Genomic DNA, 72,089 nt, shown 5'->3' with positions numbered 1-72,089 from the left:
ATCCAGTGATCCTCCAATGTCTGCTGGACATGGGATGGGGAGAGTTTCTAGATCTGTTAAAACATAGATACCAGACTTCTTGCTGTTAACCAGTTAATGCTTTCTTGTCCACCACACTGCAGTGTCCAAAGAGGAAGACGGTGAGACAGGCAGCGACATCGCATCAGAGAGCTCGTGACCTCAGAAGATCCCCAGATCCTGGTATTGTGACATAATATTAAGAACAATATTCATTCATTGATATTACTCTATAGAAGGGAACCTGTTGCCTCGTGTTGCCGCTGTAAGATGCGGCCGCCGCCTTTAGGGGCTTATCTACAGCATTCTATAACGCTGCAGATAAACCCCCGATCTAACCTGAAAGGTGAGAAAAAGAAGTTTTCTTACACTCACCCGGGGGCGGTCCGGTCCGATGGATGCCGCAGCGATTTTTGCCGGCAGTTTTTCCGCCTCTGCCCCGTAACGGATCACTTATGGCCACACTGCGTTCGGCCTCATTCATTCCCTGTGGGAATTGTGAACATGTGCTGCACTTGCGGTTTTGAACTTGCAGTGAAACAAAAAAATCACTGCTCGCAGCGTTGTTTTCCGTTGCTGCAAGTACAGCATTTGCCGGATCTGCCGCGAATGGCAAAAATGGCTGATGTGACAGTAGCCTAAGTCCCTGACGACAGTGTCTGCATTAGTCATACTCATCAATGGGGGGGCAGCACTAAAAGTGCCCAGGGCAGCACCAACTCTAAATACGGCCCTGAGCGGAGGCTCCTGTTTAGGATAATAAGCCAACATGATCACATCTGCTCCAAATGAAAAGAAAATTAGTTTATTACAATGAGAGTTCGCTCACATAACTATATGATATGGTCGAGAACTATCCGATGTCTTATCAGATGGCGCTAGACCCAATATTATACCATGGGGCAGAGCAGAGCTGTACTCTGTATCTCATACTAATTCAGCATGAGGAAAAAAATCACAGCCACTGGCCACCTCCTGATGGGCACCATGAAGAATGTGACGTGACCAGATAAAGTCCATCAGCACCCTGCACCTTGGTTCAGCCGGACGTGGCTCTTCTTTACCACATGATGCTCACGAAGGAGTCACAAAAGCATTTTTTTACCAGGTAGATATTCTATATCCTGTTCAAATTGTTTTTATTGAAAATGTCCTAATTATTATACAATCCAGGTAATGACGGTCACAGAGGAGCGCCAGCCGTGCCTTCTCTGGGGAGATCAATGCCGCTCCAGCCGGGTGCCTCCAAAGAGGAAGGAGGTTGCGATGCTGGATGAACCCGGTCAGACGGAGCGCAAAGAGAGGGGAATGTAGATTTAAAATCTTCTTATATTAATCACATTGGACTACATTAATAAAAGAAGATTTTAAATCTACATTCCCCTCTCTTTGCGCTCCGTCCGACCGGGTTCATCCAGCATCGCTAATTATTATACAAGATAGAGTTAAACAAAATAAAGGAAAAAAAAGGGGAAACAAGGGAAAATAAAGGAAAATGGGAGAAGGAACTATCGCAAAGCAAGAACAGTTATTCTATCTCTGATACATGTACCAAGACATACTAAGATCAAGGGTAAGACAATGGAGTTATCATTTCTTTCACATTATCTCACCATTGTGATAATGAAACTATCACATATTATGGAAGCTATGTTCCTGATCAGGGCTGCCAAAAGGAATTTCAGGGCCCCATACTGGCAAAATTTTTGGGCTCCCATGAGACTCCGTCCAGGCTCCACCCCAGTTCTGCCTCCACTCAAGCCCCGCCTACACCCCTCAAACTTTCCACAGTCCCACCACCCACTATTGGAAAAACTCTTCTGCCCCATCCTCACCAATCACACACTAACTGTTCCCATGGAACCGTATCACATACATAACCATCAGCTTTTGTTTTGACCAACGGATTTTTTAAGCCTGCCACCACGACAAGGTAGACTCTTTTGGCAGGGCCCTACTCTACTCTAACCTATTAAACGTTTCTTAAAATATCCAATAATCTTATTAGCAATATTTTCTATTTATTTTTCTTTAAGGGAATGTGTCACATACATTTTTTAAAGTAATTGAGATCCTATTGTTATAATCTTTTGTATAATCTGTATTTCTGATTGCAGATTATTGTATGCTGTTTCCTGAACATTTATGGAAGCTGCTCTCTTGCCTGTTTGGAGATATGGATATTGGACATATACATGTGTATGTATATCATAAGACATTATAGGGGACTCTATTTCCTTGGGAGAGTTTTCTATTCATGTTCTCATGTTTAGTTTCATGCAGATGTCATTGTGCAGGAAGGGGGAAGAGGAGAGCTGTGACATTACCTACTGGGAATGGTGGATTCTGTTATCTCTCATTGTAATCCTGCTTGTTATGATAATGAGGTGACTGCTAATAAGGGATCTCTTCTGGAAGTCCCAGTCTATTAGAAAAGTCGTTTCTGTTTATTTATTATTTTATGATATAAGGGGTTACATACTTTAAACTCAATTCTTGCAAAACTTTTTTAACTATGATTAAAAGGATTGGCCATGTTCTGGTTATTGGTCATGAATGTGTTTGAGATGATAGGGCTCTTACTAATATGGCCTTTCTTGAATTACAGCAACAAATATGAAATATGGGAAATAGAAATATAGGCTATGCTGAATTTCTGCACTAAATGCCTTTTAATCATCTCATATAATTGTAGATCGTGAGCCCTCGCGGGCAGGGTCCTCGCTCCTCCTGTACCAGTCGTGACTTGTATTGTTTAAGATTATTCTACTTGTTTTTATTATGTATACCCCTCCTCACATGTAAAGTGCCATGGAATAAATGGTGCTATAATAATAGTAATAATAATATACTCATTGGTTAATAATAATAACTACCGTAGAGAGTGGACAATGCCCAAAACATAAAAGCTTCATAACACATTCCCACTAAATATTTTGCTAACTAAATCTATTTTCATAAGAGTCATTTAGTTAAATCCTTTGGTCAATTACATAAAGTGCAAAATTACAGTGCCAATAACAAAAGAGAAAACAAAGAAAACAGACAAAACAAAAACAACACATATAACAATAACATATAACACAATAAAAATAAGGTCATTTTGTGAGATCAGAGAAACATAATATAAAAACAACAAAGAGTATTGCACACAATCTAAGGAACTGAAGCAGGTCCGACCCCCCTCTTTGCTTCTGCTCACCGGGCACCATACACTAGTACGGGCAGTAATGCCCTGATGGCGGCCCTGTCCCTGCCTACATGAAGTATGTAGCTAGTCTACATAGATCATGGGATGTCAGACATCCATTCCTGGCTACCTACAGTTGCCATTTCATCTAAGTACTCAGTCAATCTATATTAAAAGGAAACCGTCACCCCGCCAAGGTCATATATGACCTACTAATATGGGCACACAGGTATTAGGTACTAGTCCTACCTGTATACCTCTTATTAACGGTCTTGTTGTGGAGAAATGTTATATTCTGTCTTTACGTTAATGATTTCTTCCAGGCTCCGGGGCATTCTCTGCCTGGAAGAAATCCCTGCCCTCTCTCCTCATTACAATACTGCCCTCCTCCCATCAGCGCCAGTAATAGCCCCAGAATCCTGCGCCTGAGCCATGCACCTTGTCGGCGCGCACACCAGAGATTACTGGAGCGGAAGGCGCCGGCACCTCTGCAGAAGATCCCTGAGTGCAGTACCCATAGAAGGGAGGATGAGATATGTATTTCTGGGGGAGTGCAGGGCGCAGGCATGGGATTCCAGGGCCAAAACTGCCGTGCATGAGAGGGGGTTAGTATTACAATGAAGAGAGAAGGCAGGGATTTCTTCCAGGCAATGCAAGCCCCTGGAAGAACTCATAAACTTGAAAAAAGAATATAACATTTCTCAATAACAAGACCATTATTATGAGGCATACAGGTAGGTCTAGCGTAACATTTCTATTACCTGTATGCCCAAATTAATAGGTCATATACATCTCGGGGGGTGACAGATTACCGTTAAAGCATAAACACACATAGATAAGAATTAATATATATAATATGATGACGACAGCCGTCCAGACCTGCATCCCACCACAAGAAACAGTCCAGAGTAATCCCTGGAGAATGCTATCATCCTCAGTGACACAGTGAGGGGCTATGCGCCCCCTTCTGATCTCAGGCTATTTACTCATCTAGGAGTGTCTGCTCAAACTGTTGGGGTGCAGCTGTGGGACCCTATTTTCAGAGATGATGTCCTCCACTCAAGTCTCAAAAAGCTGAAAGGGTCTTCAGGAGAGGTGGGTAGTCGAGCTAGGCTATCAGACGGTCACCTCTGTAGCTGTAGTCATCCTTCCTATGGTACTATTCAGGGGTGGACATGTTATTGGTGCAAATTGTGAAATTGCACACGGGCCAAGAGGTAAGGGGACCCATTTCCACCTCCAAAGCAGATACAATTGTGCATTATGATGAGTTATTGGGCTGATCTTTCGCATAAAGATATAATATATCCACAAGACCATTAATATGAGTCATACAGGTAGGTCTAACGTAACATTTCTATTACCTGTATGCCCATATTAATAGGTCATATACGTCTCAGGGGGTGACAGATTACTTTTAAAGCATAAACACACATATATTAATTCTTATCTATCTAATAGGATGACGACAGCTATCCAGACCTGCATCCCACCACAAGAAACAGTCCAGAGTAATCCCTGGAGAATGCTATCATCCTCAGTGACACAGTGAGGGGCTATGCGCCCCCTTCTGATCTCAGGCTATTTACTCATTTAGGAGTGTCTGCTCAAACTGTTGGGGTGCAGCTGTGGGACCCTATTTTCAGAGATGATGTCCTCCACCCAAGTCTCAAAAAGCTGAAAGGGTCTTCAGGAGAGGTGGGTAGTCGAGCTAGGCTATCAGACGGTCACCTCTGTAGCTGTAGTCATCCTTCCTATGGTACTATTCAGGGGTGGACATGTTATTGGTGCAAATTGTGAAATTGCACACGGGCCAAGAGGTAAGGGGACCCATTTCCACCTCCAAAGCAGATACAATTGTGCATTATGATGAGTTATTGGGCTGATCTTTAGCACAAAGACATAATATATCCACAAGACCATTAATATGAGGCATACAGGTAGGTCTAGCATAACATTTCTATTAACTGTATGGCCATATTAATAGGTCATATACGTCTCAGGGGGTGACAGATTACCTTTAAAGCATAAACACACATATATTAATTCTTATCTATAATAGGATGACGACAGCTGTCCAGACCTGCATCCCACCACAAGAAACAGTCCAGAGTAATCCCTGGAGAATGCTATCATCCTCAGTGACACAGTGAGGGGCTATGCGCCCCCTTCTGATCTCAGGCTATTTACTCATTTAGGAGTGTCTGCTCAAACTGTTGGGGTGCAGCTGTGGGACCCTATTTTCAGAGATGATGTCCTCCACCCAAGTCTCAAAAAGCTGAAAGGGTCTTCAGGAGAGGTGGGTAGTTGAGCTAGGCTATCAGACGGTCACCTCTGTAGCTGTCGTTCCATTCAGGGGTGGACAGTGTTGGACATGTTATTGGTGCAAATTGTGCAACTGCCCACGAGCCAAGAGGTAAGGGGACCCATTTCCACCTCCAAAGCAGATGAAATTGGGCATTATGATGAGTTATTGGGCTGCAAAGGATCCATATATTGTTCATGCACAGTGTCCCTCTTCCGCCTGTGTCTTCCAGTGGCTCCAATATATAATTAATTTCCTGCAGTGAGAATCACATCACATTAATAATTTCCCGGCAATCAAGCTCAACACCATCAATCCTATCACTACCAATACTGTGTGGGCTTTTGAAAAGTTGAGAGTAAATTGTTTAACCCAACTCTGATAGACCCCATCCAGAAAAAGGGATTCCATCCCTCCTTGGATATATCTCCAGCTTTTTGCTGCAGCTCCTTTACTTTATCCATTATTGAATCATGTGCATCTTCTAGGAGCAGCATTGCTCACCTATAACAGCGCAAGTGCCCCCTTCACCTGCTAACAGGCAGTCAAGCGCCATTGTCTTCTGAAGGGCTACTATCCTCAGTGACATCACAAGTAGAAGCTAATGGAGGAGACACCAACAACCAAAACATTTGGTGACATCACAAGTAGTAGCTTATGGGGGCAAAACTAAGCACCAAAACATTCCGTGAAATGACAAATAAGAGCTAATGTGGGCGGAGCCAAGAACCTCACTTCCATTGAAGTGCATTGCCCAATATACTAGAGATCAAACGATATGAATCCTCCAATGTGGGGGAAGATTTGACTAGCTTCACTGCATATGGAGCTAATATGTATATACATCGGTGTTGTACAAGGATTTCCCAATATTGGTTGGATTTATATTTTTGATCTGGACTGTATATTACTATATGTCTCAATAACATCCGACAATTACATAGTTATCTTCATGTTACACGTGTTCCCTTTACAGGATATAACTTTAATCTCCCAGATTTGGATGATTCTCTAACAATACATGGCCTAAAAATCGAGAAGTCGTCATGTTCCAGTTCTGGCTGAGGGGATCCTCTCAATTATAACTAATCTATGGAGCTGATGAGCAAGAAAGTCAGAAGCCAGAATCATGTGATGGATAATCGGTAAATCGCTGTCATTTCTGGGCTTGTAGATAAATCCCGTCACATCCTATATATCTCCCTTTACTATTGGTGGAAGAGCTGTAATGCTTGGACAGCTCCTAATCTGAGGGGTTCACTAATTATTTTGGACCTGCTTGTATTATATAGAATAAAGACTCCAAAATGAATAAAAAATAAATGAGAAATAGATGATAGAAGAGAATGAAGGACACAACAAGAGATGACATAGAGCCGACTTACCGCTCTCTCCACCGTCTGCAACTGTCAGACGGAATGTTGGCTCTGCAGCTCCATACACAATGTGTGTGATGTCATAAGGCAAGGGGGCGGAGCCAGAAACCTCAACATTCCGTGACATCAGCAGCAGGAGCAGCAGTTATTTACAGAGACCAGAGCAGGCCATACAACCCATTCATTACCATATAAATGAAATTGACTCTAATTATCCATCTTGACCTCTTAAAACTTTCAAAAAATGCCACAATGTCATTATTACCATACATTGTAATTCCGGAGTAGTTTCCACTGATGTGAACAGTGATAAATCAACAATAATAACCCATATATCCCAATATTACAGAAGATTAGATGATATGGATGGTTGGATGTGGAGGTGGACATGCTACTGTAGGATAAATGGCCAGTAAATAGGGGAGGACACTATAGACAGTGTTACTATATACCAGGATTGGGCTATTAATTTTCCCAAGTGGCTATATGAGAGACCATAACATATTAATTACAATTATTATTTTATATTAATAATAATTGTATAACTTAATATTGAGTAGAATTAAATATGCTGACACCCCCTACATACCATATGAACCCATATACAGCCCCCCTTTATACCTCTATATACTGTAAGAGCTCACACCTAGCTTCCTACATACAGTATGAGCCCTTACATAGCCCCTCCACATACATTGTAAGAACCCACCTAGCCTCTCTATATATAGTCTGAGCCCCCACATATCCTCTCTATATTCAATATCAGCCCTCACATAGCGCTTTGTATATAGTATGAGACCAACGCTAACCAAAAAAAGGTACACTAATGTCAATAATAATCCCAAATAGAGTGCAACACCTAGCCTATAAACTAATGAAGCCAAAAGACACGGAGAAAAAGAAAAGGCAAATAACACGGTATACACCTCCGTATATACAAAAGTGAAAAAACCTTTATTTCATCATGGTAACTTTAAAAACATTTAAAATACACAACAAACCAATAGCCCAAAACTCCCCAAAAGGCCCATAAGCCTTAAATACAACCCATGTAATGGGTGAATGGCAGCCCCCCAGCATATGCAGAAAGAAAATACATGTGTCATACGGTGATAATGATAAATGAACCTATAACTACAAATATAAACAGAATGGGTGATGGTACATGCAGGATGCGACTAATCATCATTTCCCATTGCACAGGTATAAACAGTCAGAAAATAGAGACTCCCACATATACCAAAGCATGTATGCAAAGAAGTCACCCTAAAATAGTTGTAACAATACAGATGACGTCAAAAAATGGGCATAACTGACTGAGAATGCTATAATGAAATAAAAGTATGATCACCCAAAATGAGAAAGCCAGACACTGACATGGGGGCGGCAAGAAGTCCCGAGGGGGACAAGAAGGGAGAGTGGGAAGAGGCCCCACGCGTATCGCCGCTTCGTCAGTCAGTTATGACTAAATCCAGTAACTGTTGACTACTAGTGATAGATATGGGTCGCCCTCCCAGGGCTGTGGGGTACTCGGTACCGGGCCGGTGTCGGCGGGATGTGTCACAGCAGCGGGGACCCGGTCCGTGGCCCTGGGAACCCAATTAATAGGGTGAGTTTGCATGGTAGAATGTAGTGAATGGAATAGTTCGTGACGCCACCTGTGGTGTTCGGCAAGTGAGATGTTAAACCGACGCTGCTTGCAGATCCTCTGGGGCTGGTGGTGTGTTGCAGCCAAGATGGTGAAGCTCCCCACAGGTGAAGCTATAGCCCCAGGGCAGTGTAGATGTGGAGTTAGAGGAGAGGCACAGGCAGTGTCGAAGCTGGTACCCAGATGTAGCAGTGCTGGGTGTGTTGACGCAAGAATCAATGGAGGACACCAGGGCTTGTAGTTCCAAAGCTTTACTCACAGTGTGTAGTACACACAGGTGCCTGCCTCCGTACTGTGTCCTCTGGGTCAGAGGCTCAATCAACCTCCAGGTCAGATGGAATGCTCCCTTCCAATGCTCTGCCAACATGTACCTTTCTGAACGTCTCCTCTTATAGCGCCTTTAAGTGTGAAGATCTCCTACTACTGAGTTACACTGGAGTTCCTCCTGACAGATGTTCCCAAGAACTCTACTTGTACGGCAGACAGCTGTAGCCTGCTTTGGGGACTCCTCACTCCTGAGTCCCGGCTCACTATCCAAGTTGCTGTTGTGCCCCCAAGTCTTAGATGGGAGTAGTGCATTTACAGCCCACTACTCCACTGGTGTCTGCTGCAGAACCATTAGTGTCCATACAACCTCGGGGACCGGGCCCCGGCCTTGCGCTTAGAACTTCTAGGCAGGGTTCTTCCTCTAACCCACGTCCTCTCTGTTCCCTTTACTCCTTCGTTCCATTCTAATCTCTCTCTCCTTCTTATGGAAGCTCAGGTTTCAGTTCAATGTCTTTCTCCTTCTTTCCTTTCCCGTGCCAGCAGACCCAGGTCACTGAGGTCTGCTGCAGCACCTCCTTCCTCCATTCCTCTCTCGGGGATCTTCTTTCCTCACTCCTCTCTGACTGGCTTCCTCTCCCAGACTGACCTGTAATCCAAAACCTTCCCACTCTTTTATGTATTCTCAACTCCACCCGCCTCCCAGCACGTTTCGTGTTCCAAGCAGGGAACCACCAAAGGTGCTCTGCTACTCTCTAAGCAAGGAGCCGCAATGTGGCTTTGCTGAACTACTCTGTTGTGTGGAGTGCGAGTGCTGGAGCGTGGTCAGGAGCCTCCAACTTACCTGGGTGGTGGGGCACCACACACCTCAGGAGGAGGTGCAGTACCTCTGTGGCGGCTGAGCGTATCACAGAAGAATATAAAATAATATTCAAGTCACCTTTATTCCATCCAGGTTAAAAATTAGAACATTCATGGTACAAGATTATTTTACGACTAAGGTCTTTAGCCAGAAACGCGTCAGAATGAACATGTTTTTAATCTTGTACCATGGATGATCTAATATTTAATCTGGAAGGAATAAATACTTGAATTCACATTCTGCTCTGCCCTCCAGTTCTTTAGAAGGAACATGAAGCAATTTGAGAGCCTTTTAGGCAGATAGGTCCAAGTTGCCATCTCCTAGTCTGTGGTTAGGCTAGCTCTGCCCCGTAGGCACCACTAGGGACTGCGGTGCCAAGAGATCTATTCTGTACAAGAACCATCAGGGTCAGTTGCAGCTATTTAGTGTATAACCTATTTTCCCAAGTGAGTTACCACACAGGCATAACACCCCGATTTGCCTGAGCTACTTGTGAAGGAACGCCTCGTGTGCGCCCTTTTCCACAAGACAGCTACAGCTGCCGCTGATCTAGCAGTGCTTCAGCAGCTCTTGCAAGTGCCAGTTCACACACTGGTGTGCGACGTGACCATACTCTGGAACCCCACATTACATATGTTGGCAAGTGTTTGTGAGCAGCAGAGGGCAGTAGTTAAATACGAGCTACAACATGCCGGTCAGTATTCCGATCAGTCTCCGCACATAACAACTGACAAGTTGGCATTACCAATTACCATTCATTACCAATATACAACACTACAGAGAGAGGTTGAGCTTTGTCCTGGGTAACTGTATCCCTGTAGAGACTTGTTATTAACACTATTATTTAGTCCTCTATCTCTTAAATCTGTGTAGTTATATCCTGTAAGTGAATGGTCACTGATACATCTAATATATAAAGCTCAAAGTGTGTATGTGTGTATGTATGTGTGTATGTCCGGGATAGGCATCCGCACCATCGCAGCTACAGCCACAAAATTTGGCACAGTCGCACGTCTGGACCCCGAGAGCGTCCTAAGCTATGTTGTGAGGTGAAATTTTATCCCCGCGCGTTCCAATTCACCAAACAATTTTGCCCCTATCTACATACTGGGGGGAAAAACTGTGTGCGTGTCAAGCCCCACCCCTCATTATGATGTCATAATGCCCCTATCTGCATACTGGGGAAGCAGTGTGTGCGCATCAAGCCCCGCCCCTCATTATGATGTCACAATGGTTGCCATGGCGACGCTGATGTCATCATAGGTTGCAAGCCCTGTCGCCGCTCATTATGATGTCATAATGGTTGACTATGGGATGGAGGATGTGTGATGGGTATATGGGCACTGGACTATGGGATGGCGGATATGTATGACGGGTATATGGGCATGGACCTATGGGTTGGTGGATATGTATGACGGGTATATGGGCACGGGACTATGGGATGGAGGATATGTATGATGGGCATATGGGCACGGGACTATGGGATGGAGGATGTGTGATGGGTATATGGGCACTGGACTATTGGATGGAGGATATGTATGACGGGTATATGGGCACGGGACTATGCGATGGACGATATGTAAGACCGGTATATGGGCACGGCACTATGGGATGGAGGATGTGTGATGGGTATATGGGCACTGGACTATGGGATGGTGGATATGTATGACGGGTATATGGGCACGGGCCTATGGGATGGAGGATATGTATGACGGGTATATGGGCACGGGCCTATGGGTTGGTGGATATGTATGACGGGTATATGGGCACAGGACTATGGGATGGAGGATATGTATGATGGGTATATGGGCATTGGACTATGAGATGAAGGATGTATGATGGGTATATAGGCACGGGACTATGGGATGGAGGATATGTATGATGGGTATATGGGCACGGGCCTATGGGATGGTGGATATGTATGATGGGTATATGGGCACGGGACTATGGGATGGAGGATAATTATAATTTGCTATAACTATCCACAGTTAGTTACTATGCCTGGGCAGCACTGGGCTCTTCAGCTAGTTGTCTCTAAATCTGGATAATTGTATCCCATTGGCCAGATAAATACCTTATATTCCAGTACCTGGGAAATTGTATCCCAGTAGTGATAGCTCTACTGATTTATACAGTATACCTATCCTGTTGGCTAATGGTCTGGCTAAATCTATCCCTCTACTATCAGCAACTATTGTATTTCTAATTGCACTTTAATCTTATTATATAATTTTTCAATAAAGGTTATATTTTAGTAGACTTTAGTTAGGGTTTATTTGCTGTCTCAGATTTTCCCTCTCCCCATATTGTATACACATACATCTCTTCCTTGCCCCCCAAGCTGTGTATTCAAATCTTCCCCAACCCCATTACAATAAATCGTTAGTTTCTTCAGTTCCATTGGAGCACTTAGCACCGATGCTGTTTGCGCCTCTGAGGCGCCGTCGAATGACGTCAACAGGGTGATCACATGACTTGATCACGTTGCTGACATCGCCATATCCCGGTGGTCAGGGCTTCAATTGTGCTCAGTCCATCTGAAAAATGCAAGTACAATTGATCACTGGGATCCGGCGCACTTCATCTTCTCTGAGCTTGACATCCGTCTCAGAGAACAGCCGACTCATAGTCTGCCTGGCCCATAATGCAACCTCAAGGAAATCACCTCGGACCGCCGGATGAGGCGGCTCAACGGTGTTCCCATGCCGGCTGAACCGGGGGCAGATACCCCTCCTGCCCTCCCCTAGACCTGCCTCTGGGTTAAGGCTAAATAACAGAAGCAGTTGCTGTTTTCTATAAAATTTATAAAAAGCAGTACATTATAGTAATACCTTGACTAACGAGTGCAACGACTTATGAATTTTGCGAGATGCGAGCCGTCGCTCTGTCAGCTTTATGATGTGAGCCGAGATCTGAGTTACAAGCGAGCGAGCTTACACCACTCACCTCGTGGTTACCCTGCCGTGCAAGCAGCTCTGTCATTGCTTCATTCTTCAACTATGGGTCCTAAAAAAGTGAGTTGTCCTGTCAGTTCTTTTTATCTTTTCTTTTGATTCAGGACCTTACCATCTTTTGCTGCACACAGGTTTTTAGTATTACCAACGTTGCCATTTTCCTCAGGTGGACTCTATTTTAAGCACTGCATGCTGTGTGTATTTGACATGGGGCTGTTCATAGCATAATGGTTATTTTTTGGTTCATTCTTCTGCTAATTTTGCTGTTAATGAATCTTTTTTAAAAACTCCTAATAAAATAATTGGTGTGGTTTTTGGGGGGCTGGAAGAACGGATTAATTGCATTTCATTTCATTTTAATGGGGACATTAAATTTGATATACAAGCAAATTGAGTTAAGAGCTCGGCCACAGAACGAATTAAACTTGTAAGTCAATCACTGTATATGGTTTTTAGTGATGAGCGAACATGCTCGGATAACGTCTGATCCAAGCATGCTCGGGTGTTATCCAATGCCTTCAGTGTCACCAACTCCCTGCCATCCCCTTGTCCGGTTCCAATACGGAAAGGTTCCAGGAAAGACATCTCAGCTACTCCTGCCTCGGTTGTAGACCCCGGATCCTTCTTGAGACAGTCCTTAAGCTGGTGCTCACCTGCACGATCCTCAGCCTGGGACCCCTTCCTGCTGTAGCAGCTCTATCCCCACAGCCGGCAGACTGTCTCTTTCACTGCTCCTTGCACCTTGCCCTAGGCAAGGCTGCCCGGGCTCTGCTGTCTATCCAGGAAGTGTCCTGACTATATCCCTATGCTCTGCCCTGCTCAACTCTGACTCCTCCCTACTGACAAACCTCTATGCTAACTGTACCTAACTAACACTCCTAATCTATTTTAATCTATTCCTTTTCTCTATGATGACCCCTCTATTCTAATCCCCCTACGGTCCTATACTATCTAAGATCCTATCCTGGCCCTAAGCCTATACATCGTACATGACAGATACATCACATTACAGTACATAACAAGTATAATAACGTTAGTGAACAATGAGGTGCCACACGTAACCATGAGAGCAGCGTCCAGGGAAGAGGAGGAATGTGAGGGTCCCCGCCACCTCCTTACACTCCTCCCTCCTAAAATATGGTCATCCCTGAACATGGCGGCACCTGTAAGCTTAAAATTGTTAGAATTTTTTTAAAATATATATACAGTTAGTACAGCCTATGTCCAATGCTGCTTAGGGTCAAACGTGACTCTGTCTCCACTTGGTTAGAGCCCCCCAACAAAAGAACTCAAGTTCCTTTAGTGTGGGTCTGACTGACCTCGGTCTACTGGCTCCTGGGACCCATCTTAAAGGGAACCTGTCACCCCCCTGGGCGTTCTTCAGTTAAAGAGCCACCTTCAGCAGCACTAAGGATGCATTCTGTGAAGGTGGCTCTTCTTTTTCTGACCCCCAGTAATGCCAAAATATTGACTTTTATAATTAGCTCCTCTTACCTGTAATGTGTCCCATAGGTATGATGTGTCCCCCATATCAGCCGCCTACCATCCGTCAATCATGCCTGAGTGGCGCCTCAGTGCCACCCACCATCTGTCCATCATGATGCCCCATGCGTCGCTACCTCCTCTTGATTTGAATCCTGGTGCCTGCGCTGTGACAAGCATTCTCGGGCATGCGTAGTGTGCGCTGCCCTAGAACCGATATCAGGTGCCTACGCGTTGTGGAGGCCCCAGATCCCGCCCTGCAATGTGTTATGACATATTCACACTGCGGGGCTGGGGCCTCCACAACGCGCAGACGCAATAGCCTGATGTCGTTCTCGGGCAGCGCACACTGCGCATGCCCGAGAACACTTGTCATAGCGCAGGCGCCGGGATTCAAATCAAGAGGAGGCAGCGACACACGGGGCATCATGATGGACAGATGGTGGGTGGCGCCGCACAGGCATGGTTGACGGATGGTAGGCGGCTGATAGAGGGGGACACATTATACTTGTGGGACACATTACAGGTATGAGGAGCTAATTATAAAAGTCAATATTTTGGCATTACTGGGGATCAGAAAAAGAAGAGCCACCTTCACAGAATGCAGCCTTAGTGCTGCTGAAGGTGGCTCTTTAAGTGAAAAACGCCCCTGGGGGGTGACAGGTTCCCTTTAACAACAACAGTACATATAGTCCTGACCTGACTTGCTCCTCGGTTCCTCCTGTTCAGATTTTCCCCCCTTCTCCTTTAGCAGAGTACGGACCCTTAACAAAACAAGTGGGCTGCTTTTATCAGAGGACAGTACAGGGTTAAAACAGGAAAAGTTCAGGGTTAAAACAGTCCAGTACATAAAGCAGCCATTACAGGCCATTACTGTTTCCAAGGGTGATTAACCCCTTCATGTTTTAGTCCCATAATCCAGCAGGGGGTGTGCAAACGTACACAAATACAGTTGTGGTCAAAAGTATTGACACCCCTGCAATTCTGTCAGATAATACTCAGTTTCTTCCTGAAAATGATTGCAAACACAAATTATTTGTTATTATTATCTTCATGTAATTTGTCTTAAATGAAAAAACACAAAAAGAATTGTCCTAAAGCCAAATTGGATATAATTCCACACCAAACATAAAAAAAGAGAGTGGACAAAAGTATTGGCACTGTTCGAAAAATCATGTGATGCTTCTCTAATTTGTGTAATTAACAGCACCTGTAACTTACCTGTGGCACCTAACAGGTGTTGGCAATAACTAAATCACACTTGCAGCCAGTTGACATGGATTAAAGTTGACTCAACCTCTGTCCTGTGTCCTTGTGTGTACCACATTGAGCATGGAGAAAAGAAAGAAGACCAAAGAACTGTCTGAGGACTTGAGAAACCAAATTGTGAGGAAGCATGAGCAATCTCAAGGCTACAAGTCCATCTCCAAAGACCTGAATGTTCCTGTGTCTACCGTGCGCAGTGTCATCAAGTAGTTTAAAGTCCATAGCAATTGTGGCTAACCTCCCTAGATGTGGACGGAAAAGAAAATTTGACAAGAGATTTCAACGCAAGATTGTGCGTATGTTGGATAAAGAACCTCGACTAACATCTAAACAAGTTCAAGCTGCCCTGCAGTCCGAGGGTACAACAGCGTCAACCCGTACTATCCGTCGGCGCCTGAATGAAAAGGGACTGTATGGTAGGAGACCCAGGAAGACCCCACTTCTTACCCCGAGACATAAAAAAGCCAGGCTGGAGTTTGCCAAAACTTACCTGAAAAAGCCTAAAACGTTTTGGAAGAATGTTCTCTGGTCAGATGAGACAAAAGTAGAGCTTTTTGGGCAAAGGCATCAACATAGAGTTTACAGGAGAAAAAAAAAGGCATTCAAAGAAAAAAACACGGTCCCTACAGTCAAACATGGCGGAAGTTCCCTGATGTTTTGGGGTTGCTTTGCTGCCTCTGGCACTGGACTGCTTGACCGTGTGCATGGCATTATGAAGTCTGAAGACTACCAACAAATTTTGCAGCATAATGTAGGACCCAGTGTGAGAAAGCTGGGTCTCCCTCAGAGGTCATGGGTCTTCCAGCAGGACAATGACCCAAAACACACTTCAAAAAGCACTAGAAAATGGTTTGAGAGAAAGCACTGGAGACTTCTAAGGTGGCCAGCAATGAGTCCAGACCTGAATCCCATAGAACACCTGTGGAGAGATCTAAAAATCGCAGTTTGGAGAAGGCACCCCTCAAATATCAGGGACCTGGAGCAGTTTGCCAAAGAAGAATGGTCTAAAATTCCAGCAGAGCATTGTAAGAAACTCATTGATGGTTATCGGAAGCGGTTGGTCGCAGTTATTTTGGCTAAAGGGTGTGCAACCAAGTATTAGGCTGAGGGTGCCAATACTTTTGTCTGGCCCATGTTTGGAGTTTTGTGTGTAGTGATCAATGTTTTGCTTTTTGCTTCATTCTCTTTTGTGTTTTTTCATTTAAGACTAATTAAATGAAGATAATAAAAGCAAAGAATTTGTGTTTGCAATCATTTTCAGGAAGAAACTGAGTATTATCTGACAGAATTGCAGGGGTGTCAATACTTTTGGTCACAACTGTAAACTTGGATAAGGGATAGAAGAAAAACAAACAACAGTCCTTCAACTGTGACCATACTGGCCACCACTGACACCAAGTCCTGGTCCCGTCCAGGGCTCACTACCCTTTCACAGATACGGAACAGTCTCTCCTGCACTTCAATCCATGCAACTAGCACATCCAGTTCATTTTAGGGGCTGCCTTCACTCCTTGCTCTACTTGCAACTGGAATAATGGGCCGCATTCTGGTCCTGAATTATTATAAACGTGTTGCCCGAAGACCCGCTGGAGGGGAGGACTCTCCGCTCTTTCTCCTGCTCCTTTCCTCTGTCAGCGGCTGATTCATGGTACCTGGAACTTCCTGCTCCCGTGACCCGATTGTGGCCACCGCTTCCTTTAAGGGCGCCTCTGACTTTCTGTAGGGACTACGATCATTGCAGACGGCTGCACGCAATACTGCGCTTCCTGTGCCTGTCTCTCTTTGATGCTGGAGACCATTTTCACCGCCACAGCATACTGTCCACGGGGCCCTTGTTCTTTAATAAATGTCACTCGGTCCCATTCCTGAAAAGGACCGTCAAAACTAATGGACCCGGCATTCACATAGACCTTGTCCCCAGTCTCGACCTCATGGATGAATCATACAGCTCCTTATATACTATGATGGTCCAACTGTCAGCACCCTGTACATTATAGTGCGATTGTACCCCAGAGCTCCCCAAAAAAAAAAAAGAATCCCTATACTCTAATCGAGATTCCTCATCCTCCGCAGTGTCTGTCTCTTCTTCTATCCATTCTCGCAGTGGATTCTGATGGCATGATGCAGTGACATCTTTGCACTGCCAATGTTCCTTGCTTAGTGCTGGACTCCAGCAGGCCGAAGATAGAAGGGACGCCCACAGTGGGCTGGGGTAAGTGACGAAGCCAGTGACTATGTTCTCCGTCACAACTGTTAAAAGTATGCGCATCTTGAGGAAGCTGATTCTGTTAGCAACATAGCGGATAAGGCAGCCCACAACCAGACAGGCCCTTCTGCCATTTGCCAGAATTGGAAGATGGCCAGTCTGGCCCTGCAAGGTCCTTAATCCTGCAAATCTTCTAGCGCACTTTGGTTCCGCTTGATTTTGGCTGGCCAGCAGATAGCAGTCTTTCCTCATTAATGGCACATCTTGCACTAATTTTCCAGTGGTCTCATCACTTTGTTACTTTCTTCCCCCCCTTTTTGCTCGCCAGTCCTCGGGTGAGTGAATTCTTTTGAGTTTGAGGTTTCCCCACAGGTAGGCTGATGTCAGCCAACAATTGCGTGCATTCCTGGGTCTTCTGGGATCAAACAAATTCATCCTGAGCATACTTGTTAGAGGTAATCCCGGCATTGGCTCGCTCAGTCCTGAGGAGCTCTTCCTGCAGAGGCGCATTTGGGGTACTTGGAGACTCAAGCACTGGGTGTGGTAAGTCGACTCTGAATTTGTTTTGACCCTGTTAACCATTATTCTTCTTCCTCTAAGACTGCCCATTGTGGACCTCAGCCACTTCAGTTGGGGCCCCTGCCTGGTATGGTCTTCTGCTTCAGAAGAGCAGGGTCACAGCATATTCCTGTGCAACACCTGAGGTCTAACCTCATAGCCTGGGTTTTTCAGGTGATTCTTCCTCACCACTCGGTAGAGTACCGCCTCCCAATGATGATGCAGCTTGTTTCCGGGTCATTTGACCGGCATCAACACATGGTCCCCTGGCTGAAGTGGTCCATCTGACATCGATTATCGACTTGAATGTTCCACTTCCTGAAGCTTCTGCTCAACCAGCTTCCTTACCGTCTGAAATCTGTGACTGTGTTCTCGGATCCTGGCACTAGGACTACTGCCCGAACAGGAATCCTCTGCCTCCAGCTCCAGTTCAGTGGTCTCTCCGCCAAACAGTAACATGTAAGAGGTGTTACTAGCAGTCGCATGGAAACAATTATTGCAAACCCACAACAACTTAGAGGCAAATTCGAGCCGCTTCATCTTCTTGTCCTCTTCCAGGGTCCGCAACATTTGCAACAGGGTTCGGTTGAAGTGCTCACAATCCCCATTTCCCTGTGGATGATATGGTGTGGTTTGGGATCTGTTGATTCCATGGATGCAGTACAGTTTGTTTGTCACTTGCCCCTGGAAGCAGGACCCTGGGTCGTAGTGAATTCACTTTGGGCATCCATATATGCGAATGAAGTCCTGACAAATGGCTCTGGCTGTAGGTTCAGCTGTCTGATCCTGGGTGGGAGTCACCACTGCAGGGTTGCCATTAGGAATTTCGGGGCCCCATATTGGCAAAATTTTCGGATCCCCCTTGAAACTCTGCCCAGGCTCCACCATAGCCCCACCTCCACCCCTCGGACCTTCCACGGTCCCACCAACCTCTCTTTTAAAAACTCCACTTCTGCACCATATCCCCCCCCATTATACATCACCAGATCACATACATAGCCAGCAGCTTTTGTTTTGGCCAAAAGATTTTTTAATCCCCCTCCACGACAAAGTAGTCTCTTCTGGCCAGGCTTTACTCGACTGTAACTTATTAAACAATTGTTAAAATATCCAATACAATTTTAGGTATATTTTTATTTCATTTTTTTAAAATGACCATTAACATCACATACAAGGGAAAAATACCACTGCACCATGACCAGATCACATATTACCACCACATAGTGACCAAATATTACCACATACAGGGAATAAATACCACCACAATATAACTAGACAACATATTACCACCACAGTGACCGAATAATAGCACATATAAGGAACAAATACTGCCACACCATGACCTGACCACATATTACCACCACATAGTGACCAAATAATAGCACATACAAGGAACAAATGCCACCACATCATGACCAGATCACATATTACCACCACATAGTGATTGAATATTACAATATTGATCATTAATAAAATAAAAACACAGTACTAATGCCATTATACACAGGGGATATGTACTTAGTATACAGTGTCCGTGTACAGGTAATGCAGTGATCACCTGTGACATTATACACAGGAGCTCTGTATATAGTGTCAGTGTACAGGTAATACTGTGATCACTAGTGACATTATGCACAGGAGCTATGTATATAGTATACAGTATATAGTGTCAGTGTACAGGTAACACACTGACTCACCGGTGACATCTCTAGTTAAAGTCCTTCATCTTCGCTTCTCTTCTTCATCCAGTTCATACCACGATCACTTCTTCCAGTCAGGACTCGTCTCTGCATAAAATAACACAGTAATCTATAGTACATTCCCGGATTTTTGCCCAACTTCTATACTACGCCAGATGAAAAAAGCGACCATGTCGCCTTGCATAGTGACAGGACTTCTCCTCCCCCACACTGAAAACAGTAACCTCAAAAATAATATCCCCTATAGTAATAATATCCCACATTCTGGACCCCACGTGTCCACACATTCTGCCTCATGTCTCTGCATATTGCCCCATAGTCATCCCTAATTGTATAATGCATCCCATAGTCATATATAGCAGTATAATGCACCCCCATAGGGGTATAATATAACCCATAGGGGTATTATGCACCCCCATAATGCTCCCCCATAGGGGTACAATGCTCCCCCATAATATAATGCGATAGGTAGAGTTGAGCGAAACGGGTCTGTCAAGTTCATAAGTCGCTGACTTTTGCTAAAGTCGGGTTTCATGAAACGAAATCCAACCATAGTGTGAGGTCGGCCATGAGGTCGGCGACCAGAGCGCCAAAGTCGCATTTCAAATGATGCTTCCTGCACCCTTTTTCACCCAATGATGGAGGACGCACACTGTGGGCAATGCGATGACATGGGCAGCGGTCACCACCATCTTTGAGAAGGGCATGCAAGTGATTGGCTTGCTTTGTGTGGCGTCACAGGGGCTATAAAAGGGCGTGCACGTCAACCGCCATCTTACTTCTGCCGACCTTAGCATAGGGAGGGAGAGGTGGCTGATTCTGAATAAGGGAGAGCGTTAGGCAGGGAAGAAGAACCCAAAAACTGCTTCTGCTGGTAGCGATTTCCAATTACAACACAACACTTTGTGTGCAGTGACAGGGGAGGCTCTATTTTTGTGCATCAGCTCTGTTGGTTATTAGGCTGCCTTATAAGGCTCCCTGATAGCTGCATTGCTGCTTGCACATTGCTGTGCAAACTGCTTTTTTAAAAGCAAAAATACTTTTCTTCCTCTTTTCTGCACAGTTACCAAGCGTTTATTTTCCACACTTTTGTGTGCAGCAGTCCTGCTTATTAGGCTGCCTGCGTCCATACTTGGACTGAGAGCATCATTGTCAGCCTCCTAACATCTCTAGGGAGATTCTCCCCCATACTATATACACCTTGTACTTTGTCATACACCAGCCAATTTCAGCCTGTTAAATTGAGGTGTAATCTATAGTGGGCCTGAGATAATAGTTCAGCCTCCTAAAATCTCTAGGGAGCTTCCAATTCTCCCCAATACTATATACACCTTGTACTTTGTCATACACCAGCCAATTTCAGCCTGTTAAATTGACGTGTAATCTATAGTGGGCCTGAGATAATAGTTCAGCCTCCTAAAATCTGTAGGGAGATTCAAATTCTCCCCAATACTATATACACCTTGTACCTGGTCATACACCTGCATATTTCAGCCTGTTAAATTGAGGTTTAATCTGTAGTGGACCTGAGATAATTGTTCAGCCTCCTAAAATCTCTAGGGGTATTCAAATTCTCTCCAATACTATATACACATTGTACCTTGTTTTACAGTACCATATAGCTGGTGGTATTTTGGGTACATTTTCCCAAAAATGAGGAAGTATGGTGGAAGAGGCCGTGAACGTGGGCGGGGGTTGCCAGCTGGTACTGATGGTGGTGGTGCTGGTGCTGCATCTGCTGGTAGTGGCAAAAGCACAATAGCACCTAAGGCAGGAGGTGTTGAGCCTGCGTCATCGTCTGGCTCCACAAGGCCTCGAAGGCTCCCTTTTCTGGGAGTAGGTAAACCGCTTTTAAAGCCGGAGCTTCAGGAACAAGTTTTGGCTAACATTGCTGACACAGCCTCCAGCTCTATCGCCTCCTCTTCTGAAGTTTCAAAAAATAAAAGCACTGTGTCATCAGTGGAGGCTCCTGGACAGGAACAAACCTTTCCTTGTGTCCTTCACCCCTACCAAAAGTGAAGGATGCGGCAGGCCACACTACAGATTTCTCCATGGAGCTCTTTTCACATACCATGCCTGGGTTATCAAGTCAAATCGTGAATTCCCCAGTCCAAGATGAATCTGACATGCAGTGCACTGATGCACAGCCACTGCTAGATTTTTCTGCTGGTACATTCACTCAGAGCACTACATTGTCCTCGCAGTGTACTGAGCCAGAATCTGACCCTGATGAGACTCAGGTGCCCCTTTCCGCATACTATACCACCTTACACGGTGACACAGAGGAAGGTGCACATGAAATTGAAGAGAAGGTGATGGATGACCCAGTTGTTGACCCAGATTGGCATCCATTGGGGAAAGAGGGTGCCGCTGCCAATAGCTCAGAAGAGGAGGAGGAGGAGGATCCGCAGCAGGCATCGACATCGCAACAGCTGTTATCTGGCAGGCCCGTAGCAGTCCAAAAACGGGTTACAAAAACCAAAAGTGTTGCAGGACAGCTTGGCCAGACGGTCAAATTAGCACAGCGTGCAAGGCTTCAAAATGTTTTCCACAGTAGGAAGTGTGCAGTGTGGCACGTTTTTGAACGAAATCCTAATGATCAGGCAAAGGTTATCTGTAAGAAGTGCGCAAAGACCTTTAGCCGAGGGAAAAATCTGAGAAATTTGAATACCAGTTGCATGCTTAGACACTTAACCACCATGCACTTGCGAGCGTGGACGGACTACCAAACCTCACATACCACATGTGGACCTGCTCCGAATGAAGGTAGTCAGCAACGCTACATCGCTTCCCCCACTGTAAGCCCACCGGTTAGCACACCACCAGCAGCAAATGTTGAGGTGTCGTCGCAAGGCCAAAGCAGTCAGGGAATCACAATATTATTGCTACGAAAGACTGAATCTAGGCCATCAGCAAGACCACCAACACCATCACCAACCCTCTCTCAGTCCGCCATGTCCACCGCTAGTTCCACCATATGCAGCTCTCAAGTCCAGCTCACCCTACCAGAGACTCTGAGTAGGACAAGAAAGTACTCATCCTCTCATCCGCATACACTGTGTTTGAACGCCCACATTGCCAAACTAATCTCATTAGAGATGATGCCCTACCGGTTGGTTGAAAGTGAAGCTTTCCGTGAGCTCATGGCCTACGCAGTACCACGGTATGACCTACCCAGTCGACATTTCTTTTCTCGAAAAGCCATCCCAGCCCTCCACCTGCATGTGAAAGACCGCATTGTCCATGCACTCAAGCAATCAGTGAGTGGAAAGTTGCACCTCACAACAGATGCATGGTCCAGTAGGCATGGCCAGGGCCATTACGTGTCCATCACTGCGCACTGGGTTAATGTGGTGGATGCAGGGTCCACAGGGGACAGCGGCGGTGGGACAGTGCTGCCTAGCCCACGGTATAGGAAACGTTGGCTGTAGGCGTTCGACCCTCCTCTTCCTGAAGCGAAAGGTCGTCCACAGAGCGCAGTCGCACGAGCACGCCATCCGCAGCTGCCAGTGTTGCACCCAAGGTGTCCCACTATCGAACAGCTAGTGGTAAGCGTCAGCAGACTGTGCTGAAGATGATGTGTTTGGGTGACAACAGACACACCGCGGAGGTACTGGCCGACTACTTGCAGCGGCAAACTTAGTCATGGCTGGGCAGTCTACATTATGAGGCAGGCAAGGTAGTTAGTGATAACGGCCAGAATTTTGTGGCAGCCATAGCCCTTTCAAAACTCAGACACATACCTTGTCTGGCTCACACCTTGAACCTGGTGGTGCAGTGCTTCCTCAATAATTATCCGGAGTTAACAGCCCTGCTCCATAAGGTGCGAAGACTGTGCTCGCACATCCACCGGTCGCCCGTACACTCCAGTCGTATGCAAAAGCTGCAGCAATTGCTCCACCTTCCCAAGCACTGCCTAATTATCGACGTTGCAACAAGGTGGAACTCCACCCTGCACATGGTTGAGAGGCTGTGCGAACAGAGGCAGACTGTAATGCATTTGTCGGAGAATACACGGGCAGGCAGTTTGAGGGCAGACATGGAGTTGTCTTATGTGCAGTGGTCGAAGCTGAAAGACCTCTGTAAAGTCCTTCAGTGTTTTGAGGAATGCACATGGCTGGTAAGCGCAGACGACGCCATCATAAGCATGAGTATCCCACTTATGCGTCTGCTTATGCAATCTTTGACGCACATTAAGGAGCAGGCGTCTGCAGCCAAGGAGGAAGAGGAAGAGGAGGAGGGAAGCCTTGATGACAGTCAGCCATTGTCTGCTCAGGGAACTCTCCTGGACGAGGTGGAGGAAGAAGAGGAGAAGGAGGAGGATGATGGGGATGATTATTTAGGGGAGGAGGATGCTTCTCTGGGGGCAAGAGAAAATGTTGGCGTGGCAAGGTCAGGTACAGGGTTTGTGCATTACTGGAGGGATGTGCATTTGCCAGACAGTGCTCCTCCACCCAGCACTCGCAGTGCATCATTGACACCTGGAACATTGGCCCACATGTGTGATTATGCCTTGCAGATCCTAAAAAGGGACCCCCGCATTGCCAAAATTATTATTATTATTATTATTATTATTATTTATTGTTATAGCGCCATTTATTCCATGGCGCTTTACATGTGAGGGGGGTATACATAAAAACAAGTACAATAATCTTAAACAATACAAGTCATAACTGGTACAGGAGGAGAGAGGACCCTGCCCGCGAGGGCTCACAATCTTCAAGGGATGGGTGATAATACAGTAGGCGAGGGTAGAGCTGGTCGTGCAGCGGTTTGGTCGATCGGTGGTTACTGCAGGTTATAGGCTTGTCGGAAGAGGTGGGTCTTCAGGCTCTTTTTGAAGGTTTCGATGGTAGGTGAGAGTCTGATATGTTGTGGTAGAGAGTTCCAGAGTAGGGGTGATGCGCGAGAGAAATCTTGTATGCGATTGTGGGAAGAGGAGATAAGAGGGGAGTAGAGAAGGAGATCTTGTGAGGATCGGAGGTTGCGTGCAGGAAAGTACCGGGAGACGAGGTCACAGATGTATGGAGGAGACAAGTTGTGGATGGCTTTGTATGTCATGGTTAGGGTTTTGTAATGGAGTCTCTGGGCAATTGGGAGCCAGTGAAGGGATTGACAGAGGGGAGAAGCTGGGGAATAGCGGGGGGACAGGTGGATTAGTCGGGCAGCAGAGTTTAGAATAGATTGGAGGGGTGCGAGAGTGATGAACGATGACGACTACTGGTTGACCAGCATCCTGGATCCACGCTATAAAGACAAATTCCAAAACATCATGCCACAGGAGAACCTTGACCTAATATTGGCTAACAAACAAGCAACTCTGGTAAACCATTTGTTTGAGGCATTCCCAGCACACAGCAGCGGTGATGGTTCTCACACGAGCCGTAGGGGCCGGGGGCAACTTGGAAGCGGTGTTGGTGGTGCACACATCAGAAGTGGCGTTGGAGACAGGGGTTTCATGACCATGTTGTGGACTGATTATTCAAGTACCGCTAACACGACTGATAATACTGCATCGATTGAAAGTGACAGGAGATAGCAGTTGTCATCTATGGTTACAAACTACTTCTCCTCCCATATCGATGTTCTCCCTCACAGGTCATTCCCCTTTGACTATTGGGCCTGTAAACTGGACACCTGGCCTGAATTGGCACAATTTGCCCTACTGGAGCTTGCTTGCCCTGCTGCTAGTGTGCTATCCGAAAGAGTCTTCAGTGCTGCTGGATCAATCCTGACAGAAAAAAGGACCCGTCTGTCGACCTAAAATATTGATGATCTAACCTGCATTAAAATGAACCATGCATGGGTTTCAAAGGATTTTTTTTTTTGTAAATTCTTTATTTTCGAAATTTAAGCATCACCATTAAACACAACACCAGTTCTCAGATACATTTGGCGAAATATTAATTAAGGGTTGGTTTAGGGCGAAGAGGAAGGAAAAAATAAGGGAAAAGTAGGTAGAGGAGAAAAGGGAAAAAGGAAGGGAAGGAAAAAGGGTACATAATCATAAACAGTATCAACAACATTAACATTAACATAATGTGGTTGACGGCATGAGCACAAACATTGAATGGGTGCACTTCAGAAAATAACATAGCACATTACATTAGGGCTATCTAATTGGAACAGTGAGGCCAGGAACCCCAGTGCAGAAGCCGTCAGGTCCAGGTAAACTTATGAGACTCTAAAATGCCCTTAAGGAGGATTGTCTTCTAAATATCTATTCCACGGGGCCCAAGTCAACACATAAGATCTATGATTAAAAATTTCCCAGCTAGACAGCTCCTCTAAGCGAGAGATCTGATTTATTTTAGCATGCCATTCTCCCAACGTGGGAGGAGCTACATCTTTCCAATGGGCAACTATTAACTGTCTCGCCGCACTCAACATCAGTGGGAGAAGACCATGTTTTTTTGGTAAAAAGTCCTTCGACGGACATGAAAGAAGAGCCTCCGTGGCTCTAAGATTAACCTTTATTAGTCTTAATTTTTTGAGAACTAGTTCAACTCCATCCCAAAAAACCCTCAGTCTAGGGCAGTCCCAGAATATATGTGAATGGTGTCCTCTAGAATTGAGGCATCGCCAACAATCGTCATTATCTGTGAGACCCATCTGGAATAATTTAGCTGGAGCTAAATGCCACCTAGTTAATATTTTATAAGAGTTCTCCTGCAGGAGTACACACCTGGAAAAGCCCCGAGCATTCGACAGCATTTTAGATATTTGGTCCTCTGTAAACGTGGTATTAAGTTCCATTTCCCAAGAGTATATAAACGAGGGTTTAAAATGTATATTCGGAGAGATGAGATGTGAATAAATGCGGGATAGAATTTTTAGCCGTGGGGGTGGAAGTTTAATCATAATATCTAACCAGGACCAATTAGATTTAGACGGGAATCTCCGTCTAAACTGTAAAAGTGTACGTCTGATGTGTTGTTTTTGGAGAAAATTTGTTGGTTGAGTCAACGCACCCGGTGGCCAAAACCCCTCCTGCAAGATTCTATTACCATAAAAACCATTCAACGTTTCTCTAGGGAGGTTGGACCATAAATTATATGGGTCTTGAAAATCTAACTCCAACAGATAGGGTATTGAGCCGATCGGTGTCAATGTCGAGGGGAAGGTGTCTTCTGGGAGCTCTCCCATCACCAATCTTTTAATACGCAATGTAGTTGTGGTTACCTCATCCAACCTAAGAGAGGTTGGCGGTTTAGCTTTAGTCCAGAGATACGGTAAACCCTTCAGGCCCAATAGAGCCAAGTCAATACTATCCCCCTCCTCACTCCCAGCACAGGACACCACCTTTAACCATCTACTGAGATGAATAGCCTTATAGTATAAAAGAGGGTCCGGGACCCCCAATCCTCCAGAAGAGATAGGGCAAGAAAGAAACTTATATGGCAACCTAGCCCTTTTTGATTTCCAAATAAATTTTCCAATAAGGGATTTTAACGTTCCAAAAAAGGTCAGGGGAATCTGAATCGGAGCCATGTTCATGTATACATTATAATAGGCATTATATACGCCATAAACACATTAATGCGACCCATCCAGGATAAAGCGGGTAGGTTATATTTTTGCTTCAGGCTTTTGACCTTTTGAATTAAAGGAGTGTAGTTATTTTGAAATAAGTTGGCGGGATCTCTAGTTATCGTTATTCCCAAATATCTAATAGAATTAGTAGCCCAAGAGAATGGAATCTGCGTGCGAATAGTGGAGATCTGAGAGTGGGGGAGAACAACGCTTAACACTTCAGATTTTGTTAAATTAATTTTAAAACTAGAGAGGGGACTAAATTGATGAAAGGCTTGAAGGATAATTGGGAATGCTTGGGATGGGTTGGAAATAAGGAAGAGCAGATCATCTGTGAAAGTTAGTTTTAAATGACCTCCGGCCCACCGACAACCCCTCTATGCGTTGGTCTTTTCTGATGCTTTGTATCAAAGTTTCTATAACTAAAATGAACAAAGATGGCGACAAGGGACAACCTTGTCTAGTCCCGTTATTAATCCCAAAACTATTTGACAGGGTGCCGTTGATCCTGACCCTGGCCGTCGGTTGAGAATAAAGCGAGAGAACTGCTGTTATATATTGAGGGGGAAAGCCAAACCTGATCATTACTTGTTCCATGAGCCTCCAGCTCACTCTGTCGAAAGCCTTCTCGGCATCCGTCGACAGGAGCATCAAGGGAACATCTCGAGTCTTAGGCCTCTTTCACACTTCAGTTTTTTAGCATCAGTTCAAATCCGCCAAAAAGTCAGAGAAGCAGATCCGTTCTGAACTGATGCGAACGGATGGCACAGGATCCGTTTTCAGACGGATCCTGAAAATGAGGAAATATAAAGGAACTGCTGGCCGGGAAGGGGGGAGAGAGAGAGGGAGAGAGAGAATTTTGTCCGGCACCCAGAAAGAATTTCGGGTTAAATCAGTGTCTGGAGGATCCGCCACAGAAAAAAATGTTGCAAGCTCCGTTTTGAAATCTTTGAGGATGGTGACGGACAGCAACTTTTGGCGGATCCTCACAAAAAACGGATGCAACGGACAGCAATCCGTCACAATCCGCCATTAATGCAAGTCAATGGGGAAAAAAACGGATCCTCAAAAGAAAATTGAGGATCCGTTTTTTTCAAAACCTGGCGGATTGTGACTGATTGTAAAAAACGGAAGTGTGAAAGAGGCCTTAGCAAACATTATAGACTGAATGACTTTAGTAGAATTATCCTTCCCTTCCCTGCCTCTCACAAAGCCTGCTTGATCTGTGTGAATTAGCTTAGGTAAGAAATTGCTTATTCTGCCCGCTAATATTTTAGCCCACATTTTAATGTCTGCATTAAGCAGTGATATTGGTCTGTAGCTAGCGCACAAATTGGGGTCTTTACCCTCCTTCGGGAGGACTGTGATGTATGCCTCTAAGGATTGTTTAGGGGGGAGCTGGCCTTCTAAATAGGAATTAAACAAAGACACTAGGTGAGGTAACAATGGTTTTATAAACTTTTTGTAATAGATAATGGGGAGACCATCTGGACCCGGTGCCTTTCCATTCGGAATAGTAGAAAGAGTGTCTAAAATTTCTTTGGGGGTAACTGGGGCAGTCAGCAAGGACTGGCCCTCAAGAGTTACTTTCGGGAGATTTAGTGGGGTCAGGTATTCTTTGATTTTTGCTAAGGCTGTGGCTGGCTCTTGCATGCTATCCGGTATATTTAAATTGTATAAATTTTCATAAAAGGTTCTAAACTCCCTGGCAATATCTGCGGTCTCGAAAATTGAAGAGCCATCTAAAGCTCTGAGTTGTCTAATAAACGTCTTTTCTTTTTGTTTCTTAAGTAGGGATGTCATGAGCTTACTACTTTTATTGCCATGAAGATAGAACTTCTGCTTACTTCTCATGTAGGTTTTCGCTGATTGAATGTTTAAAAGGTTTTTTAGTGAAGTTCTCAGATCTGTCAGTTCAGATAATATCTTGTTTACTTGAGATCTCTTATGTAGTCTCTCGAAGGAACTAATTTGATGTAGAATAGACACAACCTTTTTGTTCTTTCTTTTTTCAAATAGGAGCCTAGGGCTATAAATTCCCCTCTCATTACTGCTTTATGTGACTCCCATACCATAGACAAGGGCGGGCCTGAGTGTAAATTAGTTTGAAAAAAGAAGTCAAGAGTGCTTGTCAGTTTTGCAATGTGGGAATCAGAGTCCAGCAATGTCTCATTAAGTGACCATGACCCAGCCGGCCGTGGTAGAGTTTTTATCTCTATGTCAAGAAAAATGGGAGCGTGGTCTGAGAGAGAGATGATATCTATATTTGCATTTTTAACTAATGGGAGATTAGCTGTTTGTATCAATAGGTAGTCAATTCTGTGATAGCTATTATTTGGATGGGAATAAAAAGTATAATCTCTGCCTGAAGGAAAAAGTGTTCTCCAAGGGTCTATCAAATGCAATTTTTGTAATGAAAGGTGTAATTTTCTCAGTGCCCTTTGAGAAAGAGCCGACCTGCCCGACGAAGTATCTAAGGCTGGGTTCAAAGATACATTAAAATCCCCTCCCACCAACAACAGACCCTCAGTAAAGAGTTCTAGAGTGTTCATTGTTTTGCACAGCCAACCTATCTGATTCCTATTTGGGGCATATAAATTACACAGGGTAATCTTAGTGTTAGCCAAAAAACCCTTAATTATAATGTACCTGCCTTCTGAATCTGATAAACAATCACTCAAAACAAAGGGAACATTTTTTTTTATAGCAATGCTCACTCCACTGGACGCCGAACCGCCCGCACTGTGGTACCAGGTCGGGTAGCGAGATCTAGACATATCTGGGACTCTCCCTTTTTTAAAATGTGTCTCCTGCAGGAAAACTATACTAGACTTCTTTGAATACAAAAGATTCATTACTTGGCTTCTCTTACTCGGGGAACGTAAGCCCTTTACATTATACGAGGCCACTGTCATAGTGGCAAAGTTCACCTTATCACCCATAGTTTGGTAAGGGAAGTAATAATAAAGGTTCCTCTGTCATCAAACCACCGAAATTAAAAAAATACAAAGAAATGAAAAAAAAATACAAAAAACCTAAAAATTACTAAGATAAAACAGCAGAAATATAACAAGAACCAACTACCTGTCTGTAGCAGAGGTAGGGGGTCAAACATACCTCCCATAACAGAGCAGGAAATAACATTTCCGACACACGAGTGGCACAAACTTATACGGCAATTGAATGATATCAACAACACATAAGCAAGTGTCAAACTTAGCAAGCTAAAGTGAGTTAGAACATGTCCGAGTGGACCGAGGGGTCCGGCTCCAGGAGTGGTAAAATGCAACCGAAAGAAACACAAGAAAGCTCAGGGGGGTATCTCCTTCCCCATTCCAGATTTCCCTCTTTTAGGAGTCGAGCGTTTCTTTCCTGAGGCCCAGTCACCTTGCCCTCCAGCATAAGCATAGACAGGGGGAGGCGTGCGATGATCCATGTCCAGAGGTAGCCAGGAAGGAATATCAATAGGGGCAATGTCAAAAGTGTCCCATATTTTGGCTAAATCTTCAGGGGTCCGAACCATTATTTGCCTGCCGTCTCCATGTATAGATATACCAAACGGAAACAGCCATTTATATAAAATTTTACGTGAGCGTAACACCTCCAGGAGGGGCCTTAGGACTCTTCTTTTTGCAAGGGTCGACGGCGCAACGTCCTGATAAAGATGAATAGCAGATCCCTCATAAGAAAGATTTTTAATGTCTCTTGAGGCAGACAAAATAGCATTGGTATTCAAATAGCTCAATAAGCCGCAAATCACATCCCTCGGGGGTTCCGTTGGCTTCGGCTTTGGTCTAAGTGATCTATGCACCCTTTCTATTACAATTCGGTCACATTTTTCTTGTGGGATTAAGAGGGCAAAGATCTCCTTCGTAGATTTTTCTAATATTTCTGTAGAAACACTTTCAGGCAAGCCTTTTATCCGTATATTCTTCCTGCGGCTCCGATTTTCCTGGTCCTCCAAGGCCAGAAAAGAGTTGTTAAGCTGTGCTCTGTGGTAGTCCAGATGCTCTCTCATGGCATTGGAGTGGCTAATGATAGAGGACTGGGATGACTCCAAGGACTCCACTCTATTACCAATATGTAGCAAATCCGCTCTCATACCAGATATCTCATTAACTAATGGTTTTATAGCTTGTGCTAATAATTTTTTAAAAACCGATCTAGAAAGTTTCCCAGAGTCCGATTGAGTAACATCGCTGCCTGAAGCATCATCACTGGAGTCTGAGTCCTCGACATGTTCCTCTTCCACAACCTCTGTAGGGAGCCTTTTAGCATTAGGCCTAGTCGATGCAGATTTATTTTTCAAAAATTTATCCATTTCACCCTGCTTGCCTCGATACGCCTCTGCAGCCAACGGTTTTGCACGCTCTTTATTAGTTTTGACCATTCTGCTTAATTGAAGCGTGCCCTTAATTCACCACTCGTGCGTCAAGAAAAGTCTACTAGTGCATTTTTCTATATGTAAATAACCCCATGTAGCTTGGAGGGTGAGGAGCTAATATACAGTGGGGAAAAAAAGTATTTAGTCAGTCAGCAATAGTGCAAGTTCCACCACTTAAAAAGATGAGAGGCGTCTGTAATTTACATCATAGGTAGACCTCAACTATGGGAGACAAACTGAGAAAAAAAAATCCAGAAAATCACATTGTCTGTTTTTTTTTCATTTTATTTGCATATTATGGTGGAAAATAAGTATTTGGTCAGAAACAAGCAATCAAGATTTCTGGCTCTCACAGACCTGTAACTTCTTCTTTAAGAGTCTCCTCTTTCCTCCACTCATTACCTGTAGTAATGGCACCTGTTTAAACTTGTTATCAGTATAAAAAGACACCTGTGCACACCCTCAAACAGTCTGACTCCAAACTCCACTATGGTGAAGACCAAAGAGCTGTCAAAGGACACCAGAAACAAAATTGTAGCCCTGCACCAGGCTGGGAAGACTGAATCTGCAATAGCCAACCAGCTTGGAGTGAAGAAATCAACTGTGGGAGCAATAATTAGAAAATGGAAGACATACAAGACCACTGATAATCTCCCTCGATCTGGTGCTCCACGCAAAATCCCACCCTGTGGGGTCAGAATGATCACAAGAACGGTGAGCAAAAATCCCAGAACCATGCGGGGGGACCTAGTGAATGAACTGCAGAGAGCTGGGACCAATGTAACAAGGCCTACCATAAGTAACACACTACGCCACCATGGACTCAGATCCTGCAGTGCCAGACGTGTCCCACTGCTTAAGCCTGTACATGTCCGGGCCCGTCTGAAGTTTGCTAGAGAGCATTTGGATGATCCAGAGGAGTTTTGGGAGAATGTCCTATGGTCTGATGAAACCAAACTGGAACTGTTTGGTAGAAACACAACTTGTCGTGTTTGGAGGAAAAAGAATACTGAGTTGCATCCATCAAACACCATACCTACTGTAAAGCATGGTGGTGGAAACATCATGCTTTGGGGCTGTTTCTCTGCAAAGGGGCCAGGACGACTGATCCGGGTACATGAAAGAATGAATGGGGCCATGTATCGTGAGATTTTGAGTGCAAACCTCCTTCCATCAGCAAGGGCATTGAAGATGAAACGTGGCTGGGTCTTTCAACATGATAATGATCCAAAGCACACCGCCAGGGCAACGAAGGAGTGGCTTCGTAAGAAGCATTTCAAGATCCTGAAGTGGCCTAGCCAGTCTCCAGATCTCAACCCTATAGAAAACCTTTGGAGGGAGTTGAAAGTCCGTGTTGCCAAGCGAAAAGCCAAAAACATCACTGCTCTAGAGGAGATCTGCATGGAGGAATGGGCCAACATACCAACAACAGTGTGTGGCAACCTTGTGAAGACTTACAGAAAACGTTTGACCTCTGTCATTGCCAACAAAGGATATATCACAAAGTATTGAGATGAAATTTTGTTTCTGACCAAATACTTATTTTCCACCATAATATGCAAATAAAATGAAAAAAAAAACAGACAATGTGATTTTCTGGATTTTTTTTTCTCAGTTTGTCTCCCATAGTTGAGGTCTACCTATGATGTAAATTACAGACGCTTCTCATCTTTTTAAGTGGTGGAACTTGCACTATTGCTGACTGACAAAATACTTTTTTTCCCCATTGTATGAAAACATCCGTGGAGATCTGCAGGAGTCGGTAGGGACAGGGCAACGCCAACTCCCCCCGCGGCGCTTCAGAAATGATACAATGTCCTCCTCACCGGTGGCTCAAAGATCTGCAGACAGCAGCACCCCCATGAGGGGAGAGCGATATCCCCCGATCCAAGAGCGTCCCAGTCCCAGGTAAACGTCCCAGCGAGACAGGGGGCCGTCAACAACCCGGCCCCTCGGACACAGAGCCAACGCTCCCTTCCACCGCCAGTAGCAGTAGTATCCCCCGCAGGCCCCACAGACAGCTCACCGGGAGCTCCCCGCACCACGGCCGCCTCTCACCGCCTTCTGCTCCGACGGGCGAGACCGCTCCTTATTCCGCGGTCTCACGCCTCTGTCGAGGGCCTCCTGTGGTCCGGTTTCCAGGCCTTATCCGCGCCGCAGGGGGATGTAAAGATGGCGCCCTTCTCTCGTTGGCGCCGCAGCACTCTCCACGAGGCCGCTCTGCGCTCCGGTGTCCCAGCGGAGAGCAGCAGCCCCTCTCTTCTCTCCACCGCCCCTCACCTTCTTCTCCAAGCCCGGGACGCTCTGAGATTGATTTTTCCACTTTCGTCCGGGTCAAAATAGGCTAATTTTATGGCTGGAAGCGGGAGCTGCTGCAAGGCACGTCCTCCCTGTGTGAGATCCAAGCCACGGGGTTTCAAAGGATTTTGTCCCACCTTCCCCTGCTGACACATAGGTTGCCAGAAAAATGGCTCGCTTTTGTCCTCCTCTTCCTCGGACTTCTCCAATTCCTCCATTTGCAGCTGCTGAATGTCCAACATCAACAAATGCCATTTTTTCCACCTCCCTAACTGGGCTGCCTCCCCCCCAGGGCCGGGGTCACCACCTGTCGCATGCACCCGTGGGAGTGCCGTTGCCCTGGACAGGTGGGTGGGCCCACTCTTGGGCGACGGCACTGGCACAGAGTCCCTCATAGTACAATCAAGTGTCTCTGATGGTGGGGGTGCACACCTGCCGTCAGACACACCGGCATACTATGAGGGGCCCTGTGCCAGTACTGCCGCCCACAAGTGGGCCCCTCCTGCTTGCTCAGGGCCCCAGCACTTGCAATACTTACCTCTCCCTGCTCCACCGCTGTGTAGTCTGGGCTGTTAAATCCTTCACTGGGACTGCCACTACAAATTTGGTGAACTGATAGATGATGGTTAAGACGAAGCTATGCCCTGTCCTGCTGGGCTCTATCTTCAGATGATCAATGGCTTCCATTTTTTATGGATGTCGACTCACAATGAGATGTAGTGGTGGTTTATCATCAGCTTTCACAGTTTTCCTACTCACAGACGTGTGACATTCCTGCCCACAATTTTAAATGTGTCCTCTTATGCCAATCCAATAGAATCGCCTACGGCCTGTGGCTTCTGTCTTTTGCACTACAAAGTGACAGATCATGATAGGAAGTGAGGACCATGTCTACATCTCTCCCTGTGATCACAATTTGATGGAGATAAGTAACGGTGATGGGATCCACGGTACTGCGATACAGCAACCCTTTCTTCACAAAGAACTGTTTTCGCTGTCTCCACAGACAAAATAATTGCAGAAATTTTGGAATTACGACCCTCAATCACTTGACTTTCTGTCTGTACTTGTATTCATCTCGTTTCCTCTTGAGGAGAGTCTGGACTGTCTTACTGAGACTGAAATATATATGAAGATTTAAAAATGCCCCAACAGTGTATACTGGTGTACGCTTCGAATACATTACCCTTTTTCTACTTTTTAGATTCTTGTCTAATCCATACTGAGGCTGTGAGTGTCTTTGTCGGACTCCGGAAATATACACAGAGATTTTTAATGTTTAAACTATGCTATATATACCTGTTATCCAGTGATACTGTACCCTTTCTCAAGTTTCTACAATCTTGTTGAATCCATACTGGGCCTGAGACCGTGTGAGTCTGACTCCTGATTAGAGATGAGCGGTGTTCGAGTCGAACTGTTCGCCAAGTTCAAATTCGAGCTGTTTTGGGCGATGTTCGAGCCGTTCTTCGAGCTCGAACACTTTACTTAAAATTCGGCTGTTCGAGGTTCCGTTCGAGAACGGTTCGTTCACCAAAAGCGTAACTTTATTTCCACATTAATAATGGTTTTCAATGTTAATAGACAGTTTCATGGCATAGTAGCGGTGTCTGATAGCCAGCTGTGTAGTACACCTGTCAGGGAGCTACACCGTGTGTGTTTCTAATAATTTTTTACCGCATCTTGTCCAGAAAATCCTTTTGGGCCTTGTAGCACTGTCTGCTACTCAGCAGAGGAGCCCACCCGTGAACCTAGCTATGCCGCCTGTTTATGAAAGAACCAGTTTTTGACTGCATTTAGCCCAGTTAATACTTTGGGCCTAGTAACTGTGTCTGCTACTCAGCAGAGGAGCCCACCCGTGAACCAAGCTGTGCCACCTGTTTATGTAAGAACCATTTTTTAACTCCATTTAACACTTTGGGCCTAGTACCTGTGTGTACTGCTCAGCAGAGGAGCCCACCCGTGAACCTAGCTATGCCGCCTGTTTATGTAAGCACTGTCTGCTACTCAGCAGAGTTGCCCACCCGTGAACCAAGCTATGCCGCCTATTTATGTAAGAACTGTGTGCTACTCAGCATAGGAGCCCAGCTGTTAAGCAAGCTACAGCACCTGTGGTTTGGACACTTAATTTTTGCACATTCTTTCTGGAATGACGGTTAGGCCTAATTCCGGAATTCCGGTTGACCTGCACTTACTGGGAAATCCTCGTTCACGGGGAAGAATTGGAATCCCAGATCCCCATCACTAACGGGGTTCAGCGGGTTATCCGCACCTGTTAGCGACACACGCTGGTCCTTTCAGTGTAGCATGCGTGCAGCCCCGGACATGTAAGTTCATGACAGACCTGTTATTGCTCGATCTCGCGTGCCAGAGCCTCGCGTGTCCCTCTAGTAAGCTGGACGCGGACCACGGGGGCATGCCAGAGTCTCGTTCATTAACGGAATTAAGCTGACAAATCGCTAGCACAACTAAAAACGGCCATACACCACTACCCACAGAATCGAGAAAGCTTGCAATCTGTCCATCCTTTCCGTGGCTGGCATGGTTGAGGTTGCCCGTGTGGAGTCCAATTAAGCCGCAGGCTCCACTCCTTGTGGTGGTGCCCTTCTGGACATTCCTTGTGGTGGTGCCCTTCTGGACATTCCTTTAAGGTTCAGCTTTGCAACCATACTGCCCCCGTAAACCAAACACTTTGCCTTCATGGACGCTGTTCGGAGGGTCATGGGAATAACGCCGCCCGATCGGCAGTTGGCATAATTTATGGTGGGAAGTCCGACAGTATATGATCGTCTTCAATTTTAGAATTTTAGAATTTTTTTTGTATTTTAGATTTTTATTCCAGCCTTTCTTGACTTTATAAGGGCATGACATGCCTATATCTGTGTCTCTTCCTCCTTTTACTCCTCCACCTCTTTTCTATATGTAGTTGCCCTTTTTCATATGTTATTTGTGTCTTCTGAGCATTTTGTCTGCTTTGGGACACCTTTTAAGGTGTTTTGTATGTGTTTGTATGTGTTTGTATTTGCCTGCCATTGTTTTCAATTGGGTTCGACAGTGTTCGTCGAACGTTCGACAAACTTGCCTCCTGTTCGATGAACCGAACTCGAACACTAGCGGGGTGACTCAACACTACTCCTGATATAGATGTACTTTTTTAATGTTTAAACTATGCTATATATACCTGGTATCTGGTGATACTGTACCCTTTGTGCCAGAAAGTCCTCCTCCACCCACCACTCTATGTGTATCATTGACACCTGGAACATTGGCCCACATGTGTGATTATTTCTTGCGGATCTTCTTTTTATATTGTGGTGTGATCCTTCCTGAGCGTGTGAGAGTCTGTGGGTTACTCCTGCAATTTATATGTACATTTAAAAATTACCCCAACACTGTATACAGCTCTACGCGTGTGATACATTACCCATTTACTGCTTTTTATATTCTGGTCTAATCCAAACTTACCAAGTGAGAGTCTGTTTCTGACTGTGGAAATAAATACTGAGATTGACAATGACCCCCTACACTGTATACAGCTGTGCGCTTCAGATCCATTACCGTTTTACGGCATTTTATATTGTGTTGTAATCCATACTGAGCCTGAGAGCGTCTGTGTCTGCCTCCTGAAATATATACAGAGATTTAGAATGTTTAAACTATACTATATATACCTGCTATCTGATGATACTGTACCCTTTTTCTACTTTTTATATTCTTGTCTAATCCATACTGAGCCTGTGAGCGTCTCTGTGTGACTCATGAAATATATACAGAGATTTACAATTATCCTTTGACTGTATACAGCTATACACTTCTGATTCAGTACCATATATCTGATGTTATTTTGGGTACATTTTCTCCAAAATTTGGAAGAATGGTGGAAGAGGCCGTGGACGTGGGTGTGGGGAGGCCAGCTGGTACTGATGGTGGTGGTGCATCTGGTGGTAGTGGCAAAAGCACAATAGCAGCTAAGACAGGAGGTGTTGAGCCTGCGTCATGGTCTGGCTCCGGAAGGCCTGGAAGGCTACCTTTTCTGGGAGTAGGTTAACCGCTTTTAAAGCCGGAGCATCAGGAACTGGTTTTGACTTACATTGCCGAAACAGACTCCAGCTAATATGCCCTCCTCTTCTGAAGTTTCAAAAAAATGCAAGCACTGAGTCGTTAGTGCAGGCTTCTGGTCAGGAAGAACCCCTTTCCTTGTGTCCTTCACCCCCACCAAAAGTGAATGATGCAGCAGGCCACACTTCACATTAGTCCATGTAGTTCTTTCTCACATACCATGCCTGGGTTATCAAGTCAAATCGCGAATTCCCCAGTCCAAGATGAATCTGACATGGAGTGTGGGTCGCCAGCCAGGGCAGTGGGGTTAATCGGTACCGGGCCGGTGTCTCAGAGGGATGTGTCATGGTGGTGGTGACCCAGTCCGTGGCCCTGGGCGTCCATGCAAAGGGGTGAATAACGTTTATAGGTGAATGATAGGTGACGCCACCTGTGGTTTCTGATCAGATTGACCAGCGTTGCAGTGTCGCTTCTCTGAGACAGATGTTGTGGTGCAGCTAAGATGTAGAAGCCCTGCACAGGTAGGGCCGTAGTCGCAGGGCAGATGAAAGAGTTGGTAGATGGTGTGCAGTGCAGGATGTAGCAGAGCCCTGCACCAGGCGCAGGAGAAAGATGTCAGACACAGTCGTGCAGTTCCTTTACCTGTACTTGGTAAGTGCCGTCCAGGACCCAGAGTACAAATGGAGAAGGAGTTGGTCAACCTGGAAGCAAATTAGGAATTCTCTCTCTGCAGATAGGTAGTGTGGCCTCCGTTCTAGCGCTTATCTGAGTTAGTCGCAGTACTGAGTTCACTGAAGTTCCCCCTGTTGACTCTCTCTTGGAACTTTCTCGTATGGCAGGCAGCCATAGCCTTTTCTGTTGTGAGTTCATTCTCTGGTTCACCAGTTGTGAGTTCTCCTTCCAGACTCCCTCTGGTGGTAACAGGAGGTAGTGAGGCTGATTTGATTGGTGGAGATCTGCCATCTGAGAATGAGGATGACGATTGGACTTCAGGAGTCTCAGATTGGATGTTTGTCAGGTCTTGGTTCTCAGCTCTGTTCCAGTCAGCTCAAGCTAAGTTTCTCTGTTAATGTTCACACTTGATTTTGTTGGTCTATTCAGTTTTTTGTGGTCAGCCAGCCCCGGCTTGGGCTGTGCTGTATTTCCACTCTTATTTATCTGTGTTTGCCAATTTGCTTTTTGTCCCTTATTTGGCATCTTTTTGCTCTGTCTCAGAATATTTCAGAGTGCTGATAGAGTGGGAGAAGTCTAGTGACTTCAGGGTTATTTTTGCTATCAGAAGTGTTGGACATTATTTTTGTAGGGTTTTTTGCAGATTGCAGACAGTGTCTTTCCTTTCCTCTCCTTTCTAGTTAGTTTGGGCCCCATCATTTGCTCAGCCTATTTTCCTACCTGTGTTTGTGCTTTCATCTTGTTTCACCATCAATACATGTGTGGGGGCTGTCTATTCCTTTGGGTTCTGCTCTGGGGCAGTTAGTTTTCCCTTTTCTTGCTTAAGGCTTCTTTAGTCCTCCGGCTGTGACGAGGCGTCTAGGTTCATCGTAGGCACGCTCCACGGCTGCTGCTAGTTGTGTGGTAAGATCAGGGATCTGCAATCTGCATAGTTACCAACCTCTCTGGTTTTTCTGGGCTTAGAGTCAGGAACACCGCACTGTACTTGCTCACTGAGCCAGTGCGCGTGTCCTGAGTGTCAGGATCCTGTCAGCGCTGGCATGCAGCCTCCGCTGAGCAGGGACTCACCCGCACTATAGGGGTACCGGGGTCAGGTACAGCCAGAAAGTACCGATGCACAGGACCTGTGGATGCTGAAGTTTAGCAAGCAGACACGGGACCTACGGTCATGTGACTGCAAGGGGGCGGGGCTTAGCATCCTGCTTAGTGAGATGGAAAGACACTATACAGAATTACTCAGAGTCAGGCAAAACGGGGTTCATACACAGAGATAGCCGTAACGTACCAAGGATGAGACAGAGCGGATAGTCAGGGCCAAGCAGCAGTCAAAATCAAACAGACATAGAAGGTACCAAGCAGAATCCAAAGCAATATCCAGAGAACAGATCAAGTCATACACAGATTATCAAGCAACCAGAACACAGCAAAAACACACTCAGGGGTCACCACACTATGCCAAGGGCAAGAGTATAACTGACAAGGATGGGAGCATCCTGAGGCTATAAGAAGCCTCTCCCAGAACCAGGGAGAGGCCAAAATCATAGCGCCAGGTGTGCAGGTAAGCCTGCACCGGGATCACAACCTTTAACCCCAGAAATGCCAGTCATCAGCACTGGTTCCAGACATTAACCCCACGTGTGCGAGTCAAACCCGCACTGAGATCATGACAGTACCCCCCTCTCAACGAGGGGCCTCTGGACCCCCAGGCTTGCCCATGTACTTAGCATGGAAAGCCCGCACTAGGCAATCAGCATGCATCAACCGGGCCGGTACCCAGGACCTGTCTTCCGGTCCATACCCCTTCCAATGAACCAGGTACTGTACCGACCGCCGTACCAACCTGGAATCTACGATATGACCAACCTCATACTCCACCTGCCCCTCGACCAAAACAGGAGAAGCAGCAGACTTGGAGTCTCCACGGACTGCTTCAAAAGGTTTCAGTAGAGATTTGTGGAAGACGTTAGAGATCTTGAAAGAGGTTGGAAGGCACAGCGTACACGCCACTGGATTGATTTTTTCCACAATCTTGTATGGGCCAATGAATTTGGACCCCAACTTGGCTGAAGGAACCTTCAACTTAATGTTTCGAGTGGAGAGCCAAACCTTGTCTCCAACCTGAAACGTGGGCCCTAGTGTTCATATCCTGTCTGCGAAAACTTATACCTGCCCTAAGATCTAGATATACTCCGCTGAACTTCTGCCCACGTATTCTGTAATCGCTGAACAGAGCCCTCAGCCCCGGGACACCCCGAGTCCAGACGAGAAAACTCACCAAAATGAGGACTGAACCCATAATTGATCAAAAAAGGAGTCATACCCGTGGATTGACTCGCCCGACTATTGAAGGCAAATTCAGCCAAAGCAGTGCATCGCACCAGTCATTCTGTCTAGCAGAGGTTAGACACCTGAGGATCTGTTCTAGGGACTGGTTAGTGCGCTCCATCTGACCATTGCTCTCAGGATGGTATGCAGACGAAAAGGACTGAGACATCCCTAATTTTTTGCAGAAAGCACGCCAAAACTTAGCTACAATCTGCACACCACGATCAGACACCACATTCAGGGGTACCCCATGCAACCGGATCACATGCTGCACAAACAACCTGGACAACGTCTCAGCTGACGGTAGTGCGGACAGGGGTACAAAATGAGCCTGCTTAGAAAACCTGTCCACCACTACCTATACCACTGTAATACCCTTAGATGGAGGGTGATTGGTAGCAAAATCCATGGATAAGTGAGTCTATGGTCTTTCGGGCAGTGCCAAGGGCATCATCTCCCCTGCCAGCTGGCTATGAGAGCTTTTAGAACGAGTGCAGACCCCACAACCAGCAATGAATTTTTTTATGTCCGAACCAAGGGTAGGTCACCAAAAGATCCTAGCCACCGCCAGACGTGTGTCTGAAATACCAGGGTGAGCACTCAGCTTGGATTCATGGAACTCCTGCAAGAGTTTCAGTCGAAGTTGATCTGGGACAAACAACTTCCCATCCGACTTGGCCGCCGGGGCCCGCGACTGGGCCCCCTGAATCTCCCGTTCCAATTCAGATGAGACCTCTGCTATCACAACCCCAGGGTGAAGAATGGAGGACGGTGGCTCAGGGGGTGACACCGGCTGAAAACTGCGCGATAAGGCATCAGCCTTGACATTCTTAGACCCTGGACGAAATGTAATCGTAAACTGAAAACGGGAAAAAAAAAGTGACCAACGGGCCTGTCTGGGCGTTAGTCTTTTAACGGACTCAATGTATGACAAATTTTTGTGATCCGTGATCACCGTAACCGGGTGACTGGCCCCCTCCAAAAAGTGCCTCCATTCTTCAAACGCCAATTTGACCGCAAGAAGCTCTCTATTGCCTACGTCGTAATTTCTTTCCGCAGCAGAGAACTTCTTCGAAAAGAAAACACATGGCCTGAGGTTGGTTAGAGTGGCAGGCCCTTGGGACAGCACCGCCCTCACCCCCACCTCAGAGGCGTCCACTTACACGACGAATGGTTTGGACGGATCTGGCTGTACTAACACAGGAGCAGACATAAAGCTTCTTTTCAGGGTCTTAAAGGCCTCTTTTGCGAGTGAGGACCATTTTCTCACATCCGCACCTTTACAAGTAAGATCTGTGAGTGGTTTGACCACCTGTGGAAACCCCCGAATAAATTTGCGGTAATAATTGGCGAACCCCAAGAAGCGCTGAAGACCCTTAAGGTCTCGGGGTTGCACCCAATCCGCAATGGCCTGCACCTTCTTGGGGTCCATGCGAAAACCCTCACAGGACACAATCCCAAAAAAGACAATTCTTGAACAAAAAACACATTTCTCCAATTTGGCATACAGATGATTTTCCCTCAGTCTTTGGAGAACGGTTCGTACATGATTCAGATGAGATTGACTGTCATGTGAGTATATCAGAATACCGTCTAAGTAAATGACAACAAAACGACCAATGAGATCCGAGAATACCACGTTGATGAAATTCTGAAATATGTCTCGGGCATTGGTAAGACCAAACGGCATGACTAAATTTTCAAACAGTCCCTCGGTCGTGAGGAACACGGTTTTCCATTCATCCCCCTCCCGGACCCTTATCAAATTATATGCCCCCCGAAGATCCAGTTTGGAGAACCATTTTGCCCCTGAAAGTTGGTTACACAGTGCCTTTGATCATCTAACCATCCCCTGGTGTGCTGGCCCCAGCTGCCAAATTATACCCAACCAGCTCCCACAATCCCTCTCTCCTGACCCTGTAGTGTGGCCTATATATGTAGTAGTTGCTAAGGGGAAGCACGCAGTGTGGGGTACAGCACGCAAGCATCCCATAAGCAAAGCATCACAGAAGATAAGCATCCAGCAAAATGGCAGTTATACATGGCAGTTAGTCAGGGCAGGAGTCAGGTAACCCACACTTTGCCTTCCCCTTTAACCATGTGCTTTATTTTTATCCTCCTGTGTTCCCTTGCCATCCACATTCATCACCCTATCCCCCCTCCATCACGACTCATACACATCAGCCCCTCTATACTTCCTTCTCCCATGTACAGCTCCCACACATTCCTCACCTTCCTGAGAAACCTCAGCCCATCTTGCCCAAACACATCGCAGAAAAAAACTACTTACAATTCCAACAACTATTGGCTCTTTATCTTCCTTCTCCTACTGATTTCAGGGGACATCTCCCCCAACCCTGGTCCACCATCCCCCAACCTCAACCCTTACCCTACCTCATATCGAAACCACAATAATCTGATTAACATTACTTGCACTCCCTCATCTCAATCTTTTAATTGTGCCCTCTGGAATCCACGGTCTGCTTGTAACAAGCTTCCTTTCCTACACAACTACTTTCTGAACAACTCTCTTAATCTGTTGGCCCTCACTGAAACCTGGATTCAGGATTCTGACACTGTCTCTCCTGCTGCCATTTCCTACGGTGGCTTACAATTCTCTCACTCCCCGAGACCCACAAACAGACCTGGTGGTGGAGTTGGCATACTCCTGTCCCCACAATGCACTTTCCAGGTCATTCCCCCAGTCCCATCACTCTTATTCCCTTCTTTTGAGGTCCACACCATCAGACTCTTCCGTCCCCTCTCCCTCAGGGTAGCGGTCATATACCGGCCCCCAGGCTCACCCACCCACTTCCTTGACCACTTTTCAGCCTGGCTGCCACACTTCATGTCCTCAGAACTACCAACCCTCATCCTGGGAGACTTCAACATCCCCATTAACAGCCCTAATTCCACATCTGCATCCCAGCTTCTATCACTAACCACCTCTCTAGGCCTCTCACAGCTTTCAACCTCTGAGACACATAAGGACGGTAACACCCTTGATCTGGTCTTCTGCCGGCTCTGTTCAATCTCCCACCTAAACAACTCACCGCTTCCACTCTCTGACCACAATATTCTCTCCTTCACGCTCACAAATCCTCGCCCACCCCAGCTCATTCCTACCTACCACACAGTCAGAAATCTACAAGCTATTAACCCTCAGACACTTTCAGATTCCCTACACTCATCTCTGTCCCCAATCTCCTCTCTTTCCTGTCCTAATCTGGCTGTTCATCACTACAATGACATTCTTAGAAGCACCCTTGACCAAGTAGCTCCCCTCACCCTCAGAACCTCCAAACACAGAGTAAAACAGCCCTGGCTCACATCGCAAACTCAACTTCTCCAGCGATGCTCCAGGAGTGCTGAACGCCTATGGAGAAAAACCCGCACACCAGAAGACTTCATCCACTTCAAATTTATGTTAAGAACCTATAACGCTGCCCTTCACCTTGCCAAACAGACCTACTTCACCACCCTGATCTCCTCACTAACCAACAACCCCAAGAAACTTTTTGACACTTTTCACTCCCTCCTCAGGCCAAAAGCACAAGCCCCTATCACAGACATTTGTGCTGATGACCTGGCCTCCCACTTTACAGAAAAAATAGATAATATCCGTCAAGAAATCTGCTCCCAACCACCAAGTGCTGTGACTCCCATCCCTTCCTGCATCTCCCCTGGCTCACTCTCCACATTTGATCCCATCACAGAAGAAGTCTCCAGACTCCTCTCTTCTTCTCGTCCGACTACATGCACTACCGACCCCATTCCCTCACATCTCCTCCAGTCTCTCTCTCCAGTCGTCACAACCCACCTAACGACAATCTTTAATCTCTCCCTCTCCTCGGGCATTTTCCCATCCTCCTTCAAACACGCCATCGTTACTCCATTACTAAAGAAACCTGCTCTCGACCCATCCTGCACAAACAACTACAGACCAGTCTCCAATCTCCCCTTCATCTCTAAACTTTTGGAACGCCTAGTTTACTCCCGCCTTACCCGTTACCTCTCCATTCACTCCCTTCTAGACCCTTCACAGTCTGGCTTCCGCCCCCTACATTCGACTGAAACTGCACTCATCAAAGTGACCAATGACCTTCTGACAGCAAAACGTAACGGTGACCACTCTCTGCTCATTCTTCTTGACCTATCTGCAGCTTTCGATACTGTTGACCACCATCTCCTACTCTCTAGGCTCCAGTCACTAGGCATTAAGGACACTGCACTCTCCTGGTTCTCTTCCTATCTCTCTGACCGCTCCTTCAGTGTTTTGTTCTCTGGCTCCACATCATCTCCTCTTCCTCTTGCTGTCGGGGTACCTCAGGGCTCAGTCCTTGGCCCCCTTCTTTTCTCTCTCTACACGGCCCCAATTGGACAGACCATCAGCAGATTTGGCTTTCAGTACCATCTTTATGCTGATGACACACAACTATACACGTCTTCCCCCGACCTTACCCCCGCTGTACTACAGAACGCCAGTGGCTGTCTGTCCGCAGTCTCCAATATCATGTCCGCTCTCTATCTGAAACTCAACCTCTCCAAAACTGAACTTCTTCTGCTCCCGCCGTCTACTACCCTCCCTAAATCTGACATTTCCCTCTCCGTGGGTGGTACCACAATAACACCCCGGCAGCAGGCGCGCTGTCTGGGTGTTATGTTTGACACCAATCTCTCCTTCACATCCCATATACAATCCCTTGCCCGCTCTTGCCGCTTACACCTAAAGAACATCTCTTGAATCCGCCCTTTTCTCACTATGGAAACAACAAAAACCCTCACTGTTGCATTGATCCACTCTCGCCTGGATTACTGCAACGCTCTATTAATTGGCCTCCCCGTCACTCGACTATCCCCTCTCCAGTCCATACTTAATGCAGCGGCCAGGATCGTCCATCTGGGTAATCGGTACTCGGACGCATCCGCTCTTCGCCAGTCCTTACATTGGCTGCCCATTCATTATAGGATCCAATTCAAAGTACTTGTTCTCACCCACAAAGCTCTCCACAGTGTGGCACCCCCTTACATCTCTTCTCTCATTTCTGTCTATCGGCCTAGCCGATCGCTGCGCTCTGCAAACGACTTTCGACTAACCTCTGCACTAATCCGTACCTCCCACTCCCGACTCCAAGACTTCTCCTGTGCTGCTCCTATCCTCTGGAATGCTCTACCCCAAGAAATCAGGACTATCCACAATTTGCATAGTTTTAGGCGCTCCCTCAAAACACACCTGTTCAGAGCGGCCTATCACATTCACTAATCAAAGTCATTCTCTGTGTAAGTGTGCGTGTGTAGCCCATTCACTATCTCCATCCATCCTTCACTCCCGCAAGATGGCTGGACCTTCATTGTAAATACACCATTGTAAATACACACCTGTACTCTGTATCTCCCTCACCTCATTGTAGATTGTAAGCTCTCACGAGTAGGGTCGTCTTATTTCGTCTTATTTTGCTTTAATTATTGTATTGTTAGCGTTGTTACTTATGACTTGTGTTTTGAACTGTTAAACTGTAAAGCGCTGCGGAATATGTTGGCGCTATATAAATAAAGATTATTATTATTATTATTATACAAATCGGGAATCAACGGAAGGGGGTACGTATTTCGTACAGTAATCTTGTTCAGCTCACGAAAATCGAGGCAGGGACGTAAACCACCATCTTTTTTCTTAACAAAAAAAAACCCTGCCGCCACAGGTGAGACTGAGGGACGTGTGTGTCCTTTGCGAAGACTCTCAGCAATGTAATCTTTCATGGCCAAGCGATCAGGGCCATATAAATTAAACAGACAGGCTTTAGGCAATTTAGCCCCCGGGACTAACTCGATAGCGCAGTCAAAGGGTCTATGTGGCAGCAACGTCTCGGCCTCGCTTTCAGAGAACACATCTTCGAATTCTTTCAGGTACTCCGGAATACCTTCCAGCTCGACAGATGACACAGATACAGATTTAACAGGTTCAACCAATAGTGCAGACTTATCACATAACATCGAATCATTAAACCCCCACTGAACAATCTCCCCCGTTTTCCAGTTAATGACTGGGTTATGGCGTTGTAACCAGGGCATGCCCAACACCAATCCTGCTGGTAGATTGTCCAGAACCAAACAACTTAATTTTTCCACATGGGTAGCGCCCACTTTGAGTGAAAACAAGTCAGACATAAAGAGAATTCCCTCTTTAGTGAGGGGGGAGGAGTCAATGGCCACCACTTTGATTGGAACCTTAAGTCTAACTGTCCCTATCTTACAGCGTGTGACCAATTGGGAGTCAATGAGATTGATGGATGATCCGCAGTCCACGAAAGCTGTAGAGGGAAAACAACAATCGTCCACTAACAGTTCCACATGAAGCAACACCTTAGAAAATGAGGAAAAGGGTACCTGAGGGTCTGAGTAGTCTCCCCGCTGACTACCCAGACCTAGTCGTTTCCCATCGACCGGGTTGAGGATGGACAATCAGGACACTCCCTTTTCCAATGTCCCGTTTTACCACAGTAGAAGCATAACTGCTTTTCTCTCCGGCGTTGTCTCTCTTTTTCCTTCAGGGAGAGAGCCCCTATGTCCATGGTTACAGAAACAGTCTCTTTTCCACTAGGGAACAATGGAGTCTCCACCTGCATCACCCCCCTGGCCCACTGCCTGCGGTCCATTCGGACGGCCTGGGTCATGGCGTCCTCGAGTGAGTTAGGTGGGGGATGTAATGCCAAGGCATCCTGTAACCGCTCGGGCAAGCCTCTGCGAAAGAGTCCTCGGAGTGCGTCGTCGTCCCAAGAGATCGCTGCGGCCAGCGGCGGAATTCAGTACAAAAACACTCAGCCGAGTGTTTCCCCTGACAGACACTCATCACCATGTCCTCTGCCAATCGCACTCGGTCTGGCTCATCATATATGTGCCCGAGGGCCTCAAAAAACGCATTCACAGACACTCTCTCAGGGGCAGTGAGAGGAAGGGAAAAAGCCCAAGCTTGTGGGGACCCTCTTAACAGAGACATAATGACCCCTACCTTCTGACTTTCGTCCCCAGAGGAACGTGGCCTCAAACTAAAGAAGAGTTTGCACCCCTCCATGAAGACCCTGAACTCCTTGTTGTTCCCAGAAAAAAAATCAGGCAGTTTAACAGGTGGTTCTGGGACACCAAAACAACATCACTCACCCCAGCCCCCAGAGACCCAGCAGCTAAAGCCCCCCTGTCTCAGAAACCTGCTGCTGAGAATGAGCCAGAGCTTGCTGCTCCAGAGATAGACCCTGAAACATCTGACTCAGACTTTTCATTTGCTCAGCAAGAGATTGTATGGGATCCATATTTCTCAGCAGAGAAAGAAAAAAAACCAAAAAAATTAATGGTCAGTTATAATGTCAGCAACACCGCACTGTACTTGCTCACTGAGGCAGTGCGCGTGTCCTGAGTGTCAGGATCCTGTCAGCGCCAGCGTGCAGCCTCCGCTGAGCAGGGACTCACCCACACTGTACGGGTACCGGGGTCAGGTACAGCCAGAAAGTACCGATGCACAGGACCTGTGGATGCTGAAGTTTAGCAAGCAGACACGGGACCTACGGTCATGTGACTGCAAGGGGGCGGGGCTTAGCATCCTGCTTAGTGAGATGGAAAGACACTATACAGAATTACTCAGAGTCAGGCAAAACGGAGGTCATACACAGAGATAGCAGTAACGTACCAAGGATGAGACAGAGCGGATAGTCAGGGCCAAGCAGCAGTCAAAACCAAACAGACATAGAAGGTACCAAGCAGAATCCAAAGCGATATCCAGAGAACAGACCAAGTCATACACAGAGAATCAAGCAACCAGAACACAGCAAAAACACACTCAGGGGTCACCACACTATGCCAAGGGCAAGAGTATAACTGACGGGGATGGGAGCGTCCTGAGGCTATAAGAAGCCTCCCCAGAACCAGGGAGAGGCCACAATCATAGCCCCAGGTGTGCAGGTAAGCCTGCACTGGGATCACAACCTTTAACCCCAGAAATGCCAGTCATCAGCACTGGTTCCAGACATTAACCCCACGTGTGCGAGTCAAACCCGCACTGAGATCATGACACTTAGCATGTTTAGATTTTTTCCTCCTCGGTGACCCATTCATAACACTTTTACTTCTGGCTCACACACATTGCTGCTGGGGCCTCCGAGCCTTAGTTAGGAACAGAGCATTTACAGCTGCTACTTCCTCTGGTTTCTGCTGCAGGACCGTGAGTGTCCCTACAAACTCGGAGACCGGAATACGGACCATGCGCTCCAGCTAGGAGTGAGCCTTAACTCTGCTCATCCTCCAGCTCCCCTTCTCACGTCCACACACTTCCCCTTCCCTTCACAGACTGCCCTAACTTCCCTCCTCCCGACCACAGAGAGCAGCTCCTCAGCAGTCAGGTTCAGAGCTCTGTGGAGTTTAGGCCACACCCATAGCAGTCACGTGCTTCAGGTCCTGCTGGTCTGAAGCACGCATCTTCACTGCTGCTGCCCGCTCCAGAGATATCTTAGAGCACAGTTTGTTTTACTCAGGACACGCGCACTGGCTCAGTGAGCAAGTGCAGTGCAGTGTTCCTGAAAATTATATTCTATGGGGGGCTACATTATATTCTATGGGGGGCTGTATTAGATTTTATGAGGGAGGATTTGATGGTGCTACATTATATTCTATGGGGAGGTGGGCTGTATTCTATTCTATTCGGGGCTACATTATATTCTATGGGGGGCTGTATTATATGTATTATATTCTATGATTGGTGGTTACATCATACTCTATGAGGGGGGCTGCATTATATTCTATGGGGGTTACGTTATACTCTGTGGGGTGGCTGCATTATACTCTATGGGGTGGCTGCATTATACTATATGTGGGCTGCATTATACTGTATCGAGGACTATGGGGGAATACATTATGCTATATGAAGAACTATGGGGTGCATTATACTATGGGAAGTGAATTGAAATGCATGGATGACTATGGTGTCATCCATTGGGCAGCACGGTGTCTCAGTGGATAGCACTGCAGCCTTGCAGCGCTGAAGTCCTGGGTTTGAATCCCACCAAGGACAACATCTGCAAGAAGTTTGTATGTTCTCCTCGTGTTTGCGTGGGTTTCCTCTGGGTTCTCCGTTTTCCTCCCACATTCCAAAGACATACTGATAGGAAATTTAGATTGTGAGCCCCATTGGGGACAGTGATGATGATGTGTGCAAACTGTAAAGCGCTGTGGAATATGTTAGCGCTATATAAAAATAAAGATTATTATTATAGTGGTGCGTTATACTATATGGAGCACTATGAGGAGTGTATTATTATTTATTATTATTATAGCGCCATTTATTCCATGTGAGGAGGGGTATACATAATATATACAAAAGAGAAAACTGAGCAGAGCTCCAAAAAAGCGACTATAAGTCCAGAGTAAAGTCAAAAAAGTTTTTATTTTAATTAAGACACATCCAGATACAAATGGGGGGGAGTGGGCGATAAAGTGCGAAACCACACACCGCATGGATAAAAAAGGATTGCTGTACAACCAGAACCTATGCAGTAACAAAGCATACATAAAGTTACTAAATTATCACAGCGTGCATATAGTGCATGGTAATGTATGGCAATTAGGAATAGACCGCCAAACAGTATATATGTAGATATATATCTCTTTATACCAGCTCCATCCATCAAGTAAACAGCTAGATACACAGATCATTATCAGGTAGCAGGTGACCATTCACCATGGTTAGACAGATATATGATGCCTAAGAAGCATAGTAATAAGAGAGGAAGCATAAATTACCTAATGAAATGGCGGGCAGAGGCTCCAGCAGTCAGCAATCCACCCAGCAGTGGATTGAGCCTCTGCCCGCCATTATATATGTCATCCCCTGAGGAAGAAGTGGTATACACTTTGAAACGCGTTGGGAAATAAAACAGTTAATCTTTTCTCATAACCTGAGTTCGTGAATTTGTAAAGCAGCGCACTGAAGTCCATGAATTTATTCCATAAAAATCTGCAGTTTTCTCTTTAGGTAGTTTGCGATTGTCCTTATCGTCCATTTATTTTCTGTCTGCTATTGAATTATTATGCTGATTTCTTGATATTTAAAATGCAGACACTTGTCAAAGGTATTTTTATTTATTTTTATTTTTATTTATAATACATACAAGTACAGTAATCTTACACAATACAAGTCATGACTGGTCCAGGATGAGAGAGGACCCTGCCCGCGAGGGCTCACAATCTACAAGGGGATGGGTGAGGATACAGTGAGGGTAGAGCTGGTTGTGCGGCGGTTCAGTAGACGGAGGATCACTGCAGGTTGTAGGCTTGTCAGAAGTGGTAGGTCTTTAGGTTCTTTTTGAAGGTTTCCATGGTAGGCGAGAGTCTGAAATGTTGTGGTAGAGAGTTCTAGAGTACGGGGAATGCGCGGGAGAAATCTTGTATGCGATTGTGGGAAGAGGAGATAAGAGGGGAGTACAGAAGGAGATCTTGTGAGAATCGGAAGTTTCGTGCAGGAAAGTACCGGGAGACGAGGTCACAGATGTATGGAGGACTCAGGTTGTGGATGACACTGGGGTAAAGCAGGGGGTTAGTTGAAAGACATACCAAGTGAATATTAGAAGCAGAGGTAAGAAGTCTGTATGGAAAGCTGGGTGACGTACCTGTAGGGAGAATAGATAGACATGATGGTTAGAGTGCGATGGTGGCAGATGGCAGTATTATGGTGTATTATACTATTGGGATGACTATAGGGAGTGTATTATACTATATAGAGGACTATGGGGCACATTATATTATATGGAGGACTATGGGGTGTGCATTTTACATTATGGAGGACTGTGGTGCACATTATAAAGTATGGCGGACTATGGGGTGTATTATACTAAACAAGCAAAATGCTGCATATTCATCAAGTGATTGGATTGTTTATGCTGGAAGAAAAATCATTGTTCTCGGCAGCACATCGCCGGTGTAAACTGTAGATGTGCTGCTGATAACATGATCCTGTCTGGGGACAGATTCATCTAATAGTGATTGTTCCGTTCCCATCATTATTCCTCAGCCGGTGGAAAGAGGCCGGGAAACAAGTGTGGAACGATTTCAATATTGTCGATCACGCTTGTTTAGCGTCCTGAACTCAGCGCATGTAACTACAACCGAAATGCTCCTGTGTGATGTGCAATATGTCAGCATTTGGGCCCCATATTAAACTTTGCCTAAAACCGACCCTGTGTGTGAGGTCTATTTCCCTCCAGAGAAATCACACGTTACATTCCACACATAACACTGTGTAGAGAAGGCGGCGCGGGGTAATTGTGCCAGTAGTGAGGGGCGAATAATGGCAGGAATGTCACTGACTGAGGAGAAGTCTCCATTGAGCGTCTTCACTCCGGAGATCATGTGACCCCTGACTCCTCCCCTCCTGTGACCTCATCACAGGTCCTGTGCACAGAGCAGCCATATATGTGGAGTGCGGCTCTGCAGGTGGAGGTATGTGGAGATTCCCCCCCATTACTGAGCACATTAATACTAGAAATACTATATATTGCACAGGGGATATCGCAGCCGATTCCCACAAGAAGAAGCCTGGAAACATTGTCTCATCTTCTCATTCAGGTCTCTACAATATCGGATCCTCTCAGTGAAGATCTTCTACAGAAGAGAATTTTCCTGATTTACCCATCAAGGATGGATATGGACAGAGACAAGATGGCGGAGAGGATGTTACACCTCACCCTAGAGATCCTCTTCCGTCTCACTGGAGAGGTGAGAGATTCTGATGACGTCACATTACATCATTCTTATCTATGGGAATAACAGATGGACAGAACTGGAGAGGTGAGGACTCTGGAAATGTCTGTAGTGAGATTTATTAATGTGTCTCTCCATAACCAGGATTACACAGTGGTGAAGAAGACCTCTAGTGATCGCTGTCAGGACCCTGTGTCTGAGCGATGGGGAAGACCCCTGAGCCCAATCACGGGGCCTCCACCTCACCCCCTGATCCATGAGGACATCAATGACCAGAAGATCCTAGACCTCATCTACAAGATGATTGAGCTGCTGACTGGAGAGGTGACACTGCTGGGAATGCTGGGACATTATACAGTAACACTATGAAGGGATCGGGGGGATGACGATATCATTGTATGTGTCAGGTTCCTATAAGGTGTCAGGATGTCGCTGTCTATTTCTCCATGGAGGAGTGGGAGTATTTAGTAGGACACAGAGATCTGTACAAGAACGTCATAATGGAGGTTCCCCAGCCCCTCACATCTCCAGGTAATAGACAGGACTAAATACACACGGCCTATAATTATCTGTATGTAGAGAATGAATTCAGTCCCTGTATGTGTTTCCTCCAGATCTATCCAGTAAGAGGACAACACCAGAGAGATGTCCCCGTCCTCTTCTTCCACAGGACTGTAACCAAGAAGATCCCAGTGCTCCTCAGGATCATCAGGTAGATGGAGAGAAGGTGTCAGGAGATCTCCCCTATGATGTGTAGAAGGCTGTGAAGGTCTTGTGCTCAGTCTTGTTTTATCCACCAGTATTATATATTTTATACTTGTGTAATGAGAACGGTGGAGATGGCAGGATTAGAGCTGATCATAGATGGGACTTCTCCATCTGTCTGTGACTATTACAATATTTGTTTCAGGGTGAAGATCTGACCCATATTAATACTACAGAGACATATGTGAGGGGTGATGAGCGGTGTAAAGAGGAGATTCCCACATATGACTACCCAGGTGAGTAGTAACCACTGAATGCAGAGAAGTCACAGATTCCTCTCAGTCACCAGCTGTGGCTGCTTTATCGGTGGTGTAGTCTGGACATATCACAATCGTGTGATCACCATTTTGCCTCTAGACCACAGCATTCTCCTCCACCCAAAACTGTTCTAATGACTTACTGTTAGGAGTGGCAGAAGGCACTAAAAAAAAAAAAATTAAAGTGCCTTCGCCACTCAGGGTCCACCATGCGGTGGATGACAGAACCGCTGCTGAGAGAGGCAGAGCACTAAAGCGGTAATATGCACAGGGTTCTAACTCACCCAGGTGCAAAAAGGCAAGCTCTGTTAAATGACACAGAGCTGCAGGGAAAAATAATACCAAAAGTATCGCTGAGCCTGTTAACAGCACATGATCTCAGCGGCACACGTGCGGTAGCCGGAAACCGGAGTAGTTAAATACAGTCACTACAACCGAGCGGACTTACCATGTACACGTGTGCTTGGCGTTGCAACTGCGCACGCCTGGACAGGCTGCAACCGCAAATATCGCAAGCGCGATGCAGGACGCTAAGCTGCTGGAAAGATGGAGCTTGTGCGCGTTGGCGCAGGTGCTGACAGAATACCACTCACTCACACAGACGTAATAACCGAGGGAAGGGGTTTCATAATTAGTCAGTCACCAATCCAAGCATCCGTCACCAAACACACAGCTGCAGTATAAAAATACTAGCGCATGGCATAACGGCCATGCGCACTTTTTATAGCGTACGGGACCTGCCGGAAATCTCCAGAGCTCTGAGCTAAGCCAATGAAATCAGGAGCAGGACCTGAGCACCTGACTCCTGAACTCCAATGGGAGCTCGTCCCATGGGCATGCTCAGAAGCTGGGAAAAAGGACTTAGGCTCTGGAGACAAATGTGTGAATCTGGATTCCCGCATAGGCATTATTGAACCCAGATTCCTAACACTTACAACCTGGAGGATCCACCTACCCCCTGGTATTAGGAGACGCTGACCGTTACCTGCCCAGATCTGTAACTATAAAGCCAAATGACAGCGTACGTAGAATGTGCTGACAAGATAGAAAATCACTTGAAGAAAAATCTTATGCTGGGCCTGTAAGAGAAAGCGGAGGGTAATGATGCTGTTGGCTTCCTAGATCCCTGAGATCTTATCGGATGAATCTTCTCTCCCTTCTGTGCCGCTGAATGTCTCATGGTCCCTCCAAGACCAGGTCCAGTCTTTCTGGTCAAACTTCCCTTTTATGATTGACAACATTAATTGTACAGTGAGGCCAAGTGTGAATTTCTGTACAATAACAACAGATCTTCCCCTAGCCTGAGTTTTCAATTTCTTTTTTCTGTTTAAAACCAAATAACTTGAAGCAGGATTTTGATAAACTACATAAACCACATTCCACCTGTGCCATGATAGATCTCTACTCTCTGTGTGGTTTATGGCTGTAATATACACGTATAGGGGTTTGTCTACTGTGATGCGGTGTTGTGACACGTGGTGCCCGGCACACAATCAGCACTGGCGTCACTGTCTCCACCTTCGGACAAACTGAACATGAAGAGGAAGACAGAGCTGCAGCTCATCCCGGACTTCCTCTTCATGTTCAGTGACGCCAGCGCTGAATGGGTGCCGGGCATCACTTGTCATTCCACCACATCGCAGTCCCAATGCAGCGAGTGCCAACACCGCTGGAAGGGAGTCAGATTGGCAGGTGAATATAAGCTTTATTATTTTATCAGGGACGAAGATTTAGTTTAAGAAGTGCTTGTCCTAGTACTGGACAACCTCTTTAAGAAATAATAAAAGAAGAAGCGATGCAGCTGAGTGCTCTGGTGATTTATTGAATGCTGTTCAAACAACAGAACGTTGTTTACGCGTTTCTGGCTAGACGCCCTTAATCATAATGGTTATGATTAAGGGCGTCTAGCCAGAAACGCGTAAACAACGTTCTGTTGTTTGAACAGCATTCAATAAATCGCCAGAGCACTCAGCTGCATCGCTTCTTCTTTTATTATTGCTGTGCGGCCAGGGCAGGGCCGGATCCGAGTCTGAGGTGCGGTGAGGTCAGACGTGGGTGAGCTGGACTTTTATACAAATCTCTTTAAGAAATACTATAGATATGCGGTAAATACACTAAATGACACTGATATATGCATTACTAAACAGCTATGTGTATGGCTGGGCAAAGTAGTCAGGGGCATCCATACACTTAAGGCGATGATCAAATCGATAATGAAGCCATACTGTGTCTTGGATATATACTGTGTAGGATGATGCAGAGTTAGCAGCGTTCAGGCCGGCTGCGCTGATCCTGCCACCTGCTTGAAAAGGAAAGAGCTGCCGCCCTATGTCTGCGTGATGTCACTACACTGCCGGCTCTCTTCTATTGCAAAACCGAGTGATATTATCCAATGCGTTTCTGAGGCTTCAGTGTCCTTCGTCAGGGATCCCTTCTTTTTTGCAACAGAAGAGAGCCGGCAGTGTAGTGACATCACGCAGACATAGGGCGGCAGCTTTGTCCTTTTCAAGCAGGTGGCAGGATCAGCGCAGCCGGCTGCAACACTGCTGACTCTGCATCATCCAACATAGTACAGATCCAGGACAGAGTACGGCTTCACAATCAATTTGATCACCTCCTTAAGTGTACGTGTGCCCCAGCCTGCTCTACCCAGCCATACATGGAGACGTTCAGTAATTCATAGATCAGGGTCATCTGTGTATGTAGCGCATATCTACTGTATATATTTACTGCATTTCTACACGTTAAGCAAGAGGGCAAGCAGGTGCTGAAGCAGGGAGCAGATAACTTCACCTGGACAGCACCCACACATATATACTGCCAGACTGGACAGTACTACTGGTCCCAGGCACCCTCATCTTAGTGGCTGAACAGTGCCTGTGCCGCCTACAGCTTCTGTTTCTAATGTCGCCTCCATCACCGGTGCTGCCTGCAGAGTGAATAAGATGGCACTTGGTGACAGAAGCAGATGTCACAGGAGCAGATCCCAGAGAAAATGGGACATACCGTTTGCGGAAGTCTCAATATGACAAAATGTCAGAAATCCAGAGCAGTAGAAATCCTCATAAAGTGACTACATTTTGGAAATTATAACCCTCGGTCAATTAATCTATAAGAGTAGTGACTATTTTGACTCCACAGGCACTTTGTGGAAATTAGCACACAGGGGATGTTGGAGAGTGAAGATTAGAAATATGCCATATTATTGCCCAGCACATAATGCCCGGATTGTGCTCCACTAGACACGCACATAGGAAACTAAGTGGGTCCTTCTCATTACAGTGATGCCAAATACAGGGATGGTAAATGTGGTTTAGGTACACTGCAAAGCTCAGAAGCCAGGGGGAGAGTTGACTTGGAAAGAGTGCATTTTGCTGGATTTGTTTATGGAAGCCATGTTGCTTTTCAAGAGTCTTTGAGCCATTAATAATGTGGACATCTGTTTTTTCTCTGACAGATGATGGACCTGAATGGGAACTTGTTTTTTGTGAGATGAGTAGGAGTTGTTATTGGTGGTATTTTCGCCTACATATCATTGATGGGTTGCTTTTTATTTATTATATTTGGGAGGCAGAATGAACAAACAGTTGAACACCACACTCTACTGGTTCATCCTCTAACTTTATCTATTAGACTGTGAACTGTCATTGACTTAGACAGTCATTCAATATTTTTACATAACTTGCCATTTTCACTGGCGGTTTAAGCAGCCATTTTCAAAAATACAAAATTCAAGGATATTTTATTTAAAATAATTATCTTTTTTTCTTTGCAGGTGACTCTACCAGGAGATCAGGACAGCTGATATCTTCAATTTTTAAATCAGATGATCTCGAAATCCCACAGGATACAACTGAAGTGACTGCCATTGCTCCAGATATACCAGCATCCCTTTACAGTAAAGATCTGTCATCTGATCCTGTGAAACAGGTCCCATCTTCTGATTCATTACTGACTACTAAGGAAAATGAAAGTAAGAAAATAAGCATCAAAAAAGAAACTGCTCCTAAAGAAGATAAGTCATTTTCACATTCAGAATATAGAAATAGTTTTTCCCTCAAAAAGTCATTTCTTAATCAACAAAAAAATCACACAACGGAGAAGAGATTTTCATGTTCCAAGTGTGGGAAATGCTTTAACTGGAATTCAAACCTTATTAGGCATGAGAGAACTCACACGGGGGAGAAGCCATTTTCATGTTCAGAATGTGAGAAGTGTTTTAACCAGAAATCACATTTGGTTCAGCACCAGAGAACGCACCCAGGGAAGAAGCCTTTTTCCTGTTCAGAATGTGGGAAATGTTTTAACCAAAAATGTAATCTTGTTAGACACCAGAGAACTCACACAGGGGAGAAGCCTTTTTGCTGTTCAGAATGTGGGAAGTATTTTAACGAGAGATCAACTTTGGTTAAGCACCAGAGAATTCACACAGGGGAGAAGCCTTTTTTCTGTTCAGAATGTGGGAAATATTTTATCCAGAAATCAGATTTTGTTAAACACCAGAGAACTCACACAGGGGAGAAACCTTTTTCCTGTTCAGAATGTGGGAAATGTTTTAACCAGAAATCAGCTTTGGTTAAGCACCAGCGAACCCACACAGGGGAGAAGCCTTTTTCCTGTTCAGAATGTGGGAAGTGTTTTAACCAGAAATCAGATTTGGCTAAGCACCAGCGAACCCACACAGGGGAGATGCCTTTTTTCTGTTCAGAATGTGGGAAGTGTTTTTACCAGAAATCAGATTTGGTTAATCACCATAGAACTCACACAGGGGAGAAGCCTTTTTCCTGTTCAGAATGTGGGAAATGGTTTACACATAAATCAAATGTTGTTAGGCACCAGAAAACTCACACAAGGGAGAAGCCTTTTTCCTGTTTATAATAATAATAATAATAATAATAAAAAACGTTATTTTTATAGCGCCAACATATTCCACAGTGTTGACAGTTTAACAGTTTCAAACACAACAGTCGTAACAACGTTAACAATAATTCAATGAAGCAAAATATAACGACCCTGCTAATGAGAGCTTACAATCTACATGGTGGGCCATTTATATGGATACACCTAAATAAAATGGGAATGGTTGGTGACCAGATCGGTGTCATGAATATGCAGAATGGGCAAAACAAAAATTGGAACAGGACCCTCAGTTTACACAGAACATTATGTTTAGTGATGAGGCAAACTTTTTTGGGTGGCCCATTTATATGGATACACCTAAATAAAATGGGAATGGTGACAGATTTCTTGTGTGGGTTTTTTTGCATTGAAATCTGCTGCAATGACCCGGTACTGCGTTCAACAGACATCAACATAATTTTTATCCGCTCCTCTCATGTTAACCTCTGTGACACGTCAATGGCTGTAAACAAAGAGAAACTTGTAAATAACTCTTGAAAGAATAAAGTTATGTTAAAACCAAGCACACCATTGTTTTTTTGTGAAAATCTCAATACTTTTGTGTCACATGACCCTCTTTCCATTGAAAAAAATAAAGATAGATCCAAAATGGCCGACTTCAAAATGGCCGACTTCAAAATGGCCACCATGGTCACCACCCATCTTGAAAAGATTTTTTCCCCTCCCATATACTAATGTGCCACAAACAAGAAGCTGATATCACCAACCATTCCCATTTTATTAAGGTGTATCCATATAAATGGCACACCCTGTACAATGAGGTGGGGGAGATACAAAGTACAGGTGTGTATTTACAATGATAGTCCAGCCATCTTGAGGAAGGGATGGATGGAGATAGTGAATGGGCTACACATGCACACTTACACATAAAATGACTTTGATTAGGGAATGTGATAGGCTGCTCTGAACAAATGTGTTTTGAGAGAGCGCCTAAAACTATGCAACTTGTGGCTGATCCTAAGTTCTTGTGGTAGAGCATTCCAGAGGATAGGAGCGCAACACGGGAGAAGTCTTTGAGTTGGGAGTGGGAAGTATGGATTAGTGAAGAGGTTAGTCAAGTCATTTCCAGAGCGCAGCGATCGGCTAGGCCGATAGACAGAAATGAGGGAGGAGATGTAGGGGGGTGCTGCACTGTGGAGAGCTTTGAGGGTGAGAACAAGTACTTTGAATTGGATCCTATAATGAATGGAAAGCCAGTGTAACAGCTGGCAAAGAGTGGATGCATCCGAGTACCTATTAGCCAGATGGACAACCCTGGCTGCTGCAATAAGGATGGACTGGAGAGGGGATAGTCGAGTGAGGGGGAGGCCAATTAAATAGAGCATTACATTTAAAACATGCAAAAAGAAGGAGTCTATATCCTCATATAAAATCACATGATTATTTTATTGCTAAATAGCTCACAAATATAAGAATCGACAAAATAATGCAATAGTAGTATGGCTGAGTGTCAGAAAGAGACCTAGGTGCAACAAAAGTGCTGAGCTTATGACAGCGGGAGGGAATAGTATGTGTATTGCCAGTGCAAATAGATTCAAGAGGCCCCAAGAATGCAAATTAGCAGAGGTATAATAATCCCCTAGTGAGGTGTGAACATAACAATAGTCCCTCGCTAATCGCTCATCAGGTCATAACCCCATGTTTTCATTCCTTACTCATGGCTGCCAAGAGAACCACATGCTGCGCCCCAACACGCTGACAGGGAATTCTATATGTCCTTTTAATATCAATGTATTTCTGGGGTCTTACATGCATACTCTGTATATGAAAATGCTGTCTCATGATAATGATTACCTATAACCTTATTCTTCATAAGAAAATTGTACGTGATGGATAAACTGTTTACTGCACCCAGTTGGACATTGAAACTACACGTCTACATGTTAGGTAGATACTGGGGCCATGAATACTTAGTAAGACAGGTTAATGAGGCTAATGGAGCTATAACTGTCATGAGGATAGATTAATGAGAATAATATTGGGGTCTTGTGTAATTTACCCAAGACCTATTAAAGCTTTCAGCACGTCTACACAAATACTAATAATTAACAGCCGAGTACCATCTGATTGGTTAACGAATATGATTGGTTGGAACCATTTATGCTTACTGTTGAATGATCAATTGTCCAATGAAATGTGATGATGTAATGTTACCGCCTACTCAAATGAGCATATAAGCTGCCTAATTAAATCAGGAAATTGGGAACATCCTGCAGATACATATCCTGTCTCTGTGTGTGTTTGTTCTCCGCTACTCGAGTAGGCCTCAGACCAAAATCTGGCAACCTTCCAGCATATCGATCTCCCATTGAGAGATAAACATCAAATCACAAACCCATCAGTTGGCGTCCCTGGGTGGGCTGGTTACAACAGAAGACCCCAGTATCCTGAAATCCGGCACCCGCAGACTGAAGGCCTAGAGGACACACAGATCAAAATCACCGGTGAAGGTAAGAGCCATTGATTCTTACAAATTCTGTGTCTCCCCTCTGCTACATGCTCTGAACCGGCTCTTGGGGTACAGTATAGTCTGTCTTCTTAAATACCAGCGCTAAGAACCGTAGAATATCCTTGTGATACATAATACGTATGCTGGAGGGAGAAACCTAAAAGCTGCTACGTATGATTGCGCATGAATGATTGAACCAACCTTGAGGGTACTAGGAATTCTTTACTGTGCTTTTGCCCCTTGGGAGCGTCTCTCCATGGTAACTGGCTTGCCAGGATTCATGTGAGGACACGTCTCTGGCGGCATACGCATAAAGAAGGCTGTGTACGTCCTCTTGGAGAGTGCTAGAGGTACTATTACGGTGTTAAAACGCCGTTACAGACAGGATAGGTCTATCCACCTTCTATTCTGTCTGATACGCACAAACTGCCCTCTAATGGTGCTAAAGAACTTTGAGGTAGTAGGGATTACATTAGCCTGCATACTAATGATAGCTTTAGTCTTCTGGTTGATAAATAAGATCTCTGAGTATACAAGGCTCAGCAGGTTTAGTTGAGGGAAAAGATTTTTACTGGGCTAATAAGAAAATTTGGGTCATATTAGTCTGCCTACAGTTAATTGGATTTGCTCTCTGGTATATATATAGGTTTATTATAACTGTAGAGAAGTGCCATCTCATACTGAGTACGTAGAGATTTAGTGTTAGGTGACCAGGTGGGTCACGAGGTCTGGCCAGACCACTAAATAGTTAACCTTCTTATCAAGGTTCCCATGGGTTTGATGCCTATCAACTGATCAGTTTCAGTTTAGGACACGCAAGTTCAAACAGTGAGCGGGGACCTCTTATAACAACGGCACGCAGTCTATGTATCGAATTAGCGCAGTGCAGTCGGCATAGATATTGCTAGCGGAGTGATAATGAAGTACACTTGTTGAGACGTGGGCACACAGTAACAGCGTATATTAAGAGAATAAGTGAATAGCAACCAGAGAAAGAGGCAGATAGAGAGATACGGTCTAGGTGCGGCCTGTACATTGAGTTAGCGAAGTGCAGTCAGTATGGGTCCGCAAGCCATAGGCATTTTACATTTTAGGACAAGCCAGGAGAATTTTTAGCCCCAATACGGTCAAGTATCAACCAGAAAACATAGATAGGATTTTTAGCAGAAGCACCAGGAGATAATAAGCTTAAGGAGTTAACAGTTTACTGAATCTGTGTGAAGGAATGTGAATGACCTTTGAGACTCTCTGCTGATAAGTGGAAGCGCATGATCTCATGTGTGAAATTCTGTTTGAATGAGAGGCCACTGTAGGTTCTGTCTGCAGACTGCGATTTTCAAGAGAAAATCTGATGCAAATCATGTCTTGTATGGCAGATGGATATTTGCTGGGACAGTCCCAGGTACGAATGTGAAGAAATTCCATTACATACAGCGAGGAGATGATTGGTGGGTGCTGTTAGCATTAAACACGCATATCCCTTTAAGTAATGCGTTGAAAGGTCACACGTTACGAGACCTGAGGTTTGGTGAACAGTTTATATTGCAAAGCCCAGACGGACAAGTTTTCCACAATAGACGGTTCCGTGTCAGGAATCGAGGAGGCACCTGTTGAGTGGTGTATATTGTGGGTTGTATTGTATAGGAAAAGTTCTGTCTTATAGTCTGAGCTTGCCTTGTGTGTGTGTGTGCCAAATATTCCATGAGAAAATGTCGTGCCCTAATTGCACATTTGGATTAATGTTGATTATATCTCCTGAAGGTTGGAGAATTGTCAAAATTATACCAGGAGGGTATATCCAACAGCTCACTGGTTTTGGATTTCTGTCAGACAGATTTCCAGAGTATAAAGTATTTAGGCTCAATGTGCATGGTATTCCTGCAACTCCCTGGGTCGACGGAATTTCATTAGGTGACATAGAAAATTATAATCTTGTCAGATGTCCATTAAATAATGGAGAACCAGAGACGTACCTGGTAGAAGCGCAGCTTGCAGCTTTGCTCACTGGATTCACATTATAGCATAATACGTATTTGTAGAAGGTGTACAGCTAGTTTTTCTTAATGTCAAGTTTTTTTAGAATGCATGTTGATAAGAAAAAAAGGAGAGGCAGATGGTTCAAGGTACAACGTTGCCTTTGACTTGAAGCGGTGTCAGATATCCATGGAAGGCAATTGTCAGGTAGTAAAGATAAGGAATGCTTTTAGTATGTGTTAGAAAGAAAGGGAAAAAAAAAAAAAAGAGAAAATCCCGTTATATGTGTAATGGAAATCCACCACTCTGCCCCCTATTCGGTATTAGTATGGTGATTTCCAAAGGGGGGGAGAAGAGAGGAGAGTCCGCTATTTTTAATATGCTAATCATAAAGGTATCTCTCATTAATCTGGATTTTGAGTTTTTCTTTCCGGAAGGTCCAAGAACCTGGTTGTATGGCGATCACACAGCATGATATAGTAGAAAGCAGAACCACTCCTCCCTCATAACTCTACAGGGGAGGTGGAGTTGACGGCACTCATTGAGGCGTTTAGGGGGCTTTAAGGTAAGCAAGACACCACATATACAAGTCATTGTTTTCAGGTGAACCCACAACTGCAGCCCCATATGGGGAGGAAAGGTCTTTTCTTACACCAACAGGCCCTGGAAGAGGTTGCCATAGTGGAAGTGAGGGTACATATGAGAAGGAACCCGTGAAGCACGAAGCAAACAAAGTGGCTGGGAATCAGCCAGAAGACCAAGGTACTGGGAGACCCCTGAGGCGCCTCCACTGGTCATGGTGAGCATTAAAGATAACCAGTTAGACTTAAGTATCTTACAGGCTCTGACTCGGTCACCAACCGGGGAAGAGACTGAAGTCTGGTCGGAAGCTGGAGCTCAGAACCGTGGATGGTGGGACAGTGGGTATGTTTGCTAAAACCCTTGCACCATGTGATGGCTCATGACTCAACGCACGTGAGTGAAGACAAAAACTATGTGCTCTGAAGAAAGATGCTGGGTCCACCTGTTTAGCTTTACATTAACATACATTAGATGCGCACAACACAGATAGACTAGAAAGATGCCATAGACATACACGTGCGCCTGGGCCCTCCTATCCGTTTCAATGACTGCAGATTGACTTCATACAGGTTGCCCAAGGTAAGATGTATGAAGTATGTGCTCGTGTGTTGATCTCTTTTCAGGGGACTGGAAGCCTTCCTGATGTCAGAAGCTACCACAACTGAGGTACTCTTTTGTCCACATAGATGTTGTAACTATTTGACAACCCCTGCAGCAGGTCCGGAGTCCAAAAGGGACTCCCATTTGTGTATAAATAAGTTTTTGATTCTATTTTAGTTAATCCAGACATTGGTTGCTGACCAAAAGACACAAAGACCACTGGAGCCACTGGTTGATGGTCCCCGCTAAGCCACATCCGTAGAGTTAAACGGAAGACCGGTCCATACAAGCTACTATGAGGTCCTGGAGCGGAAGAATGAGGGTCCTGTCCCTGATGATGTTGGCAGCTTTACTGCAAGAAGGACAAATGGACGAGACACTTCAGAATAGCACATCAGTAACCTTGTGGTTTGACACCAAGGCAGCAACAGCTACATTTAGGGTGGACTTGTGTCAGATAGTGAAGTGTCAATGGAATCTTAAATTTGGGAAGAAGAGTAGCAACCCCAATTATAAATATCTAACAGGAATTGAAGGGGCGGTGGTATATATCTGTGTAACTAGACCTGGAAATGAGAACTGTAATTCTTGGTCAGATGCAGCTTGGAACACGGGAACTTCATGGGGGTATAAGCCAGAGGAAGCCATGACTCGTGTTAGTTCATCAGGAAAGCCTCTCCTCAAGAGGATGAATATTGCTGTACCCATTCCAAAATGGGGTTGTGATCCAGAGGTTTTGGACTGGAGATTCTCTTGCAATCCTCTCCTTATAACACTGGATGAACCCTCTCTTGGAGATGAAGGTCTCTATGTATTGGGACTGTATACCCCAGGTAGACAGGTTCAGCAGGGAACATTTTGGTTAAAAGCTGTTCCTGCACAGGACAAGGAGCAAGAGGAGGACAAACCCCAAAGGTCAGGAGAAATGTTGGATGTTGATGGAATTAGGGAATTAGGCTATGAGGAGAAGTTAGCCGTAGAAACAGGCTATACAGAGAGGAATGAATGGTTGCTATGGATGAAGTATACTACAGAGCAAAATAACAAAACTGATTGTATTGCATGTGCAACCGCTAGGCCCCATTTAGGGACTATTCCCCTCAGATATTCAGAACAGGATCAAGTAGACTTACAGTGTATTCTAGCTTTGTATAATGCCACATATGACCCTAGTGATAATGTTTTATGTCAATCTCTATCAGTCCGGTATCCAATAGCAAAAATTGATCAGGTACCACCTAGAGTTTATGCATATCCAGGTGACTACACTTGCTTCCTGAGAACAGGACCAGGAAGATGGGTAGGAAATCTAACTTCAGAGTTTTGTCACATCACCATCCCAATAAATACAGATACAGGAGGCTTTAAAGCCAGTTGGTTTCAAAACCAAACTATAGCAAGGAGTGACATATGGTGGTTATGTGGAGATATGAAATTAAGGCCTAGGTTGCCACCAAGTTGGGTTGGCAGCTGTGCTCTAGTTCAAGTGCTCATGCCATTTAAAATAATTTCATCAGAAGAGATTAAAGGAGGTGGAATGAATGTTGAAACCCTGCACAGAAATAGAAGATCAGTACCTGCTGGGTCCTTTGATCCTAGAGTTTATATAGACAATATAGGGGTACCCAGAGGGGTACCGGATGAGTACAAGGCCAGGAACCAGATAGCAGCATGTTTTGAATCAATTTTCTTTTGGTGGGTGACAATTAATAAAAATGTGGATTGGATAAATTATATTTATTATAATCAGCAAAGGTTTATAAATTACACAAGGGATGCAGTAAAAGGGATAGCTGAACAATTAGGCCCAACTTCGGATGGGAGTATCACCAAGGCGTTGGAGGGTCTTACATCCCTGTCCGAAGAATTGGCAGAAAATTCGGGTATCAACAATCCCTTCATGGACTGGTTGGAATCCTGGTTCGGTAGATGGAGTCATCTTGTGTCCAGCCTCCTCATCTCTCTGGCAGTAGTAGCAGCAGTACTTGTGACCTGTGGATGCTGCTGCATACCATGTATCAGAGGACTACTTCAAAGATTGATTGATGCGTCTATTACTAAAACTATGTACATTACATTGAAACCTTATAATGATGATTATGAGCAAATGGTTTGAGGTTGAGAATTAGATATGATCTCCCTTTCCCTATGGGGAATTCGGCAGAAGAAGGGATAGGAAGTCCGACACTGGCATTAGGCCTTTGAATGTACCTATATGTGAATGGTAGAGTCATATCTGTTCTCAAAAGGGGGGACTGACAGGGAATTCTATATGTCCTTTTAGTATCAATGTATTTCTGGGGTCTTACATGCATACTCTGTATATGAAAATGCTGTCTCACAATGATGATTACCTATAACCTTATTCTTCATAAGAAATTGTACATGATGGATAAACTGCTTACTGCACCCAGTTGGACATTGAAACTACACGTCCACATGTTAGGTAGATACTGGGGCCATGAATACTTAGTAAGGCAGGTTAATGAGGCTAATGGAGCTATAACTGTCATGAGGATAGATTAATGAGAATGATATTGGGGTCTTGTGTAATTTACACAAGACCTATTAAAGCTTTCAGCACGTCTGCACAAATACTAATAATTAACAGCCGAGTACAATCTGATTGGTTAACGAATATGAATATGATTGGTTGAAACCATTTATGCTTACTGTTGAATGATCAATTGTCCAATGAAATGTGATGATGTAATGTTACCGCCTACTCGAATGAGCATATAAGCTACCTAATTAAATCAGGAAATGGGGAACATCCTGCAGATACATACCCTGTCTCTGTGTGTGTTTGTTCTCCGCTACTCGAGTAGGCCTCAGACCAAAATCTGGCAACCTTCCAGCATATCGATCTCCCATTGAGAGATAAACATCAAATCATAAACCCATCAGAAACCACAAAGGTTCTTTCATTACAAGAGAAAATGGAATTAGACTTACCGGTAATTCGGTTTCTAGAAACCTTCCACCACAGCATAGGAGGATGTCTCCACGCCCTAATGGGGGACAGGAAGCGCGAGAGGTTAAAAGGTCCCACCCACCTCCCTCTCAACAGTGACTTATAACTGATTACCATAGCACCGGTTGCCTTAAGATTCTCAGAATTTGTCCAAGAATGCAGGGAGGGAAATAGTGGTGTCGTGGAAGGTTTCTAGAAACCAAAATTACCGGTAAGTCTAATTCCATTTTCACTAGCAACCTTCCACGACAGCATAGGAGGCATAACAACCTATACTGCACTAGGGGGGGGGGGGGACAACGGCCTGAAGAACTTTTCGGCCAAAGACTAGATCCCTGTTGGACACAAGGTCCAACCTGTAGTGTTTAGTGAAAGTATGTAAGGAGGACCAGGTTGCTGCCTTACAAATCTGCTCTGAAGATGCACCTGCCCTCTCAGCCCATGAAGTAGAGGTAGATCGTGTTGAATGCGCTTTGATCCCTGCAGAGGGAGTGATGTTTTGCGCCAGGTATGCTTCAGAGATAGCCTTTTTAATCCAATTGGCAATGGTGTTCTTTGCCACCTTCTTTCCTCTGTTTGGACCAGAGGTATGGATAAATAGGTTGTGGTCGATTCTATATGGTTTGGTGTACTCCAAGTAGTGGAGAATTATACGTCTTACATCCAGTGTGTGAAACATCTCCTCTTTGGGGTTTGCTGGGTTTTGGCAGAATGAAGGTAGAATTATATTCTGAGACATATGAAAGTCAGACACAACCTTTGGTAGAAAAGATGGATCAAGAGAGAGAACTATGGAATCGTCTCTAACTGTTAGGTAGGGTTCCTTGACAGAGAGCTTGAAGCTCTCCTACTCGCCTTGCTGAGGTTATTGCTATAAGGAAGGCTACTTTATAGGTGAGGAGCTGAGAAGTACAGGATGACAGAGGCTCAAAGGGTGATTGAGTGAGTCCCATAAGCACCACATTCAAGTCCCATGGCGGAACAGAAACTAGTTATTTTGGATGTAGCCTAGCGGCAGATGTCATGAATCTTCTTATCCACCTGTGGTTAGCCAAGTCACAGTCAAACATAGAGCTTAATGCTGATACCTATACTTTCAGTGTGCTAGGTTTTAGACCTAGTTCCAGCCCCCTCTGTAAGAAATCCAGGATACGGGAAATGTTAGGGTTCTCTGGGTCGGGAAGGTCTGGCAGACACCATGAGGAGAATATTTTCCATATTTTATTATATATGGCAATGGTGACCGGCTTCCGAGATTTCTGGAGGGTTTTAATTACCGCCTCTGATAGCCCCTTGGCCCTCAAGATCTGGGCCTCAGAAACCAGGCCGCTAACCTCATTCCCCGGAGGTTTGGGTGATATAGAGGACCCTGCAAGAGAAGGTCTTCTTCTATGGGTAGGATAAATGGCCCGTCTACCTGTAGTTCTGTGATTAGCCAATACCAGCTCTTTGGCAATAGCGGAGTTACTAGAATGGTTGGGGTCTGATCCTCCCTGATTTTCCTCAGGGTTGCAGCAAGGATCGGAACTGGCAGGAAGGCATATGCCAGATGGAACCTCCACCTGTGGGCGAAGGCGTCCACTCCCGGGGATCTGTCCCTGGGGTTCAGGGAGAAGTAGTCCCTCACTTGAGCATTCTCTCCTGAGGCTAGTAGGTCCACCTCCAGGAGGCCCCACCTGCTGACTAGTGTTTGAAAGATTCTTCCATTCAGGGTCCACTTGCCGGGCTGGATGCGTTTTCTGCTCAGGAACTCTACCTGAAGATTGGCCGTACCCTTCAGGTGGACCGCTGTCAGTGAATGGAGGTGTCTTTCGGCCCAGCAAAATATTCGGCCTGAGAGGCCCTCCAGGTCGCTGGATCTTGTGCCGCCCTGGTGCTTGAGATGTGCCACTGTTGTTATGTTGTCCGAGTAGACTCTGATATGTTGGTCTTGGACCAGGTGTCTTGCTGCCAGGAGAGCTTCCTCCACTGCCTTCAGCTCCCTGAAGTTTGAGGATCTTGCACTCATTTTCTGCCTCCATAACCCTTAGAATGGCTGTCGAGACACTACGGCTCCCCAGACTTATTTTCTGGTGTCTGTCGTTAATGTAACCAAGGGGATCTGGGACCAGTTAATTCCCCTGCACAGGTTTTTGCGGTCCATCCACCATGCTAGCGAAGCCCTCACTATTCCTGGGGTCTGGACTCTTTTGTTCAGGCAGGTATGATCCCTGTTCCAGTTTCTTAAGATATGGGACTGGAGTGTTCTGGAGTGGGCCTGCGCCCAGGGCACCTACTGGATGCAGGAGGTCATTAACTCTAGTATGGACATGGCTGACCTGAGGGTCGGGGACCTCTGACCCCTGAAATCTGAGACTCTTGACATTACTGATCTCTGATGTTCCTCCGGTAGGAAGGACATTTGATTCTTTGAATCTAGTAGGATTCCCAAGAATTGTACCTCCTGAGAGGGTTGAATTTGTGATTTCTTTATATTTGGGATCCACCCCAATGATTGGAGAATGTCCAGAGTCTGGGCTACCTGGTCTTCCAGGGTCTGGTAGGAGAACCCTATTATCAGTAGGTCATCCAGGTAAGGTACAATAGATATACCCCGGCTTCTGATGTAGGACACAGCTTCTGTCATAATTTTGGAAAACACTCGAGGGGCAGAGGATATTCCGAAGGGAAGCATATTGTATTGAAAGTGCTTGACTTCCGGACCCTGACGAATCGCAAACCTCAGATACTTCCTGTGGGAAGGATGTATGGGGATGTGGAAATAAGCATCCTTCAGATCTATGGTTGCCATGAAGTACGACGGCCCTATCAGTGGAATGGCGGTCTTTACTGACTCCATCTTGAATTTGAGGTATGCAATGTGTCGGTTGAGGCCTTTCAGATTTACTATTCTTGCCTCCCCTGTGGGCTTTTTTACTAGGAACAATCTGGAATAATGCCCCCTTCCTTGTTCCTCCACAGGGACCCGAGAGATGGCATTTGAGTGTAGAAGCCGAATGTCGGATTTTAGTGCTGGGGTCTCCCGAGGTGGTAGGGAGGTAACTCTTATACCCCGCGGGGGGGGGGGATTCGAGCTCTAGCAGTAGACCCTCTCTGATCACACTGAGGACCCAGGGGCTGTTGGAAATCAACTGCCAAGCAGGAAAAAACCTTGAAAGCCTTCCCCGACCGGGGTCGAGTCATTGTTTTTCTTGTGATTGCTGCTGCTGCTGGGGGACCAGGATGTTCCTGCCTCTCCCTTTAGCGTAGCTCCATCTTCCAGTCTTTCCCTTTCCTCGCGGTTGGGATGACTGACTCTGGGGGGCTCGAAAAAGACGCTTTCTTGTGGTCCTCTGCTCTGGAAGCACCTTCTTTTTATCTGTGGCCTTTTCTAGAATTTCATCTAAGGCCGGGCCGAAGACATGTTCACCTTTGAAGGGTAAAGAGCAGAGTTTAACCTTGGATGTAACGTCCCCGCTCCATGTTTTAAGCCAGAGGGCCTGCCTGGCGGAATTTGACTGGACCATAGCCCTGGCAGAGGCACGGATCATCTCCATTGATGCATCTGCCAGGAAACCCGTAGCTCTCTGCAAGATAGGGAGGGAGTTAAGGAGGTCACTCCTTGAGGTACCACGAGAAATATGGCTCTCTAGCTCCTCAATCCATTGGAAGGGGGACCTAGAGACACAAGTGGATACGATTCCTGATTTTAAAGTAAAGGCAGAGGTTTCCCAGGCTTTTCTTAGGAGGCTTTCTGCTTTACGGTCCATCGGGTCTCTAAGCTGGGATACATCATCAAACGGCAGAACCGTCTTTTTTACCACCCTTGCCACCTGGACATCAACTTTCGGGATGTCCCATTTAAATTCCTTTCCCTCCAGGGGAAATCTATGTCGGACTTCTGAAGGGGCCGAGTAGCGTTTTTCTGGATACTCCCATTCCTGGGAAATCATATTTGCTACGCTCCTGTGAACTGGAAAACATGTTCGTTTAGGCCCCTCATATCCGCCGAACATGCGATCCTGTGCTGTCTGCGTGACGGGTTCGTCCTCTAGGCCCATAGTTGCACGTACTGCACTGACCAGCTCTTCCACATATTCCGTGAAAAGGAGGCACTTCCTAGTGTCGGCTGACCTAGAGGTTACCGGTTGTTCCCAATTCTCGGATCCCGAATTGTATGATCTTTCTGATTCGGACCCGAATCGTCTATTTGAATTTTAGGTTTTTTTTGGGGGTGGTGAGCCCACAATCGGAGGGAGTGGAGGTGGTGGAGGGGGGGGGCAGGGCAGCTAAAGAGGTTTGAACCTGATGGGTAACCAAGCTGCGGATTTCGTCGATCAAAGACGGGTGCTCAGCCCTAACCACCTTATCCTTTGTCGATCAATGACAGATGCTCAGCCCTAACCACCTTATCCGTGCAAGCTTGACATAGCTTCTCCCAATTTGAGGGAAGTTTTGTGCTGCATATTGCACATTTGGCCGACTTACTGGATGTATTGGTGCTCTTATGGGCAGACTTTTTTCCCTATGGAACAAGGGGGAGAAGTATTTTGAGGACCTAAACCCTGGACTGCACCACTAGGAACCACACCAGGACACTTACTGTGGCAGCGCTGGGCTCTGCAGACGCAGGGCAGGAAGACCCGTCCATGCTAACAGGGGATTCTGCATCTTACCTGTCGGCGTCTTCCGGTGGGTTAATAACAGATTAACCCCGCCCTCAGCGCAGTCATTTGTTTCCCCCTCC

The 72,089-nt window shown here is 45.6% G+C and overlaps 1 protein-coding gene across 1 annotated transcript; it reads left to right on the top strand.

Annotated features, from left to right (window-relative positions):
* The first annotated feature begins 18,883 nt into the window (after window positions 1-18,883).
* LOC141082438 (uncharacterized) lies at window positions 18,884-64,558 on the top strand. Its single transcript, XM_073566380.1, has 6 exons — window positions 18,884-18,895; window positions 52,987-53,166; window positions 53,250-53,373; window positions 53,457-53,554; window positions 53,753-53,843; window positions 57,640-64,558. The coding sequence occupies exons 1-6, from the start codon at window positions 18,884-18,886 to the stop codon at window positions 58,740-58,742; spliced, it is 1,608 nt and encodes a 535-aa protein (XP_073422481.1). The 3' UTR covers window positions 58,743-64,558.
* Window positions 64,559-72,089: the final 7,531 nt, after the last annotated feature.

Source organism: Dendrobates tinctorius, unplaced genomic scaffold (assembly GCF_039654945.1).
Source record: "Dendrobates tinctorius isolate UK_male_01 unplaced genomic scaffold, ASM3965494v1 ptg000017l, whole genome shotgun sequence".
Lineage (NCBI taxonomy): Eukaryota > Metazoa > Chordata > Amphibia > Anura > Dendrobatidae > Dendrobates > Dendrobates tinctorius.
The sequence above is the reverse complement of the archived record's forward strand: the minus strand, read 5'-3'. Positions and strand labels throughout refer to the sequence as shown.

Bases quoted from the DNA above. Each gene is read 5' to 3' on its own strand.
- LOC141082438 (XM_073566380.1), top strand. The intron at 53,374-53,456 runs GTAATAGACAGG...TGTTTCCTCCAG, and splicing joins CCAGCCCCTCACATCTCCAG to ATCTATCCAGTAAGAGGACA. The intron at 53,844-57,639 runs GTGAGTAGTAAC...TTTTCTTTGCAG, and splicing joins TCCCACATATGACTACCCAG to GTGACTCTACCAGGAGATCA.